Source organism: Saimiri boliviensis, chromosome X, assembly GCF_048565385.1.
Source record: "Saimiri boliviensis isolate mSaiBol1 chromosome X, mSaiBol1.pri, whole genome shotgun sequence".
In the NCBI taxonomy this organism is placed as follows: Eukaryota; Metazoa; Chordata; class Mammalia; order Primates; family Cebidae; genus Saimiri; species Saimiri boliviensis.
The window spans coordinates 74,411,994-74,484,082 of record NC_133470.1 but is presented as its reverse complement, the minus strand read 5'-3'; the positions used below and the strand labels follow the sequence as shown (position 1 = coordinate 74,484,082).

General features: G+C 36.2%; 1 pseudogene; it reads right to left on the bottom strand.

Moving 5' to 3' along the window:
- Nucleotides 1-22,599: 22,599 nt before the first annotated feature.
- On the bottom strand, nt 22,600-29,742 carry LOC141582713 (uncharacterized; annotated as a pseudogene).
- Between the last annotated feature and the right edge of the window lie 42,347 nt (nt 29,743-72,089).

The window sequence follows — 72,089 nt, the reverse complement described above, 5'->3', positions numbered from 1 at the left end:
CAGATATTTACAACCTATAGAGTAAATATCTGAAGACATTAAATAACTTTAAGACAAGTATAGCCAAGTGTAGTATTTATCTGATCAATACAGAAACATGTAGCTAGTAATTTGGAGGCTGAGGTTGATTAAAAGCAATCTCATCTTCGCTTCTCTATATTCTGTGTACTCATTTATGATTTTGCTAATATATGTCTGTATGATTGTAGCAAATATCTTCCTGTAACAAAAATATTATACAAGTAGCAGGTTGCAATTAAAATTTTGGCATACTAATTACAAAAGCATAAGATAATTATCTTAAAATAAACTATTTTATGATTAATTTAAACTTAACATTTAAACATCATTATGGTCACAATTTTCATGGGAGGGGTCATTTGAAAGTTAACATCATAAACTACATTAGTTTAAAAAGAAACAAGGAAACTGGTTTGTAGCCTAGGTTTTCTTTCTATACTCTCTTTAATGAGTTTCTTTCAGATACATTATCGCTTTACTATCTGATCTCATTTACTTTTTAAGTACTCTTTGCTTTAATGCATTTCATGGTAAATTGCATAATATTTAAATCATTTTACTATTGTTAAGTGTTGTATTACTAAACATCTGGAAGCAAGTAAAATGGAACAACTATTAATTTTGAGCCCATTTTTTTCTAAGCAGTTATGCTTTCACATTTTATTTTTTTATTTTTATTTTTATTTTTTATTTTTTTGAGACGGAGTTTCGCTCTTGTTACCCAGGCTGGAGTGCAATGGCACGATCTCGGCTCACTGCAACCTCCGCCTCCTGGGTTCAGGCAATTCTCCTGCCTCAACCTCCTGAGTAGCTGGGATTACAGGCACGCACCACCATGCCCAGCTAATTTTTTTGTATTTTTAGTAGAGACGGGGTTTCACCATGTTGACCAGGATGGTCTCGATCTCTTGACCTCGTGATCCGCCCGCCTCGGCCTCCCAAAGTGCTGGGATTACAGGCTTGAGCCACCGCGCCCGGCGCTTTCATATTTTAAATGGTTAAAATTGGAATAACATGTTAAACAAATATACATTTAATACAATTTAGATTCAAATTATTTTGATTTCTTCTACTGCTAGATGCATGTGCAAGTTAAAATCAATGAGATAAAAGTACTTAAGTCCAAAAGCGACCCTAGAAAAGTCTTTTAAAGGTCTCCCCAAACATCCTGATGTAATAGTTTCTTTCAACATACTTCTTTTGGTTTAAATATAGAGACTTTCTAAACTTACCTCTTTCAGAATGTAACCGTTCTATCCATATTTCCCCTAAAGGAAATCACAAGCTCAGAAGGATATCTTCCAATTGAAGTGCTTTCCCTGAATTTTATTTTAATGTTGGCTTGCTATCATTTTGATGACTTTAGGTTCATGCCCTAAAGTTCCATCAAAGCAGTATGAAACACATTTAAGGGCAAATACCAAAGATATATATTGATTTTTCTGTTGTCCCCATAACATAAATATTTCAGCTTGATAAATGATAACTTTCAAAGTTAAGTAAAGCAGTAATTTTAAAGTAAAAATAAAATCATAATAAACATATCAAATATATGTACTTTACTTTGTCTCCATAACAAATGCTCTGATAAAGATGTTCATGTTGTCTGTCATAGTTCTTTGATTTTTCTTTATATTTTGTTATGATTAAAATTATGTAAATAGAGATGTGATACCAGAAAAATGGTGGATTAGGAAACTTACCAAGCAAATGCCTAATCAAGAAGCCACATTTCAATGGTAGGAAATATCATGACATCTTTATTCACACTTGCCCTACTCACTTTTTGGTGCAGTGTGGTGCTATCAGGTGGAAGTTGCCAAATCCCTGGTTTCTTCTCAGGGGCCTGAAGAAGCAGAGAAAAACTTATTTGCAACATTATAACCTAGCTTTGGGCTGCCTGAGAGACTGATTTCTTTCTCAGAGCTCATAAAGAAAAAGGGAGCGTAGCTGGGATCTCACACCAATGAAAGCCATCGAAGGCAATAGTGAACACTGATAAATGTAAGGCCTGGAAGGCAATAGTGGACACTGAAGAATGTAAAAGCTGCAGCAGTGCTGTAGACCCCTGTGGCAAGAGATGATGGGTAGAGGAGTACAATAGAGTGTGTAAGGTTCCTAGAAAAAGCTAGGGGGTGACTCCTTGGGAATTTAAGACACTTGAAGACAGCAATTTCTATGGGTGAAATAAAAAATAGCACACGTATTAGCCCAGGTAAGACATATGCCCAGAAAAGACCACAGAAGACATTAAGCTTTCACTGTAGGCTGGTTCCAACACTCTGAACTCACCTTCTTAATTAGCAAAAGTTCCACAACCAGTCTGCAAAGATTGGGAGAAGTTGTTTTTTTAATCCACTAGTTTTCAACAAAAAAAGCACAAGATATTCAAAGAAACAGAAGAACATGGCCCATTAAAAGGAACAGAGTAAATCTTCAGAAACTGTCACTGAGAAACACAGGCATCAGACTTTTTAAAGAAATAACTTCAACTTTTATTTTAGATTCAGGTGGTGCATATGCAGGTTTGTTACATGGGTATATTGCCTGACACCAAGGCTTGGGGTATGAATGATCTTGTTATAGGTAGTGAGCATAACACCCACTAGAGGTTTTCATCCCTTGATCCCCTCTCTCTCTCTCTCCACTCTAGTTATTCTCAGTATCTATTTTTCCCATATTTATGTCCATGTGTACCCACTTACTGGACAAAATGTTAGAATACCCATCTTAAATATGTGCAAAGAGCTAAGGGAAAATACAGCAAACTAAAAGAAGTTAGGAAAATAATATATGAACAAAATAAGAATATCAACAAATAGAAATTATGAAAAAGAACCATACAGAAATTCAGCATTAAAGAGGAATGACATTCTGACACATACTAAAACATAAATAAACCTTGAAGACTTTATGCTAAATGAAATAAGCCAGTCACAGCAACAATAACAAAAACCAAATACTGTATGTTTTCACATTTATGAGGTACATAGAACTATCGAATTCATAGAGATAGACAGTAGATTGGTAGTTGCCAGGAGCTTCTGGGAGGAGGGAAAAAGGAGTTACTGTTTAAAGGCTACAGAGCTTTCATATTGGAAGATTTTAAAAAAAAATTCTGCAAATGGTGGTAATGGTTGCCCAACAACGTGGATGTGGTTAATACCATCACATTATACACTCCAAAATGATTAAAATAATACATTTTATATCATACCTATTCACCACAGAAAAACAGAAAAATATCATGTAAATAAATTGGACTACAGTTAATTGTCAAATGAATGTGTCCTTTCCATTAAACTTTGAAAAGGACAAAATCAAGAAAATAAGTGTTTGTCATTTCCCTTTCCTCTTTGTTTTTCACAGAATGACAGTGAACTTATAAAATGTATTTCTCGTATGTGTTTGAAAAGTGCACAAAACTGAGAATTCAGTGGCAAAAATAGGAACTCTTTTTTTTTTTTTTTTAAAGAGTGACTATGGTATGGGCACAAAATGCCTCTGGATGTGACCCCTGATTCCTTTGTGAATACACAGGATCAAAGCCATCAGTATTACAATTTTTTTCTCCTCAGACTGTTTAAGTTCAAAATTTTCACTAATACATTTTCTGAAAACTAATCTGTTTATTCTGATTGTTGTAAATGTGGTTGTCAACGGAAGAAGTAATACTGGTGTGGCTATGTGACTTCAATGCAATGGGGCAAAGATGGGGCTGGAAGTAATGGACAGGAACAACCCTTCATATCTTCTTTCACAGAATGTTCTAATTCATATAGGAAATGTTACTGAATTTCAGGGGGCAAGTAAAAATCAGATTCTTCTACACATAAGGAATGAGTATCTACATTCATCATGACCACCAATAGTGACCAAAAATAAGAAAAATCTAATCCAATGAGGAAAGGAATAAAATGAGTAGAGAGAACATCTGTTCCTGGTTTCAGAATGCTCCTGAGGTCTAGTTATTTGCTTGTTATTTTTTATTGCCTGCTTTGTGCCTGCCTGTTTCTTCTCTTGTCATTGTATATCTTCCAACAGTTGTAAAAATATGCATTTCAGATATAAAGAAATCACTCACTGGAGATCCACACTGTTCATTGGGTAATATTATTAATATGGCTGCCAAGAGAGATGGCCATAAAATACAGTGTACATATTAAAAAGTGATAGTATTAGAAGGGTCAGAGAAGACAAATTTCTGGGGGACAGCCAAGCAGAGGGACTTAGAGTGGGTTGTCTGGTGCATGGAGTGTTAGTGTTGATACAGCTACAAAAAGGCGATTATCAATTTGGGCTGGGACTACAAAGCCCCTCAGATACTATGTTTCCTGATTGTATGACTAGGGCAGACAACCACTAAATGTCTTTTCTCCTATACCACTGACTGATGCTACAGCCATGGGAACCAGCAAAAAAATCCCTAAATTCCACAACGTCCATCCAGTGTCATCTACTAAGAAAATCCAACCTAACATTCACTGTAAAAAAGAAATGCTTTAGAACATCTACCCATCATTCTCAGCAAACTGACACAAGAACAGAAAACCAAACACCTCATGTTCTCACTCATAAGTGAGTGTTAAACAATGAGAACACATGGACACAGGGAGGGAAACATCACACACTGGGGCCTGTCAGGGGGTGGGACATCTAGGAGAGGGATAGCAGGGGGTAGGGGAATTGAGGAGGGATAACATTAGGAGTAATACCTAATATAGATGACAGGGGGATGAATGCAGCAAACTGCCATGACACGTGTATACCTAAGTAACAAACCTGCACATTCTGCACATGTACCCCAGAACTTAAAGTATAATAAAAAAGTTTTTGGAAAATAAAACATCTACCCATTATAGCACATTTTGAAAAATGAATTTGCCATTGAGAGGCATTGCATTGATAACTGGCACATACCATCAAGTAGAGATGAGATAAATATTATTCCTTCTTTCATTCCAATAAATAGTTTACACCTTGAAAACAAATCTTGTGGCTTTTCCATTATTCTCTCCTTTAGCTTTCGTGTTGCTCCGTTGCCCCACTTGACACTGTAGTATTACACTCCTCTGGCTAAAATTGACTATGTATACTCCAGGTGCAAAGCACTTTATTGTTATAATATTTTGATTATTGTTTATTTGGTTATTTTTCTTGGCTGAGATATATTTTAACATGAGATGGTATAATGTCTTTATAATGTAACAACTTTGCTAGTTGAATTACATTTCCTATAAATCTCTTTCATTGTAATGTTTCTGGTTAAGAGGAACTATGAGGAGTTTCTCTGGTGAGAACTGAAGGTCAGAAAAGAGACAGCAGTCATTTTATAATACACACAGATACTAATCCACTGACTCTCCCTTAATGTGAGGCAGTAGCTGGGTATGCAACTACTGTCACTTGTCCCAGAATCTTTCTTCAGTTTCTCTGATTCCTTGGCCAGGTGTATTTGTGTTTAGTTCTCTAACAATAGGTCCTGGGTTCTGCAGCACACCCTCATCATCAAGGTCGAAGGCATCAAGGATGAAGAGGGTTTCTGAGCTTAAGTTTTTCAAGTATATAATTAACCCTTTATCTCATTCCTGTCATTCTTTGGAGATTTATGCTACCAGGATTACACAAGGATGACTTGTTAACTAGGAACTTGTTTACTGAATAGTACTGCACATTCTAGAGGGCAGTGATACAAATTCCTGAACTAAAAACAATTATCATGATTGAACACTTCATTTCTCTACCTCAGCTTGGGGAAGTAATTTTTAAGCAGGTGATTCCAAAGAGTTACTCTTATATATATATGTTGAAGTAAGCCTTTGCAAATATAGCCTTACAGCCATCTTTTACTGCTGCGATTCTATAAATATATATAAATATAAAACTTTTTCATAAATGTAGTTCCATATGACTGGAAGACTAGGTGTCTGTTCTTTACACAACATGTCAAGAACATCAATGCAACTAGCACTTTGGAAAACTGGCCAGCAATATTTTAGAAAATCAGTGAAGAAAAGAATTTCTGGACATATTAGTTTGTTTCTGGGAACTCACTCTAACATTTGTTGGTGGTGTTATTTTTGTTGCTTCTTAAATTGAAAGCTGTGCTCTCTAATTTGTGAAAGAAAAATCATTACCTCATTGCACAAGAGATTTAAACAACATAGTGTGGCAAAAGGTCAATGAGCATAGTATATTTTTAGCTTCTGTTTTGAAGCATTTAAGGAGTCCTTGGAAAATGCACCACCAATCATGAAACAGGATCAAATACTTGTCAGTACAATATGTGGGATACATGGTCATTCTTAAATTTCTTAGAAAGGTTGAAGGACAATTACAAAGACAATCCTCACATTATAAAGTTGTCTAATATGATTCTTTTAAGACTCAGAAATATTATAGAGTAATTATGGCCTTTCTGATTCCAACTGTGTTCCTGAAGAAATCATCCACATAATTAAAGTGTCAATTCATTGGAAAGAATATATTATAGTCAGTTATTTTTAGTAGCTGTAAGAAATATTAGAGCTCATTTTCTCCTTTCCCAATATTTTAAAGTCATGCAGCACTATTTTATTTAAGTGAAGAGATAGACATACTATTATCTTATTTCAAGTTTACTGGTAAAGATCTGTGTTATATACTAAGAGGCAGAGTTCAGATGACCCTCCTACAAAGGATTGGTCTCCCTGCTTTGAAGTGCGTGGTTAGCTGATGGTCTCCTGCTCTGAGAGGCCTCAGCAGAAGAAAGCTCCAGCTTTTGGGCCAAGGTCATACTCATGTTGAAGAGGATCTCAGCCAAAGACTAAACAAGAACAATGTCTAGCTATTTCTGCCCAATATGAGACTTCTCTAATGACAATACTTGCTGTAAATCCCATTGTGGGGTTGGCAGGAACGTTGTCAGGTCTGCATCATTGATGGTTTCTCTCTGCATCACTCTCCAGTAAATCTTTTGTGTTCCTAGGTTGAGGTCACATTCTTCTCAAGGTGACTCACAGTAAATGATCAGGAAATATTAATACCATAGCCTGGCCACTTCTGCCCAATGTAGGACTAATGGTCTGTCTTTGCTACTGCACTTCCCATTGAGGTCATGAAGACTTTCAGGTCTGCACCACAGTCCGATGTCTTTTCTCCCCAAATTTGCTTCCTCCCCTTTCCTTTCACAAGCGTTAATCATCAATAAACCTTTTGTACTCCTATCTGCATCATTATTTCTGTCCCAGAGATTCTTCTCAGCACACTATGAATCCAAAAGTTTGGAAGGTAATGTTGACCAATTAACTACTTTGGCTACTGATGTTATCTTATATACTGTAAAATATTCCATATACTAAAAACTTAGAAATAAACTATGTTGGTGACCAAAATATCTTTGATGCTTGAGAAGGTATTTTGAAATTTATAACAAAAGCAGTTTTCCTAAAATCCTAAAAGTGTTTGTGATAATGATCCGGTGCTTTTCATCTATATGTTTTCTAATGGTGCAAGTCTTGTTTTGTAAACATAGAAGATAGTATGAGTACATACATGTATATGTATTCAATGTATTGTGTAAAGATCATCTTTGAGCTAGAATACATTTCAATTGATAATACTCCTTTCCTTTTGAAAGAACTATTGTTTAGAAACCATTGACATTTATCAATTTGTGAGGCATTTTTAAGGAACTCAAAAGATCAAAATCGAACTATTTGCTTATGTTGTTTGCACTGATAATGCAAAAACAGTGATGGTTAAAACTGTATCTTAGCATGAATTAAGATAGTGACACAAAACTGTTAAATTGTTTTAGTAATAGTTGTATTTTTCATCAGCATGCATTCATTGAAGGAAAAAATTATTTATTCCAGTACTTATGAATGTCTTTTGTAAAGGAATAACAGTTGCCAATTTTACTATATCTTGACAATTGAATACATATATTTTATTATTTTGTGTAATAAGTGAAAATTATGCTTAAAGAATTAATGCTTCATACTGAGGTATGAAACTCTATTCCTTACTTTTTGTTTTGGAAGTATACATATATTTTTAATAAAAATATTGGTTCACATTAACATCTACTGGGATATCTGATTTTTTCAAATAAATAAATAACTCCCAAAATTTATCTTTTAAATTACTGATATGAGAAATCTCAATTGGTATAACTTACATAAACAAAAGTTATTTGAAGCCTCAGACTTGTAAGTGGATCATAAGACAAAAAACAAACAAACAAACAAAAAAAACCCTGAGAGTTGCTCAATAAATAATTTCCTTTCCTGTAATTATAATTTGTAGGTCACAGAAAATTTGGATATTCCTAAGAAAACATACAATATTAAAATAAGAATAATTGGTAAATAATAAAGCTTCTGGAAAATATATCATAATTTTGAAGTCCATTTGGTGATAGGATAAAGAACTATACATGGTTTTATGCTTTCAACATTTGAGTTAATTAGCTCCACTGTTAGCCACTTTGATATTGTATTAACATGCTTTTCCTTATAACATGATGGCAGATTAGGAGATTACGGTTTTACTTGACTCCACAAAAAGCAGCAATTTGGCAGTTATCTATGAATGAAAATAACTGTGGAAGTGCTCAGGACTCCACCTAAGATATAGCAATACAGTGGGAGAAAAAAATATTACAAGGATAGGGAAAATAGGTTCATTTATCCTGTATCATCCCTATCTCCCAGGCCAGAACAGATCATCACGAAGAGGGAACTCCCTGGCTCATGAGTACCCTCTTACAAAGAGAAAGCAGGGAGAACAACCATCTTCCCCAGCCTACTGGGGCACTGCTCAAGTGACCAACTACCGTTTCACTCAATCCACATTACATGGGAGACCAACATAGCTGAGATACCTAGAGACAGAGGGGTAAAAAGAAGGATAGGGTCTATCAGTGTCATCCTGATACCAAAAACTGGGAGAAACATAAAAAAAGAAAAAGAAAAAGAAAATTTCAGGCCAACATCCCTGATAAACATTGATGTAAAAATTCTCAATACAATACTGGAAAATCAAATCCAGCAGCACATCAAAAAGCTTATCCACCATGATCAAGTTGACTTCATCCCTGGGATTCAAGACTGGTTCAATATATGCAAATCAATAAACATACTCCATCACATAAACAGAACCAATGACAAAAACCACATGATTATCTCAATAGATGCAGAAAAGGCCTTTAATAAAATTCAACACCCCTTCATGCTGGAAACTCTCAATAAACTACGTACTAATGGAATATATCTCCAAATAATAAGAGCTATCTATGACAAACCCACAGCTAATATCATACTGAATGGGCAAAAGCTGGAAGCATTCCCTTTGAAAACCAGCACATGACAAAGATGCCCTCTCTTAGCACTCTTATTCAACATAATATTGGAAGTTCTGGCCCGGACAATCAGGCAAGAGAAAGAAATAAAAGTTATTCAAATAGAAAGACAGGAATTCAGATAATCTCTGTTTGCAGATGCAATGATTGTATATTTTAAAAACCCCATCATCTCAGCCCCAAATCTCCTTAAGCTGATAAGCAACGTCAACAAAGTCTCACTTTTAAAAAAATCCATGTGCAAAACTCACAAGCATTCCTATACACCAATAATAGAGAGCCAAATCACGAGTGAACTCCCATTCACAATTGCTACAAATAGAATAAAATACCTAGGAATACAACTTACAAGGGGTGTGAAGGACTTCTTCAAGGAGACCTACAAACCTCTGCTCAAAGAAATAAAAGAGGACACCAAAAAACAGAAAAACAATACATGCTCATGGTTAGGAAGAATCAATATCATAAAAATGGCCATACTGCCCAAAGTAATTTATAGATTCAATCATATCCCCATCAAGCTACCATTGCATTTCTTCACAGAATTAGAAAAAAAAAACGACTCCAAATTTCACAAGGAGCCAAAAGAGAGCCTATATAGCCAAGACAATTCTAAGCAAAAAGAACAAAGCTGGAGGCATCATTCTACTTGACTTCAAACTATAGTTTACTACAAGGCTACAGTAACCAAAAAAAGCATGGTACTGGTATCAAAACTGATATAAAGATCAATGGAACAGAACAGAGGCCTCAGAAATAATACCACTCATCTACAATCATCTGATCTTTGACAAACTTAACAACAACAACAACAACAACAACAACAAGCAATGTGAAAATGATTCTCTATTTAATAAATGATGTTGGAAAAATGGGCTAGCCATATGGAGGAAACTGAAATTGGACCTCTTCCTTACACCTTATAAAAAGTTAACTCAAGATGGATTGAAGACTTAAGCATAAGACCTGAAACCGTAAAAAACCCTAGAAGAAAACCTAGGCAATCCCATTCAGGACATAAGCATAGGCAAATACTTCATGGCTGAAACACCAAAAGCAATGGCATCAAAAGTCAAAGTTGATAAATGAGATCTAATTAAACTAAAGAGCTTCTGCACAGCAAAAGAAACTTTCATGAGATTGAACAAGCAACCTACAGAATGGGAGAAAATTTTTCCAATCTATTTATCTGACAAAGGGCTAACATCCAGAATCTACAAATAACAAATTTACAAGAAAAAAACAACCCCATCAAAAAATGGGCAAAGGACATGAACACTTCTCAAAAGAATACATTTATGCAGCCAAAAAAACATGAAAAAAAAGCTCATCATCACTGGTACGTGAAGAAATGCAAATCAAAACCACAATGAGATACCATCTCACACCTGTTAGAATGGTGATTATTAAAAAGTCAGGAAACAACAGATACTGCAGAGAATGTGGAGAAATAGGAACACTTTTACACTGTTGGTGGAAATGTAAATTAGTTCAACTGTTATGGAAGACACTGTGGTGATTCCTCAAGGATCTAGAACTAGAAATACCATTTGACCCAGCAATCCCATTACTGGGTATATATGCAAAGGATTATAAATCATTCTACTATAAAGACACATGTACACCTATGTTTACTGCTGCACTGTTCACAATAGCAAAGACTTGGACCCAACCCAAATGTCGATCAATATTAGACTGGATAAAGAAAACCGTGACACATATACACCATGGAATACTATGCAGCCATAAAAAAGGATGAGTTCATGTCCTTTTCAGGAACATGGATGAAGCTGGAAACCATCATTCTCAGCAAAATAATACAAGAACAGAAAACTGAACACTGCATGTTCTCACTCAAAAGTGGGAGTGGAACAATGAGAACACATGGACATAGGGAGGAGAACATCACACACTGGGACCTGTCAGGAGGTGGGGTGCTAAGGGAGGGATACCATTAGGAGAAATACCTAATGTAGATGATGGGTTGATGGGTGCAGCAATGTGATAATGTGATAGTGAATATTTACCAGTTCATTAGACATAGAATTTTAAGTGTTTAATATGAAACTGCTACTGAATAACTACAGGTTCAAAGTCAATGCTTCAACATGGAGATAAGATGGCTGACTAGATGCTGACAGGAAGAACTCCTTTCACTGAGAGACCAGACAGACCACGAAGAAGACCAGTGCATTCCCAAAAGGTCTTCAGAAAGAAGGCATTGATAGTATAGGGCAGGAGAATGCAGACCCTGGACTGAATGAGATGTTAGCTGAGAACCCTGCATGGTGTTACTGAACAACAGGATGAATTCCAGACCCTGAACAGCTTGTGGGAAAATGTAAGTAAAATAGTCTTGGAGTAGCACTCTCTTACCGCAGACCTCCAGAATCCTAGCTGCAGGAGATGCCATGACCCCCATGGACATTTGAGAACATTTGAGCTGGCAGAAAGAACTGCCTAGAGAGTTGGCAGAGATGAACTCCAACCTTCATGAAGCCCAAAGCGTTTGGAATAAGAACAGTTGAAGAGGAGCATGGCCATTGGTGCCCATTCCCCAAGGCTCACCATATCCTTCTAGTTGGATTAAGCCTTTGTTGGCTGGTGAATGTGGACAGAGCAGAGCTATCTTGCCCATGAAATTCAGCCAATCTGATCTATGTGTCCCCCTTTCTGCTGGCCTATCACAAGTTCCCTGCCTGGCTGCACCCACTTGCAGCATGGCCTCAGCTGCCTAGTCAAGGTAATTGCCAGGGGTCACCACCGTAGCTCTTTTGCTGGCAGACCCTGCCTAACAATCAGAGAGCTTCTGTAGGGGGGCCCCCACAGGAGCACAGCCACCTGAAGCCCTCCCCTACTGCTTCACCAGCACACATCCACCTATAATCTCTTTCCACTGCTTCACAGGTACACACTCACCCACAGCCTACCCCCACTGTTTTGCTGGTACACACTGGCCTGCAGCCTTACTGTTTCATTGATGCACATCATCCTGCTGCTTTCCTGGCACACATACACATGCTGAATTTGCCTCCACCCCACTGCCATCCCAACCACTGGCACACACACATGTGAGGGATCCATTGGTGTCCTCCTGGTAGCACACATTGCATAAGGGAATCCCTTCTGTGTTGCCATCTCTCACCAAAGTGTGTTGGCCTTCAGTCCCCCCACTCCCATTAGATTATTTTTGCCAGTGGACTGGGAACACCTTGGACCCTCCAGTGCAGAAAGTGCTTAAACTTAAGAGACCAGAGGAAAAAGCAGAAGCCTGGTCCTAGACCTACAGAGTTACAGCATGCAACCCAGAATTGTTGAACTGAGCCTTGGTTGCCTGAAATCATCCAGAAAGAAAGGCAAAAGAATACACCCAGCTCATACCACAGTAAAAGCATCAAAGAATATAAAAGAAAAAAATCCCTAGCCAAAGAGAGCAACTATAAATATTAAACTAAATATATTAATTCACACAGATGAGATAGAACTAGCACAAGAATTCTGTTAACTCTAAAAGCCAGCATGACTTCTTATGTAAAAATAACCATACTAGATTTCCAACAATGGATCTTAATGATAACAAAATGGCTGACATGGCAGACATAGAATTCAGAATATGGACAGCAATAAAGATCATCAAGATTCAGGAAAATGTTAAAACCCCACCCAGAGAATCTAAGGAATCCAATAAAAAGAGACACAAGAGCTAAAAGAAAAAAGAGACATTTTGAGAAAGAAGCAAAATGGTCACCTGGAGCTGGAAAACCCACTACAAAAATTTCATAATGCAATTAGAAGTATTAACAGCAGGAAAGACCATACTGAGAAAAGAAGCATTTGAAGAAACCCTGCAAAATATTACACAAGTTGACCATCCTCAAGACACATGGTCATCACGTGCTTTATGGTCAGTGTGAAAAAAAAAAGACATCTAGAGTGAAGGGACAGATCACATACTAGGGGAACCTCACCAGACTAAAAGTGAGACTTTCATTGGAAACTCTATAGTCAGAAGAGAATGGGAGCCTATGTTCAGCATCCTTAAACAACAGAAATTCCAAATAAGAATTTCATATCTATCCAAACTAAGTTTCATAAGTGAAGGATAAATAAATCCTTATCAGACAAGTAAATGCTAAGGAAATGTATTACCACAAGACCTGCCTTACAAGAGGTCCTTAAGGGAATGCTAAACATGAAAACAAAAGACCATTACCTGCCACCACAAAAACAGAGAGTTAATTACATAGCCCAATGACAATACAAAACAAATATACAATCAAGTTTATATAATAGCCAGGTAACATCATGATGACAGAATAAAATCCTTTCATATAAAAATTAACCTTGAAAGTAATCAAGTTAAGCACCACACATGAAAGGCACAGAATGGCAAGTTAGGTGAAGAAGCAAGACCCAACTGTACGATGTCTTCAAAACACCTGTTGCACAGACAATGACATGCATAGAACTGAAGTGAAGAGATCGAGAAAAACCTATCAAGCAAATAGATAACGACAAGGGGCAGGGATTGTTATTCTTCTTCCAGACGAAACAGACTTTAAACCAATAAAGATCAAAAAGGATAAAGAGTCATATTACATGCTGATAAAGAACTCAATTCAACTAGAAGATTTAACTATCCTAAATGTATATGTGCCCAATATTGGAGCACCTAGATTGACAAAACAAGTTCTTAGAGACCTACACCAAGACTTAGATAACCACACAATAATAGCAGAAGATTTCAACAACTCACTGAGTGTTGTTTATATCATCAAGGCAGAAAACTAATGAAGGTATTCAAGACCTAAACCCAACATTTGACCAAATTGACCTAAAAAAATTTATAGAACACTACCCCTAACAAGGGAATATATATTATTCTTTCTTTTTGGGGGGGGATATATATTCTTCTTATCTGCACATGGCACATACTCTATAACTTGACCACATGCTCGACCAAAAAGAAATTGTCAACAAATTCAAGAAATCCCAATTCAAACCACCACACTCTTGAAGCACAGAATTTAAAAAAAAAAAAAAATGGAAATCAAGACCAGGAAGATCTCTCAAAACCATACTGTTGCAAGGAGACTGAACAACCTGCTACTGAATGACTATTGTGTAAACAATAAAATTAAAGCAGAAATAAGTAAATTATTTGAAACTAAGAAAAACAAAGTTACAACATACTAGAATCTCTGGGACACAGATAAAGCAACATTACGAGGAAAGTTTATAGCACCAAACACTCACATCAAAAAGTGGAAAGATCTCAAACTAACAACCTGATAGCACACCTGCAAGAACTAGAAAAACAAGAGCAATTCAACCCCATAGCTAGTGGAAGAAAATAGCCAAAATCAGAGCTGTATTAAAAAGATGCAAAAGTCCATAAAAAAGATCAATGAAACCAACTGTTAGTTTTTTGAAAGAATAAAGAATGATAGACCACTGTCTAGATTAATGAAAAAGGAGAGAAGATCCAAATAAACACTAACAGAAATAACAAAGGTTACATTTCAACTGACATAAATATGAAATATTCTCAGAAACTGTTATGAACGCATCTATGCACAATAACTAGAAAACCTAGAATAAATGGATAAATGTCTGAAAACATATAAACTTCCAAGATTGAATTAGTAAGAAATTGATTACCAGAATAGACCAATAATGAGTTCTGAAATTAAATCGTAATAAGAAACCTAACAACCAGAAAAAAGCCTTGGATCAGATGGATTCACAGCTGAATTCTACCAGACATATGAAGATTGGTACCAATCCTCCTGAAACTATTCCAAAAAATCAAAGAGGTACTCTTTCATAGCTCATTCTATTAGGCCAGCATCATTCTGATACTGACAGAGGAGAAACAACAAAAAAGGAATACTTCTGGCCAATATACCAGAGAAACATAAATGCAAACGTTCTCAATAATTCTCAATAACATAGTAGCAAATGTAATCCAGCAGCACATCAAAAAGTTGATTCATTATAATTGAGTAGGCTTTATTCCAAGGTTGTAAGGATTGGTTCAACATATACAAATCAACAAACACGATACATCACACAAACAGAAATAAAAACAAAAATCCCAGGATTATCTCAATAGTCACAAGAAAGGCTTTTAAAAACCTCAACATATTTTCATGCTAAAAACTCTCAAATACCTCAGAATTGAAGGACCAAACCTCGAAATAATAAGGGCCATCTATGACAAACCCGCAGCCTACATCAAACTGAATTTGGTTTTCCAGAAATTAAGGAAGTCATTTTTACTTAAAATATTGGCTTTATCCTCAGATTCTTACAATTAACTTAGCCAGTGATTTTTCCTACCTAAATGTGCAAAAAACGAAAAAATGAAGCAAAAGATTATTTCACAAAAATCCCTGTGAATTTTCAAAAGCCAAATTTTATAACTCTAGCAACATTACTGCTTACAACCAGTTCCCTTCTGACCCAGTGAGATGTAAGAGGCCTCTAACCGGATCCAAGCCTATTAATAATCTTATCAGATCTGTTCCTGGAGCCAGTCCAATTTCTGTCACAACTCCAAACGCAGTTTGGATCAGAAATTTGCTCAAAGAAATCTTTGGAGCCGGAAATCCAAGAGGCAGCTTACTCACGATTCCCAGCTGCTTTGAGAGATCAATGGATACAAACGGGTCCTGCAGGTACTTTGTGTGTTCACTCAGCACTCCTGGAGGTCTCCAGTAGCTCCACTTCAGATCCCGCTTCTGACACCATCTGATAAAAGAAAAACGTTAGCCAAATTAAATTTAAAAGAGTTTAATTGAGCAATGAACAATTCGTGAATTGGGAAGCCCTCAGAATCACAGCAGATTCACAGATTCCCGTGGTGCATTGTGGCCAGAACAAATTTATAGACAAAAAAGGTAAAGTGACGTACAAGAATGAGAAGTGAAGTACAGAAACAGTGAGATTGGTTATAGCTCAATGTTTGCCTTATTTGAAAGAAGTACGAACATTCAGCAGTCTGTGAGTGGTTGAAGTATGGCTGAGGGGATTGGCAAACACTCAGCCATTGTTACAGATGCATACTATTAAATTAGGTTTTAAATTTTGTCTGACTACTAAGCTAAGTTACAGTTCATCCACAAGGACTCAAATGTAGAAATATGGAGTCTTTCTCAGGACATATTTAGTTTACTTTAACACCGGACGCCATTATCCTAAGCAAATTAACACAAGAACAGAAAACCGAATACTCTACATTCTTGCTTATAAGTGGGAGTTAAATATTTAGTGCACATGAACACAAAGGAGAAACAATAGATTCCAGGGCTTACTTGATGGTGTGGTGTGGAAGGAGGCTGAAGATTGGAAAACTATATTTTGGGTAGTATGCTTGCTACTTGGGTGACAAAATCATTTACATCAAACCTCAATAATGTGCAATCTGCACGTGTATCAAACCTATGCATGTATCCCCGAAACTAAAATAAAAGCAGAAAAACAAGTCCTTGATTCTTTGAAAGTTTTTTACACTGACTCTTTAGCCTCATATTCACATATTTATTATATACAAACAAAATACAGAGAGTTTTTTTGAGCATTGCCCTGAAAAACACTGTGACATTTTTTAGGTAGAATAATGCTTCAGAGGAAGACATTCAGATCCCTCAACAATTTTAATGATTATTTGTGAAAAATATTCAGAATAGTATTTTAAGTAATGTTGGATTCAGATTATAGTTGTTGGACTATAGGACTTCATGTAGTCTAATTAGCTTCTGAAAAAAATGTAAAAGCCCTTTCTAAAAAAGCTAAAATTATATTAAAGTTGAGATTGCCTGGAGATCAAAATATTTCTTCAAATAATTAAACCCATCATCATTAAATTATATAAATATTATTTTAATTTTTCTGTATTTTTATTCTTCACAGCATAATACATGTTGAATGTATAATTAAAAAGAACTACATTAGATACAACCTAGCTAGTTATGCCATTCCAAAGAAATAGTAAGCTGAAGTTATTCACTTTTGGAAAGCTGGTTAATACATCTTTTCATTGCTATCACTTTTATTGTTTTTTTGTTTTCTATGTTCTTACCTGGAGTTGACAAATGGAAAAATAAATAAAGGTAGCCTTTGTGATTTTCTCTAAATGTTAGATAATATAAGTCACATGTTCTAAAAATCACTAATATTGAAAAATATGTGGCATATTTTGATTGACTATAGTCTTTCTTTTCTCCATTACTTTTGAAGATGATCCTGTACCTTTTTATTCTAAGCATGGGAGACAGGTTAAACCTATAAATGTATATTGGTTTTAAGTTGCAGTGCAAATGGAATTCAAGGCAATAAGTGTGATGGTAGAAAGCCATCAGGTGGGCACATTGAAAGGGAAGGCAACACAAATATCCACCACATGTAGCAACATTTAAACCAGCAATTCTCACAATTTTCTCAACATGCTACTGGTAACATTTTTTTTTGTGAAACAAAGATGTCTTCTTTAATAGACTTTGCTTTCCTTTAATTGCATAGGATGAGTTTATAGTAACTAAAAGCTGGACTATGAGCTTTTACTAGTCCTCCTGGATTCTAATCTTGTCTCTGTCAATTTCTACTTATAATTTAATCATTCTGAACTTTTTAATCTTTATGTACTAAGAAGGCGTGAAAATTATTTGAGACTCAAATGGACATATGTGAAAATGACTAAAACTGTAAAGTGATGTTTACATATAAAGTAGTATTATAACAAAATAAAATGTAAAGAAGTTTCAAGAAGTAGAACCAACATACTCATGGCTCCTTAATTTTTCATATTATGAAGTCTTCTATTTGAGAATTAAAGGTCTACTAGGATAAACGGATTCACATTCATCCATTCAGTCATGTATCAAAGTATTCTAGACTAGACAAAGATAAAACTGCTGCATGCTAGTGCATGGCTAATAATAAATGCTCTAAGAATACCTGTTGAATGAATGAATATAATTTCTAGTAGATGGAATTAATTTATTCCATAAATAGTAATTGAATATCCATTTTGTTTTAGTATTTTGCCAGGTGCTGGGGATACAAAGGTGACAAATATACATCTCATCCCTTATGTAGTGAAGTCTACAGTCTTGTGAGAGATGAAGACATTAGTTTAATAATCATGTAAATCGCTATAAAATTGCAATTGTGACAAATGTTATAAAATAAGGCACACAGTGCAGTGACCACTGATAATAGGAGGAAATAATCAGGCTAAGGAGGTCAGGAAAGACTATTTTTAATAAAAGTAACACATTAACCAAGGTATGTTAGAGAAATATTAATCTGGTAAATTAAAAAAAAAAAGCTGGGAGGCATATTCCAGGCAAAAGGAGCAGCATGTGAAATGGCCAAGTGGTAAAGTGAAAATGGCATGATACCTTGGAAAAAGGCTACGACTGTGTTAAGATGTTTATTCTAAAAACATTAGCAAAACATTTCAGAGCTTTAGCTGGAAAATAATGTTATATTTATGTTTTCAAAATATAAACTAAATACAGTGTGAAGAATAGATAGCAGAGTCCTGGATAGGGGAGGAAAGACTATTAGAAGTCTGTAAGATCAGTCCCAGCAAGAACTGATGATAGCTATGACCAGTGTGTTTTTAGTGGGAGATGGTAAGAAATAGAGACATTTGTAGTGTAGTAAGTAAAAACTAGGTGGCAAGGTGACCATGGGAAGTAAGGGAAAGGGGGGTGGTAGAGATTATCTGAACTGTACAACTGAGTGATGTCACTGTCATTTGTTAAAACAAGGAATACTGGAAGAGAAATACATTTGAGGTTAAAATGAGATTATAAACTTGCTTTTGGTTATATCGAGTTTCATTGTTGTTTATGATGCTCAAGATGGGATGCAAAATCATCAGCCGAATATGAAAGTCTAGAAATTACCTGGCTCATCTCTTTTAGGAATGTAAATCTGCAGGTCATATGCATTGAAGTTATTGGTATGGGAAAAGTAGCCTTGGAAGAGAGTACAGGATGATTGGAGCACTTAGGACTGAACTTTGAAAACATATAACATTTAATAACTAGTTAGACAACGAGACTGTGCAAAGAAGATGAGAGTAATCATTCAGAAGATACAAATAACAGTACATCATTGTGGGCTCCAGTAGAGAAGAGTTTTAATAAGTAGAATTAGGTCAACAATGTTAAATAGTACCAAAGGATAAATAAGATGAAGACTGGAGGATGATAGTGGTAGACACTGGGAAATGGACAATGGAAGAGAACCAAATGAGGCAAGTACAAAGATTACTATAGTATCATGTGCAGTTTGATATATGTGATAAGAGATAAAATGCTATGAAGGTTCATAGAAGCAAAAATCAGTCTACCTGAAAAGAATCGGTGAAGGCATCATGAAGGAATAAGCATTTGATCTGAATATAAAGAGATATAAAACTAAATATGCAAAAAGCAATAACATTGGAAAAGAGTTCATCTGAATACATAATATTTATAGGAGACTGGAGCATAGAGCATTCGCACAGCAGCTACAGAGGTTAAGATTAGAAGAAAGTAGAATAAGATCATACTGTGGAGGGCCTTCAATGAAAGACTAGAGAGTTTACTTTTAATTCAGTAAGTATTACAGTACCATTTAAGCTTTTGGAAGACAGAAATAATAAACTGTAAAGAGATGAAAATGTGGAAGTGGAGAGACCAGTTGGAGATTATTGCTTTAGTACAAGGAAGATTAACTGAGGGTCTGAACTAAGATAGTGATAATGGATGTAAAGAACAGGAAGCTGATGCAAAGGTACTGGAGAGAATCAGCAAAATTTAATTATTCATGTAATTATATGGAATGGCAGTGACAAAATAATTATAAAAGGCATTGAAAAATCTTTCATTGGAAAGTAAGAAATAATAATTTAAAGGCTATTTCAGAATGTGTGCAGTCATCTCTACGCATCTGTTAAAAGCTTTTTTATACTGTATTTCACTCTTGGTTGAAATTGCTAACCTGCTTTTCAAGCAATTTTCCACTTGGGTTGACTCAAGGCTAAAGTGGTCACTTTGCCCTGACCCCATTACATTGCTTTCTCATTCTCAAATCTTCCTCTGACCCTTACCTTTAATGAGAAAATCCTTTTGCCACATTGGCAGCATCAGCTACAATTAGTCACTGTCACATCTGTCATGACTCTGCTTTATTGCAATTCTGATATCCATGGCTCCACCTAGAAGAGAAAAATGTGGATGAACACTCCTATAAGTAAACCCTGAGGGAGATGAGATGCAAAACTGCAGTTAAGAGGTACGTTTTGTATCATCAGTCAAATAAATTTATTTTATTTTTAGGAGCATAAAGGGCAAGAAAGGAAGATTTATGGACAAAGAAATTTTTAATAAATGGGATTCCTGCATAAATAGATGTAGTATTTAAAGTGAATAAAATATTATCTTTCAAAATTAGAAAAATTTAGCTAGGCATGGTGGTGGGTGCCTGTAATCCCAGCTACTTGGGAGGTTGAGGCAGGAAAATCGCTTGAACCCAGGAGGCAGAGGTTGCAGTGAGCTGAGACTGCACCATTGCACTCCAGCCTAGGTGACAGAGCAAGAATCTGTCTCCAAAAAAAATTAGAAAAATTGTCATTAATGCAGTAACACTTCTATGCCTGACAGATCATTAACACAGTCTTCACATTTATTAAATTTATTAAAACTTATTAAACACCTAACTGTAAATGTTAATCAAAACCATAACTGGATTATTTTTTCTGTGTGACTACAAATTATTATCTTGACCAGTCTGCTTTGGAAAAAAGTATAAACTCATATACTATTAAGATGCAGTGGAAATGTTGCACCTTGGCTTCCGAGAATATATGAGGTGATCTAGGTTGTATCTTACAGGAAGACTAATATTTGGAGCTCTAAGCTATTGTATTAGGGTCTTCTAGAGGGAGAGAACTAACAGGATAGATGTATATATGAAAAGGAGTTTGTTAACGAGTATTTATTCAAACAGTCACAAAGTGAAGTCCCACAATAGGCCATCTACAACCTGAAGACCAAGGAAGCCAGTGTGCGTTCCAAAGCCTCAAAAGCAGGGAAGCAGACAGTGTAGCCTTCAGTCTGTGGCCAAAGGCCTGAGAGCCCCTGGAAGATCACGGGTGTAAGTCAGTGAGTCCAAAACCTGAAGAAAGAGGATTCTGATGCTAAAGTGCAGTAAGCATCCAGCACAGGAGAAAGATGAAGGCTAGAAGACTCAGCAAGTCTGCCCTTCCATCTTCTCTTGCCTGCTTTGTTCTAGCTATGCTGGCAGCTAATTAGATAATACCAACTCAGATTAATGGTGGGTCTGCCTCTCTCAGGCCGCTGACTCAAATGCTAATCTTCTTTGCCAACACCCTCACTGACACAACCAGGAACAATACTTTTCGTCCTTCAATTCAGTCAAGTTGACACTCAGTATTAACTATCACAATTCCACCCCTTGTTAACTTAAACCCATACACATCTCCTGAAACTATATATAATCTTCAAATAAAGACAATAGTGTCATAACTATGCCTAACATAATATAGCTGTCCTTCATACAAACGGAAACACACTAATTCTTAACCTAAATGTTGTTACATAAAGGTAACAACACTTAAATGCTGATATGAAGTCAATAAATCCTATGTCACGTGATAAAATGAAAATATTTTCTTAAAAACAAGCATATACATGGACAAACATGATCTTAACAAAATAAAGAGGAACACGGCCGGGCGCGGTGGCTCATGTCTGTAATCCTAGCACTTTGGGAGGCCGAGGTGGATGGATCACAAGGTCAGGTGTTCGAGACCAGCCTGACCAACATGGATCAACCCTGTCTCTATTAAAAAATAATAATAATAATAAAGAGGAAATACTAATGACAATTATAGTCTTCATTTCTTCAACTGGTCACATGGTCATAGCTGGTATTGATGACTATCATCTTCTACTACTCATTCTGTATTCCTTTGGCCTTCAGCAAGCACCTCAGTGGGTCCTGGTTTTTTACCTGTTGGAGTGAACCAAACTTTCATTCATGAAGGGTCTGGGCTATTTGTAGCCCTACCTTTATTAAGTTGTAGTTTCCCATTGACCTTAATCACAGGGCATGGTAATACTGAGAGATGCCCTAAGGGATCTCCTGTATTCCACGCATATTCTTCTTTAACTCCATTGCGGTGTAGTAGACTAATTTCATCTTGAGAGTACAGGTTAATCACCCCAGTAAACACTAACTCCCTTCTTAGCCTGTCGACTTGGAGGTGGGAGGAGCCCAAAGTTGCCAGGTAGCAATCTTAACTTCCAGTTTAATGGAATCATTGTTGTGTTTCCTGGTGGCAGCATTCCTGTCTCTGAAACTAAGATCTCTAGGCCAGCAGAACTTAATGTTGTGAAGAGGAAGCAAAAAATTCACTACTAAGTCACTAGGGGTGATTGTGAGAGGTACCACTTCCACTTCCACCTTTTGATTCCTGGACCTGTGAATCCTGGCTATAGAGAAACAGTACTATATAATGGATGCTGATTCAGAGCATACACAGACTTCTGAGGAACTTTTCCCCAGCCCTGCAAAGTATTGTCACCCAGTTGGAATGGTAATTGTGATTTCAAAAGTGCCTTCCACTGTTCTATCAATCCATGTGTTTAGGATGATGGGGAACATGTTAAGAGGAGTGAGTTCATGAGCATGAGCCCACTGCTGCACTTCTTTATCCATAAAGTGAGTGCCTTGGTCAGAGGCAATGCTGTGTGGAATACCACAATGGTGGATAAGGCATTCCATGAGTCCATGGATGGTAGTCTTGGAAGAAGCATTGTGTGCAAGACAGATAAACTCATATCCGGAGTAAGTATCTATTCTAGCAAGCACAAACCACTGCCCTTTCCATGACGGAAGAGGCACAATATAATTAACCTGCCACCAACTAACTGACTGATGACTCTGAGGACTGGTGCCATATCAAAGGCTCAGTGTTGGTATCTGCTGCTGGCAAATTGGTCAATCTGCGGTGGCCATAGCCAAGTCAGCCTTGGTGAGTGGAAGTCCATGTTGCTTACCTCATGTGTAACTTCCGTCCCTGCCACCATGGCCACTTTGTTCACGGCCCACTGGGCAATGACGGGGTGGCTGGGGAAAGAGGCTGAATGGTGTCCACAGAATGAGTTATTCTATCAACTTGATTATTAAAATCCTCCTCTGCTGAGGTAACCCTTTGGTGAGCATTCACATGAGAGACAAATATCTTCAGTTTTTGATCATTCAGAGAGGTCGATCCACATACCTCTTCCCCAAATTTATTTGTCACCAATTTTTTAATTATGCTTCTTCCAAGTCTCTTACCATTCAGCCAAACCATGGCTACACCCACCTCAGTGTACAATCAAACATCTGGCCATTGTTCCTTCTAAGCAAAATACACAGCCAAGTGCACTGCTCAAAGTTCTGCCCACTGGGAAGATTTCCCTTCACTGCTGTCCTTCAGGGATATCCTAGAAAGGAGCTGTAGTGTTACAGCTGTCCACTTTCAGGTGGTTCCTGTGTATCCTGAAGAACCATCAGCAAACCAAGCCTTAGTTTTCTCTTCCTCTGTCAACTGATCATAGGGAACTCCCCATGAGGCCATTGGTGCAGGCTGGGAGTTAGTAGGCAGGGTGGCAGGAGTGGAGACCATAGGCATCTGAGCCACTTTCTCATGTAACTTACGTGTGCTTTCAGGACCTGTTGAACCCAATCACGTATATACCACTTCCATGTGATAATGGAAAGCTACTGTGTGTACCCAAATTTATGGCTAGATATGTCAGAAAGCACCCAGTTCATGATAGGCAGTTCAGGTCACATGGTGACTTGATGGCCTGTAGTCAAATATCCAGTTTCTAACAAGGCCCAGTAAAACATCAAGAGCTGACATTCAAAAGGAGAATAGTTATCTGCAGAAGATGGTGGGGCCTTGCTTTAAAATACTAGAGGCCTCTGCTGTGATTCTTCTATGGGGGCCTGTGAAAGGCTCCAAACAGCATCTCTATCTGCCACTGACATATCAAGCACCATTGGATATGCTGGGTAATATGGCCCAAGTGGCAAAGCAGCTTGCATGGTAACCTGGACCTATTGCAGAGTCTTCTGGTATTCTGGACTTGACTCAAACCTGGCAGCCTTTTGGGTCACTCGATAAATGTTCCAGAGTAACACACCCAAATAAGGAATGTGTTGCCTCCAAAATCCAAGTAGGCCAACTAGACATTGTTCCTCTTTCTTGGCCGTAACAGGGACTAAAAGCAACAACTTATTGTTCACCTTAGAAGGCATATTTTGACAAGCCCCACACCACTAGACCCCTAGAATTTTTCCTGAGGTAGAAGGTCTCTGAATTTTAATCAGAATTTTTTTCCCATCCCCTGTCATGCAAATGTCTCACCAATAAGTCAGGTATGTTTGCTACTTCTTGTTCACTGGATCCAATCAGCATAATGTCATCAATGTATGAACCAGTGTGATGTCTTGGAGAAGGGAAAAATGATCAAGTTCTCTGTGAAAAGTTTGACACAAAGCCAGAGAGTTGATATACCCCTTAGGTAGGACAGTAAAGTTATATTGCTGGCCTTGCCAGCTGAAGGCAAATTGCTTCTGGTGCTCCTCATGGATGAAAATGGAGAAAAAGGCATTTGCCAAATCAATGACTGCATACCAGGTACCAAGAGACGTGTTAATTTGCTCAAGCAATGGAACCACATCTGGTATGCCAGCTGCAATTGGAGTCATCACTTGGTTAGGCTTATGATAATCCACTGTTATTCTCCAAGATCCGTCTGTCTTCTGCTAAGGCCAAATAGGAGAGCCGAATTGGGATGTGGTGGGAATGACCACCTCTGCATCTTTCAAGTCCTTGGTGGTGGCACAAATCTCTGCAGTCCTTCCAAGGTTGTGATATTGTTTTTGACATACGGTTTTTCTGAGTAGAGGCAGCTCTAATGGCTTCCATTTGGCTTTTCCCACCATGATAGCCCTCACCCTACTAGTCAGGAACCCAATGTAGGGAGTCTGTCAGCTGCTAAGTATGTCTATGCCAATTATGCATTCTGGCACTGGGGAAATGACCACAGGATGAGTCTGGGTACTCACTGGACCCATTGTAACTTGAACCTGAACTAAAACCTCATTAATTACCTAACCCTCTAAAACCCCTACTTTAACTGGAGGACAATGATGACATTTAGGGTCCCCTCAAATCAACATCAGCTCAGAGTCATTGTCCAGTAGTCCCCCAAAAGTCTGATAATTCCCCTTTCTCCACTGCACACTCTGGTAAAAGGCCAGAGGTCTCCTTAGGGAAGGATAGAAGAAAGATTAACAGCGTACATTGTCAGTAGTGTGGTAGGGTCCTTCTTCAAGGGGACCCAGCCTCCCCCTTATGCAAGAGGTTCTGAGCCTGTAGACTGATTCCAGTGTGAACATTGATTGAGGAGTTATGATTCTCTATTTTTATAATTCAATTAGTCTTTTGTCCACCCAACCTGAAAGCTTTCTGCTTATACAAATTAGGTAAGAATGCTATAAGCTTCCTATCAATTTAACTTCTAGAAATACAGTGATTAATTACCCTATGCCAGAGCTCTACACAAGTCAGACTATGCTGATTGCTGCTTTTCCTCTACTGTTAATTACGGTAACTGTGCAGACCTTGCCTTTAACAGCTGAGTGCCACTACTTGCCCCCTGCCACCTCCGGATCCAATTATTTCCATTGCATTTGAGTTTTGTAATTTAGTGACTATGATTTCCACTGTAAGATCTGGCATATAGAGAAGAGCAGTAACAGAGCTCTCCAAGGATGCAGCTTCTCCCCTCACAAGTCTATTTCACAAAGTATTGGTTAAGTGTCTTCTGGACCCTACCAGCTGCGATAAGTAGGTCTAAAGTGCCTAATCCACTCTAGAATCCCAATCTCCCTAAGTCTTTGAATCCCTTCCTCTACATTAAACCAAGGGAAACCAGGCATTTTCAGCTAGCTCATAGTGGACCATCTTTTTGATTCATATGTCAGCTAACCAAGCAAATAAACTATCAGAACCTTTTTTAACTCCCCAAACTGCAATGTTAAATGTAGAATCCCTATGTAGTGGGCTCATATCAATAAATTCACCCTGATCCAACTTTATGTTTCTTCCACCATTTTCCCACACCCTTAATATTCATTCTTATGCCTGTTCTCCAGATTTCTGCTTACATACATGAGAAAACTCAAGCAATGCTTTTGGAATGTAGCACACATCCTTGTGTGTCACACTCTGAACCTCACCTCTAGGGGCCTGCCAGGACTTTAGTCTAGTTATAGGTCTAGGAGCCAACAGGGGTGTTGGGGGTGGATCCTGAGAAAAATCAGCATTGTTTTTACTGGCAACTGCTTTAGGGGAGGCCATCACTGTTGCCTCGGGCAATGCAGGGTTAATCTCTTCAGACAAAGGTGGAAGGCTGATGGCAGCATGTGTGGGGGACGGTTGTTGCCACCACTGGGGGTTGGGAAGCTGTTTCCTCTGGCAAAAAAGGCTACATCAGAGTTTAGAAGCTCTGTCCAGGGTGGGTGCGGTGGCTCATGCCTGTAATCTCAGCACTTCAGGAGGCCGAGGAGGCTGGAATACCTGGGGTCAGGAGTTCAAGACCAGCCTGGCCAACATGGCAAAACCCCATCTAAGTAAAACTACAAAATGTGCTCAGAGATCTTACATTCTGTTTAGGGATATGCACAATCACTTTCAAATAGTAGTAAGTGCTAAGAATACAACGTGATATGATAGGCAGGAATGGGAGGCAACTTTGAGATAGGGTAGTCAGAAAGGCATCTCTGAGGTGGCATTTCAGCAATGATAAAAATGGTAACAGCTATCAATGCTGAGATTTGAGGAAAGTACATTCTAGGTAAAAGGAGTACCAATAACAAGTATTAAGTGTCTAAGATAGAAAGATGTTGATGTTTTTTGAGACACAGCAAAAAAAATGTCAGTGTGACTAAAGCAATGTATGAAAGAGAGAGTGAAATGTAATGAAGTTAGAGAGAGAGCAAGGTGTCAAATTAAGTAAGCCATTGTAGAAATTTAAAAATTTCCTGAGTGGTACAGGAGGCCATTGGAGGGGTATTTAGCAGGGGAAGGAAACAATATAATGTTTACTTTCTAATGGTCACTGCATGCTGTGTGGGGAATGCCTTGCATTGGTGTAAGAGTGGAACAGGGAACAAATAAAGATGCTATTTGCTATTGTACTGGTCTACACTAAAGCAGATGTTACTTTACATGGATGAATGAATGAATACGTAAATGAATGAATAAATAAGCAAATTAACAGCAAAATGAATAGATTACAAAGAAATTGACAAATTAATGAAGAACAAATGAGAGAAAGAAAAAAGTGAAGAAGGAATAAGAGAAAAGAAGAGAGACACATAAGTGATGATATGCAGTCCCTTTAAACTTGTTTATCGTTCTTAGTGATTCAAAACAGGCAAAATTTCCAATCACTTTACACTGTGGTTTTAGTTGCTGCTTTAGTGAAACATTGAATATAACAACCGTGCTGGAATAAAAACAGTTTCATGCACCTTTTTTTGTAATTCACTGGCATTTTCCCTAAACAAGCCTGTTACTAATATGTGTATTTATCAGGTCCCTATAGTATAAAGCAATCCCAGTAACACCATAATTATTAAAAGAGAAAATTGTTATGCCATTGAATGCTTTTTTGTTCAAAATTACCTGAAAAATAGATTTAAAAAATTTTTTTAAAACAAACTTTAATACCACATCTTAATGTGTAGTCCTTTTTTACTCCTTCAACCCTTGGCTACAAAATCAAACTATATTCAGATTCAGGAATTTCTTTATGAATGCTCTAACCTTAAAATACATCATGAAAAATACACATAGAAAACTTGAATTTAGTTTTAACCAAGAGGGAATGTATAGTAATATGTACCGTTTTTATGTCTTAACAATTTTCAATAGAGTTAGCATCGTTTTCCCTGTCAAAGGAAATTGTTTCTGGTCTATCAACCAGGACTGTGTAAAGGGAACTGGCTACCACTTGTGCCTTTGGCATGTCCAATGTCTCTAAGAAACAGTTTATTTGGCAGGACATCTAAAAACAGCAGGCTGCTCATCGTGGCTACCGACCTGAGGAACGTAACCATACTACTGAACACAAAGGAGTTACTATTTCCTTATCCTGCTCCTATGTATATTAATTAGTAAACATTTGGCTTTTATAACACCAAAAACAAAATTATACAGTATCAAAGTAGAATTACTGTTTGACTTTCATAAGGCTTATTTTGAAAAACAAAATAAAAGAATAAACCAAAAACAAATAAAAAATGGCAATGGCTCTCTATAGAAACACAGCATTGTGAATAGTAAACATAAAAGATAAGCCAAAGATCAAGACATGTCTGAAGATAACTTTTAAAATTGTTTTGTTTTCTGAACTACGCATCTATTGCATTTGATCAAAAAACAGATTTGCATAAAAAAACTCTAAAACTGAAAAAATTAAGGTAATTTAACTCTATGCCAAATCAGTAACTATCATAGACAGAAAATTACTTCATAGGCTTTGAACACAATACGCTGAATATACATTGTTAATAGTATATATTCAAAAATTGAAAAAACACTAAGAAGAAATTTTACACTTACTTCACTATATTCTTGTTTAGTTATATAAATATGGTAAATTTGAATCTATTTTATGTATGACATAGAATAAATAAATGTGTTTTTAAAACATGGTCATAGTTACTTTGCTATTCCTCGATTCGAGAAATGAAGCTTAATTCCCTTCTCCATGTGTGTGGGCTGGATTTAGTGGTTTGCTTCTAATCTAACAAATAGAATTTGGTGGATGTGAACACAGTGCCATTTCTGAAGCTTGGTCTTAAAAGGTATTGTGGCTCCTCATTGTTCTTTCTCTTCGATCACTCTCTAAGGGGACATAAGCAATACATGTGATGACTTAGAAATGATTACTCCGAGGTCAATTTGGTAAGGAAATGAGGCTTTATGCCAGCAGCCAGTGAGAAACTGAGGTCTGAGACTCAACTTGGAGGTATAAACTCTAACCCCAGTGCCCAGTTAAGCCTTCAAATGACTAAAGCCCTGGCCAAGTATTCGCCACCTCATGAGAGATTCGGAAGCACAAATGCCCAGCTAAGCTGCTTTTTTCTGATCCATAGAAGCTATGTGGTTTTTTGCCTAAAGCTGCTAAGTTTTGGTTTAATGTATTATGTGACAATCAGTAACTAATTTATAAATAATTAAAATATAAACTCATACATCTATACATAGATATATTAAGAGATGCCATGGTTTGAATGTCTGTTCCCCCTCCAAAATTTATGTGGAAACTTCATCCACAGTGGAGCAATATAAAGAAGTGGAGCTTTTAGGAAGTGATTCAATCATGAGAACTTCACCTTTGTAAATAAGGTTCACATCTTTATGAAATAAGTTTTACACAGCATTCTGCCCTTTTGCCCTTCCTTCCCTTTTTCCAGGTGAGAACATAGAGTTTGCATCCCCTGGAGAATGCAACATTCTCTTGAAAGCAGAGACTGGGCTCTCACTAGATACCAAACCTGCCAGCCCCTTGATTTTTGACTTTCTAACCCCTGAAATGTGAAAAATAAATTTCTTTTGTTTAGAAGCTACTCAATTTCATGTATTTGTTATAGCAACACAAAAAGGCTAAAGCAGAAATTGGGACCAGAAGTGGAATGTTGCTGTAACATATATCTGTAAACATGAAAACATCTATGGAACTGGGTAACTGGTAAAGGCCTGAACAGTTTTGAAGTGCGTGCTGGAAAAAGTCTAGATGACATGAATGGATCATTAAAGTCAATTCTGGTGAAGGCTCAGAAGAAGAGGAAAGTTGTAGAAAGAGCCTCAGTCTCCTTAAAGATTATCTAAGTGACTGTGATCAGAATGCTGGCAGAAATATGGATGAAATAATAGAGTAATATGGGACATTTTAGTAGAATAAAGCCAAGATTTTCTACCTAGTAAAAAATAGATACACATCATGGCTGGAGAACATATGTGTGGTTTCTATAGAAAAAAATAATGATTTACTAATTATAAATTTATGTCTGTTTCTTTTTTGTCTTAGGCTTTAAAACTTGAGTTCTCCTGCACTGTTCAGTCCTTAGTGCTTATTAATAAAAGGCAACATTTGCAAACAAAGCGCAGGTCTCCTTTCAGCCTTAAAAATATACATCTTCATATACACAAAACATTTAATCTTTCATATGAAATGTAAAAAGTCTGATTAGTGCACTTGCTAATTATTTATCTGCTGCAGATATCAGCTTCAGTTTAATTTTTAGCTATAATAGATGTCTCTATTTATATTTTGATGTCCTCCCATCTGTGTGTATAGGAGTGACTGAAAAGACTAATGTCAGAATAATAATCTTTTTCACACACTGTATATACAAAGACAGTCCTTTGGAATCAGGTCGGCAGTATTGAAAAAGCCTGCTTTGCTTTTCCCTTTATGTCTGAAATTCTTGCTTGGTATGAAATCCGTACTAACAAAAATATATTCCATTCTTTAAAGTCACACTCCAGATATAGTTCAGTGGTTCATTCATTTCACAGACGCATACTGTTGCACTTTGTTGCTCAAAATATATGTATATATTTTTACAGAAGGTTGGTGGGGTTAAAAAAAATGTTGTAGACAAAGAGACCTGGTTTCAAACCTCAGTAGTGCTGTTTTCTGTGTGACCTTGGAAAATTCACACCTGTTCTGCCTTTGCTGTTTCTTTCTGTGTACAATAGGAAAAGCAATGCATTCTTCTCAGGGTTGAAGGATTGCCATGAAGTTTAACAGAATGTATGCAAAGCACCTGACTTAGAGGTTATATGTATATTGGTATACATATATGACCCTGTGTAGCAGTATCTGTTGACTTTTTTTACAACTCCAACACATCCAGGGATTATACATAGTAATACTGCTCCAAAAGAGCAGTGATTCACATTTGAATTGGATATACTGTCTTCCCTAGACAAATGTATCATGATCTTGAAGACTGCATAGTTTGAAAAAAAGCCTCCCTATTTTGATATTTTTCCTCCCCTCTCTACTCTGAACAACTTTGGAAGATACTGACAATAATAATAGCTAACATACACATGGTACACAAATGTGTAGGAACCTCTTCTAAGTATATTACATAACTTAATTCTCTCAGTAACTCTTGGAGGTAGGTGGACTTTGATTATTTTCATTTCACATACAAGTAATGTAAGGCTCAGAGAATTAACTAGTGTACAGATAAAGCTTGTAAAAGACAGAGCTAAAATGTAAATCCAGGCATGGATCCTGAATCCATGCTGTAAGTTGCTTTATTAAACCAATGAAATTTGTATAGATTGAATAATACCGTGTAACATTATAGGCTGTTTCTGTTCCTGTACGTATTTACTAACAACTGAGTTATAAGCCTCTGAAGATAAAGGTTAATAATAGAAGTCCATTCTAAATTATAACACCAGCTTGAGCTTAGAGCAGAGAACTGTAATAATACTGAAACCCATTGCTTTTCCAGTTCGTTTGTTCCCTAATTTTGTTTAGGGAGCCGTAAGTAGGAAAGAACAATCACCCTCCCCCATCCTCTGAATTATAACTATATTGTTTTATTGCCTATAACACCAGCATTAACAAGCTTCCCTTGGACTTTTTAGCCTTATGTTAATACTTTCACAAGGAAGACTTAAGATAATAGGAAAAAAAGACACAAACTTGAGCAACTACCTTCTTCTGGCAACAGGCAGTGTTGGGCTTACCTCAATATCTGAAGCAGAGTATCAGTAAAAAGGTCTTTGCCCCTGAGCTTAGCAGGAGGCAGGAATAGTGTGCTCCCCTTAGACCCTCATACCCAGAATTTGTCTCCAATGTTTTATAGTAAAAAAATTAGCAAACATAAAATGAAATTATTCCCTCGGCGAGTGCAGAGAGATTTTTCGAACCAGATTAGGTGGGTAGCTGTAGGACACAGATTGTTCATCATTTTTCAGAAGGACATTTCACTTACAGCCTATGAAATGTTAATGAAAGATTCACACTTTTACCAAGTGAAAAAGCAATAGAAAAACGCTCTTTCAATCTCTCTTCAGAAACACTCAGCAGTAACCCACACACTGCTTCCATGCAATCCTCACACAGAAGTAGCATTAAAAGATTAAAGACAAAATGAACTCTCAAAATAGGAAAGATATGAAAAAAAGGAAATGAAAAACCAACACTCACATACCCATACATTCCCCCCCCCACACACACACACACATACTCTTGTTTTATTTCTTCTTAATCTTGATTGTGGTGCATTAATGAATACATAGTGAAAGCAGAATCTCTGGAAGATATCTCCTTTAAGAAAGGCATTTTCTAGCATCTTTGCATGAAATGAATCCATACCACAAAGAAAACAATTAGAGATCAGGCATTCACTTCTCTGTAAACTGTGGTTGATGGAATTGTATGAATGAACAACAAAACCTGTTTTATCAGGCAACTTTCAATAGCTCATATCACCAGTATCAAAGACTTTATATCACACCATATGCTCCCTTTTGCATTATTAGAGGTATTTAGGCTGTCTATAAATTATTCATACAAACAGTTACAAGTCACTAAGAGGCAGGAGAGATAGGACAAGCTGCCAAATGTATCGTCTCGAAAGAGGCCGATTGAAGTAATCATCCTTAGGCATTTTTTTTTTTGAAGTAAGATATTTAGGACTTATTGAGGATATGTGAGACAAATCCTCTGACAAATTGTGAAGCTTATTCTCATTGTTGTCTACTCCTCTGCCTAATCCTTTCGTATTCCTTTAGTGGAAAGTTTTTTCATATTCCTTTAGTGGAAAGTTTTTCAGGACCTTTATTTTTGGTACTACCTGCACGTTAAGAAGGTAGAACAAGAAAACGGAGGACATCTACCTTGCAAGAGAACATACAGGCTCGTGTATCTGAATACCTTCCACATTTTCTGCATACTATTTGTTATCCCCCAAAAATGACACTGATGGTGGAAACTCCAGTCAGAGAAGTTGGATGGGGGCAGAGTGTCAGACAAATATTCCGTAGTTTAAGGAGTGTGGTCCTATATACCTATCTCTGCAGGGGCTCCCTTATGACGGATTAAAATGCTATGGGTATTGTACAAACTAAATAATCTCATTGACCATCACTTCCTGATTACTCTTTTGTCAGCCAGGACCATTTATTGTTGTTGTTGTTGTTTTTCTGAAAAGATATGCAGAGCTCACTCTTCAGGGAAAAAGAGAGTTGGGAAACATGGAGGCAAGAGTTGACAATTATGCTATCAGATTGTCTTAATACAATTTTGTTTTATGTATTCTGCAGTGAACCTATTGCCTAGGCCACAATAACCAAGTATTTTTAAATGATGCATTGGTTTCAAGTTACACAGATTTGATGAAAGCCTGATGGATAAAACTGTCTGCACCACTTAGAATTTCTCTCGGGTGATTGCTGCAGAAATATATAATGGAATCAATGTAATATGGGTCAGATCAGCTCTCAGACACTTTCGTGGAATTCTTTCTGCTCATAGAATAAAAGTATTCCACACTCACCCTTAATGCTCTTGTTAGAAGTTTCATTTTAATCCTATGTATATGTAGCTGGAGTGGAAAATGCACAGATCTTCATTTTATAGTTCATAATGGACACATTTTTCACCACAACCCTCAGATGCAAGAAATGTCCCACCCTTACACATTTTCCTAAATCAAATGCTATCTTTCTCTATGCTCCAACTTGTCAGAGCACAAAGATGACCAATACCAGTGATGATTTTGACTCTCCCCCTTAGGCTAGAGTCTTACAGTGATAAGAAAATCTATATAAGATTCCTATGACTTTCATCCCACTTTGATAGCCACTGAAGTGCTCATTGTGTAAGTCCTTTTGGTCCATTTTGAAAGACCGTTGCTTATCCTCCCTCCATGTTTCTGTGGGAAATGGGAAACTGTGAAGTCTCCTAGGTGATGTTATGTGTGACAAACTTATGACAGATAATGCAAAATACGTATCCCTATCCTAGTTTCAGCTAAAATATTCCCTCACTATTCACTGCCTCAGGGCAAACCAATTAAACTCCCTTGACTTTCAACAGTAGCCTGTTTTCCTTCACTCTGGATTAACCTCTGCCCTATAATCAAACATTGGATCTTCATACTCTAAACTTCTGTTTTGGGCTCTAAATTACAAACACTGTTAAGGACCTCATGAAGCAATCACACAATATTCAAACTTGCCTAATTTCACAGGATAGAAGAATGAAAATTATCTCTCATTCTTTGAAGTCTCCTGAAGCAAAAGAACAAAATGAAAAAAAAATTCAATAATCCTGACCTAAATATTTGGTGAGTGTGCCGTCAGTGATTAATGAAGCCAAGTTTGTAGGTTCTGTCTTTGGCTGGGCTAATTAGCATTACTGTATTATAGACACAGATTGTACCTGAAACTGTAAGTATTTTGCAAATCTGTTCACTTATTCAAAAAAGTCACTGAAAGTAGATGTTTCAGCACTAATATCTAATGCATAAGAAGCATAATGTAAAGTTATATGCATCTTTGTATTTTTAGTACTATTTAGAATACAGTATGCGTTTCATAGACATTTGTTCAATTGAAGTAAGCTAGACTGAATTAAAATTGATCATCATTAAATGAAAGTAGCCCGAGAAACAGTCACTTTTAGTTCCTTCACCTAACGTACATAATACAGTCAGCAGTATAGTTTAACAGTTAAATAAGAAGCTGGTAACACAATCTAAGTAAAAATATTAGAAGATACTCTGAATCAGTAAAACTTTTCTGAAACTAACAAGAGCTATCTTAAGTTATTTCACTCCTGAAACACTCATTTTAAAGATAAATGAGCATTTTCATGTTTGGGATATGTTGACTCAAACCATGATGCTTGAAACTTGAGGCTTGAATGAAAAGAGTTCATGTTTTGATGGAGAAGTAGAAGCAGAGGTGGGCATGCACTTAATTGGAGAGGACACCCATCAACCCAGTAGGATTTTTAAAATTACACTCATCTTCATGACCTCAACATTATTAGAATCCCTTTAACAAGGATCAAATATTTCATTCCACAGTCCAAGTCATTGACTTAATTTCTAAAGCCCTAGGAAAGGAAACGGAGTTATAATTTCACACTATTTGTCTTAGTCTAGTTGGGCTTTCATAACAAAATACCATAGACTGTGTAATTTAAACAACTCAAATTTATTTTCTCACAGTTATGGAGACTGAAAGTCCAAGGTCAAGATGCCAGAATGGTTAGCTTCTTGTGAGGGTCCTTCTTCTAACTTATAGAAGGTTACCTTCTTACTAAATTATCACAGGGTTTCTTCTTATAAGGTCACTAATCCCATCATGAAGGCCCCACCTCCTAAAGGCCCCATCTCCAAATATCATCAAATTTTCGGTTATGACTTGAACATACAAATTTTGAGGAACAAAAACACTCAGTCTTTGATACCCCTTTTCTGAAAATAGCCTTTGATATTATGCTACAAAAAAAGCAAACCAAGGACCTTTGGCTGGGAAAAGAAAGGTACACCATAGCAAAAGAGAAAAGGACCAGAAAAGAAGATTAATGGAATAAAAACCAAACCAATCTACTTCAAAATTGTGTGGTCAACCCATATATTTGAAAAATGTGGCCAGGAGCCATGGCTCATGCCTGTCATTCCAGCACTTTCAGAGACGGAAGCGGACTGATCACCTGAGGTTGGGAGTTTTGAGACCAGCCTGACCAATATGGAGAAACCCCATCTCTACTAAAAATACAAAATAAGCCAGTCGTGGTGGTGCATGCCTATAATCCCAGCTACTCAGGAGGCTGAGGCAGGAGAATCATTTGAACCAGGGAAGCAGAGGCTGCAGTGAGACGAGATTGCGCTATTGCAGTCCAGCCTGGGCAACAGGAGCAAAACTCCAACTCAAAAAAAAAAAAAAAAAAAGCGAAGTTTGTCTGAATTATTGTCCCAAAATATTATATAAGTATTAATAATATACCTTAAGCTTTCTTACTATGTAATCTAACCATATTCCATTTAAAAAGTCCAATATCACATATTCCAAAATGATACAGAATATTGACATAGTTTCTCGAGTATTTCAAAATAGTCAATTGTCTCTCAGAAGTTATTTTCATTATAATATTGTTTTGCTTTAGACCATTCTAGCATCCTGACCTTGGACTTCCAGTTTCCAGAACTGTGAGAAAATAAATTTGTGTTGTTTAAATTACACAGTCTATGGTATTTTGTTATGACAGCCCAACTAGACTAAGACAAATAGTGTGAAATTATAACTCCGTTTCCTTTCCTAGGGCTTTAGAAATTAAGTCAATGACTTGGACTGTGGAATGAAATATGTGATCTTTGTTAAAGGGATTCTAATAATGTTGAGGTCATGAAGATGAGTGTAATTTTAAAAATCCTACTGGGTTGATGGGTGTCCTCTCCAATTAAGTGCATGCCCACCTCTGCTTCTACTTCTCCATCAAAACATGAACTCTTTTCATTCAGGCCTCAAGTTTCAAGCATCACGGTTTAAGTCAACATCTCCCAACCATGAAAATGCTCATTTATCTTTAAAATGAGTTTTTTTAGGAGTGAAATAACTTAAGATAGCTCTTGTTAGTTTCAGAAAAGTTTTACTGATTTAGAGTATCTTCTAATATTTTTACTTAGATTGTGTTACCAGCTTCTTATTTAACTGTTAAACTATACTGCTGACTGTATTATGTACGTTAGGTGAAGGAACTAAAAGTGACTGTTTCTCGGGCTACTTTCATTTAATGATGATCAATTTTAATTCAGTTCAGCTTAGTTCAGTTGAACTAATTATATTCAAAGAAAGTATAACACTAGGAGAAAGCATTGTGGATTCAGCTCTGGAAACAATCCAGAAATATTTTTTATTTTTATTTTACTTTTTTATTTTTTTTATTTTTTTTTTGAGACGGAGTTTCGCTCTTGTTACCCAGGCTGGAGTGCAATGGCGCCATCTGGGCTCACGGCAACCTCCGCCTCCTGGATTCAGGCAATTCTCCTGCCTCAGCCTCCTGAGTAGCTGGGATTACAGGCACGTGCCACCATGCCCAGCTAATTTTTTTGTATTTTTAGTAGAGAAGGGGTTTCACCATGTTGACCAGGATGGTCTCTATCTCTCGACCTTGTGATCCACCCACCTCGGCCTCCGAAATATTTTTAAGTGACATAATTTGTATTAAGCTTTACTCATTATTCCACATGTATTAGTAGATTGTTTTTCTAAAGGAGCTTACTCCCATCTGTGTTTTCTTCACAGAGCCCATATTTAAGCTTTTCTTTTAAATCTACTGTTAAAATTGAGAGAAACCTGTATAATTTTCTCCAGTTTCCAATTCTAAATCAATTCATTACTGGATATTTATGTTGAAAACTTAATTCTTATTAATCTTATATCAAAAATCACACAAAAATTGAGAGGTATTTGAAGAAATGGCTTGTTTTATTATATGCCTTTATTCTGAGTAACATTTTCAAATATATTTCTTGCAATTTTGCCACAAAATACATCTATTTAAGTTTCCTGTCAACACATGAAAAGAAAATTTATTTGTATGTAAATTATATCCCTTGGTGACTTTCAATACCATTGTTATGGGTTTTTTTTTTTGTCCTATTGTGTAAGTTATTTAATGAAGCAAATTTAGAACTATATGAAGTAAAGATGAACCTTAAAGTTACTTTCTTCACAAGTTATGAAGCAAGGGTATATTGAGAACTATTCAGCTACTGTCTAAGTTTTCAGTGAAACAACTTAGCAAATTTTATGGCTAGTCTCTAACTTTCTCAGGTCTTTACTAAAGTAGAAAGTTCTCTGATGTTTACCAATATGCAGTTATTGTACTTCCATAAATACAGAGTGTGTGAAAACCACCAACATTTTCTTTGATTTCTCTGTGAAGCTCTTCTTCCCTGTTTATGGTGAGTTGTGTTGTGTCAAACATGCGTTATGGACTGTAACCAAGAGAAGTGTAGCCAAATCCAAACCAGGGTAATCTGCTGTAGCCACACACATGTTTTAAACATTTGCACAATTAATCTGTTTTTTAAATAATCAAAATATGTTTGTAAATGTTTGTAAGGACATCTTACATATTGAAAGAAAGGCTCTGGAAACCTTATCCATATTATTTTCGATATTTTTTTTGCCTTTATCATGGAGCCACCATCTTTACAGAAATCAATATCATTATTGGAAAGACAGGAACGCTTTCAAAGACAGTCATCTTATTGTCCTCTTAAGCCATTACCCTCTAATATATTTCAAATTCAAATAAAATATTGCTAGTGTTCTGATTCTTTTGGCTGTAATTTGTTTATTCCTCCTTTCTACTTACTTATTCTCCTCAACTCTGTCATTGAAACAAGTGCAACACTGATCTTTCCTTTCCTACATACTCTTGTTCTTTCATGTCCCACAAATATGACCATTATGAGTACCTACTATTGTTTAGGGAAACAGCATACCTGCTATACCTGTGAAACTTTTCAAAGCCTGTCTTTTTATGGTTTAAGATATATAATAGCATGCCAGTTAATGGTATGATGAACATGTATTTGATAGTGGGACATTGTAAAAAATACACAGATTTCAATAAAACATGCTTGCTTTTTTATGTAAATTATATAACTTAAAGATAAGCATAACATTTGAAAATCAGAATGTTAAATAAGCAGTATTCATGAATATTTATAGCTCTTAATTTTATCATATTACATATGTGAAAACAAGCAAGAATATTTTTGTTGACACACCCTTGGCTTATATAAATTCATTGAAGTTTTAGAAAATCATTTCAAACTTAAGGTTTAGTAAAGTCTAGTCAGCAAAGTTCATAAGGTTTAAATAGAAAAGGGTTTTTAAATGAAAATGGTATTATTGCTTTGTTTCGTGATGAATGATAGTGCTACTAATGAAACAATGAATGAGAATTCTGACTCTGTGCCAGTACTACTAATATTTCATTTAAAATCACATTAAAGAATAGTAAAAAGTTTGAAGTATTTAAACCATGTAAATAATCACATCTTTATAACCATGGAATGTCAGAACTAGGAAGGAATTTAGAGGTAAAGAAGTCTAAATGAGTGCATTGCCAAGGTCACCAAGTTGATGTGTTTAAATCAGAGCTGAAATAGAATAGTGGCAATGCGGAGAAAAGAGAAATTACATATAGTCCCTATCGGCATCCAGGCCTGGTAATGGATCTTTGTATAAATTTTCCCACGTAATCCTTCTGACAATCTGGTGAGCTAAGTACTATTATTATCTCTATTATATCACTGAGGTAACTGAGATTATGTCAGTAACTCACCCATTGTTGATACAGTGAATTTTGTTTAACCAAGGCAGTCTGACTCCAAAGTCCTTGCTTTCTCCACTATGCCATTCTGCCTCTGCTCTTGTTTTTTTCCTGACTTCCAGTCTAATGCTCTTGTCTTATATCATTTTGCTGACGTTGTTGTTTTATGAGAAACAAGACCAGCTGAAAGTGCGACAATATTGGAAACCATCCCTTACCATGGTATTCTCATAATATCTGTCATAAGATATCTACACTCCTTCACGTGGAATTTCAGGTACACGTAGCAATTATATGAAGATGAGAAAAAAACGTTAAAACCTTATAAAAGAATGATAATAATATACACGACCATCAGGGCATTTTTACTTTCCACAGGAGTTCAGTCTAAGATTACGAAAGAATTAACAATCCAGTGGAAATAATATTGGACCTTGGGTTAGGAAGACCATAAAGAATTGTGCTTCTAGCACACTGATCACCTTGAGTGGGGCCTCCTATAAAGTTCTACTCTCATAATTCTTCTCTGAATCTTTGAATTAGAAAATTTTAAAAGTGAAAAAGTTAGACTGTGTCAGAGATTTCCTCAAATCCATGTAGGGAATGCCGAGGAAATGAGAGATAGCACAGACCTGGCTGGGCTCCAGGTTCTCCGCCTCCTCTGAAGCTGCAGAATCTCCACTTTCTTTGGTTATACACATTGGATTTCTGGTTAATATTTGATTTGATGAAATAGATTTCCACCAAAAGCAATAAAAGTGAAGCGTATTGATTATTTTTAAAGTCTCCTCCTACAGTTTCATATCATGTCTGTGGTTTCACCAGATTTATAATAAAAAATTGTTTAAATCTGACAAAAAGCAAAAATCTGTTTAAGTGAGAACACAGCCTATATGTTTCCTTTTTCCTTCTACCGATATATTTTCCAGAAAACACATCAATATTTTTCTGTATTCAACTAGCATAGCATTTTCTATTTAGCAAGTGATTATCAAAGTTTCTATTGTCTGCCAGAGTGAGTATAAAGCAGAAAGGGGGGTATAAAGGAAACTATAAAATATATACAATTCTTTTTGAAAGAGTAAGAATGCAAAAAAAGCCTCCTTTAAGACTAGCTAAGAGTCAGAAAATTTAATTAAATGGGTCCAAATGTGTAAGAGTGCGCTTCAGACTAACAGGAGAAAATGTGGTTGTGTAATTTCTCTGGCAATAATACTTTATCCTTAATTTATTTTTAACCATAAATGTTGGCGCTGTTCCATTTTTATTAGAAGAATTATACTGCCATCTGGTGGTATCCTTGATAATGATTTTTGCTTTGAAATAAGATGGTTATTTAAACCTGGGAACTTAGTAATAAATCAAATTCCCAAAAGCGATGTAAAAGTTTCAAAGAATTTGTGTCAGAGAAATTGTAAAACCTTTAACTTTCATTATGTATCAAAGAACGTCAGCTGTATTATCAATTCCTTTTCTTTTTAGTTACCTAGAATATTTAAAACAGATTTGTACTCTGGTAATCCTTAGTTGAAAACTGATTTTGATGACTTTAAAGATAAATGTCACTATCAGTTGGTTCATCCTCAGCCTGTTGAAAAGAACTTATAGGAACAAACAGTGAATCTATCTAGAAAAGCTTGTTTGATGTCATTGAGAAGGCTTCCCAGGGACCTTTATTTGCTATATGCAACTCAAAGATACAGACCTTCAGAAGCCACCTTTCTCAATTTCCTTGAGAAGAAACTTAAAGCAGGGATATATGAGGATAGGTCACCACTCTTAAAATTTTCACATGTTTGGTTACCCGTAGGACCCCAGTGTACTTCTACCTTGGTAAGTATTAACATTGAACTAATCACACCATTTGTTATTTTTATTTTCATACATGGTAGAATTACACTAGAACATAATGTAAAATATACCAGGATCCAGTCATAATCTCTGAAACGTTACCCCAAAATGTAAACGTGATTATGCCTGTGAAACCTTTCTCTTCTCTTTCCTTATTCTTTCTCTGTTACCTTATTCTTTTCAATGACTTCAACTGTAATATTTATAAAGAAGACTTGAATCTTGATACATAATCATTGTTGGATATTTGTTTAATCCTCATTGCCTAGTAAGATTTTGAAAGTATAAGTTCTATTCTGCTAATTTTTATATAATCCATAGTGCCATGCATGCAGGATCATCTCAATAAATGCTTGTGGGATGATATTGGAAAGGAAGGATTAATTCTTCAGATATCACTGTGGGTATCAGGGAGTAGAAAATGCCAATGTACAAGTAGGATGAATTCACTAGTCTCGGTGCATCAATTCATACGAAACTGAGATCGATTTTAACATTTAACATTTGTGGTTAGTTAAAATAATCAGAAATGTGTTGCATAGCTTTTCTCCACTTAGCCCTGAAATATATAAGTGTTGAGTATCTCCAGAATGCAGAATAAACACAAAACATATTAAAACGATGACACAAAGGAAAACAGTATCAAAAGCACTAGTTTGACAATGGGCAAAGCATTGCTAGTAATCTTAACAATATCTAGGCGTTGACTAAACATAGCAATCCGTTTGCCCCAAACTTGATATTTTCCAGCCTACTATAAGTAGAGATAAAATTGGAAACATTTAATTACTTTAAAATGACTTTGCTAAATGAATTGTTCAATGCAGCAGTAAATCTGTAATAAGAGCAGAATACATGCTTATTACAAAATCCACAGGCTGTCTCAGTGCTCTGGCTAAGTTTATCAACACTGACATTCAATTAAAATGTTCTCTGTGTCTCTAAAAGAGCTGGAGTTTTCATTAAAATACAAAAATCTATTATGAATGTTACAGTTACTTTACATTTCTCAAAACTCTTATGCGATTACAAGGTAAGTTTTCATTTGTCTCTTTGTGTGAATGAAATACTACTCTGGCAATTGTTTTATCTTCAATCAGATATGGCTCACAAATAAAACATAAAAGACTCATTGGGCCAGTTAGCTAGCAATCTAATCTATAGCAGTCAATTGTAATAAGTAAAATTAATTGCTCAGTTCAGATGACATAATTACTCTGATAGAAATGGTCTCAAGTCCTCTCCTGGGGAGAAAGTGAAAAATACAGACAGCAAACCAATGAAATTCCACAACCAGTCACTTTGCAAAACTGAGGTTTAAGTTCCACACTTCGTATGCATTAGTGAAGAGATAAAGTGAACATCAGAAGGGGAACTCAAATTTGTGGTTTTACGGGCTTCAACAAAGTTAGTATAAAATTTGTCTTTATAAACACTTAAGAATAAGGACATGGCCATGAATGTGGAACAGGAATTTAGCCATAAAGGAAACCTGGACAATAAATGTAGTATCAGGTCTGAACTTTCAAACCTGGCAATTGTTTGAATGAATTACTAAGATAAATTATGACTATTTCTTCCTTGAGACATTTTAAATTCAGTATATTTAAGAACCATGCTTAATCTTATGTCTACTGTCTGGGACAATTAAAAAGAATGATGCTCAGAAACAGGAAATACACTAAATTAAGATTGGAGTGTCCTTTCAGACGTCACGTTTACAATTTATGATGATAGTGAAATTTCAATTAACCAGAATATTTGAAGAAAAGAAAATCCTGGAAATTCAATGTTATTTTGTGAAAACTATAAAGGAAAAATCCCTTAAACTAGAGTCCGATGTTATAAATCTAGTATTAGTTTTCTGATTTTACTTCCCAGCCACATGAATATAATAATATTTTTCTTTTATTGAAACTTTGCAGATCTCAGGGTTGTCAACATCCCCATCAATTCTTACTATCCAGATTAGGAAAATGACCAAATTCAAGGGATATAGTCGTTGAGCACAGCAAACAGAATTTTTCAATGGATTTCATATTGCAAAGAGGCAAAAGGTCAACGATAACACAGTTGGGGCTGAGCAACTGGCAGGAAAGACCTGCACTTACTGAAGTGGGGAAAACTGGGAGAACCTCATTAGGATGGAAATATCAGTAGTCCAGTTTATGGTGTGTTCATTTTGAGATCGCCTATTTTCCATTCAGAGGAGATAGTGGGTAGGTAGGTAGAGTTATGGGTCTGAACTTAAGGAAGATCCAGACCTGTGCTGTAAATCAGAGATCCCCAACCTTTTTGGCACTAGGGACTGGTTTCGTGGAATACAATTTTTCCACAGAGGAGGTAGGGGCAACATTTCAGAATGACTCATGCACATTAAATTTATCATTAGATTTTCATAAGGAATGCACAGCCTAGATCTCTCACAATCATGGGTCACAATAGGGTTCGCGCTCCTATGATGGTCTGATGTCACCGCTGATCTGACAGGAGGCGGAGCTCAGCTTAGCTTGCTTGTCTGTCTCTTACCTCCTGCTGTGCCGCCATTACCAGTCTGTGGCCCAAGGGTTGGGCACCCTTGCTATAAATCACCAAGCATCCTATAATCCCTATCTAGAATACAATCTAATTAATCATATTCTACAACACCAGGTGCAAATGACACCATTAAAAACCTGTTCTCCTCATAAATCATTTTTCCTTATGGTTTCCTGTTCATGCATAAAAATGTATGCATAATGTATTAAATAATCAAGATAGAAATACCCACAGTCTGCATTATCTCATGTAATAACCCAGACAAACCCTAGATCAGAGACTTTTTTTTCATCTTACTTCATAGATAAGGACACTGAGATGTAGAGGGTTAGGTAGCTTTGGGAATATCACACAGGTGGTAAATTGAGTACTGGTCTACTGCCTTTAGAACCCCAAATTTTAATCACAACATAATTATGCCTCCTTTGATGATTTTATTTGACTCCTCTATTTGTGTTATTTTGTTTTTCCTCAGCAGCTGTAGACACAAACACACACACACACACACACACACACACACACACACACACACACACGTTCTTATTAATCAGTGCATTGAAAGATTACCAGATTACCAGCATTTCCATAGGTGCTTTTTTCCTGACTACCTGTAGCTTCTTCAATCCAATTTTTCTTTTTCCCTCTCAGTGTACTCATCTTGTGTTGGTATATCAGTTGAGAAAAATATTTGTTAAATACATATTTTATCAGTACTCTGATATCAAACCATTATAGTAGTAATGATAACTGACAGAATGTTAGGTAGAAAAGAGGCTCCAATTAATATTTTGGCATAAAGTTTTCTACAATTCTTTTGTTATTAGATTGTTTTTTTGTGCTAGCACTTTTCAATGCTGCATAGATGCTTGCAAGAAATAGTTTAGTATATTCTTTAGCTATGCTTCTACTTAGAAGAACAATAAAAGCAAAGGCAAAATATGCATTCTGGTTGATATTTTCCAAAAATAATATGTTTATATTAGGTTGATCAATGAATTTTTTTCTTCCATTTTCATTTGTACTCATGGAAATGAAGGATCAACTTACAAGCCCATCTATACTACATTTATTTTAGTTGATTTTCTATGTCATCTGTATAAAGCCATAGGTACTTGAAGTTTCAAAATTGTATTCAAAACATGCCTAAGATGTTATGAATTATTATCCTGTTTTAAAGCTGAAAAGCCTGAGATTCAGAGAAAATAGGTGCTCCTCCCCAAATTGCCTATTCTTGCGGGCATTAGAGCTAAATATGTACTTGATATTCTGGGTCAGCTTATTTCAAACTGTAATATACATAAGCATCACCTACAAATCTGGTTTAAGATGCTGATTTTGGATTCATTAGGTCTGAAATGGGGTCTAAAACTGTATTTCCAACATGCCCCCTTATTGGCAATTATCCTGCTGGCAATTAAGCTACATCTTGAGTAGTAAGAGGCTAAATTAAACTGCTCTTCATAGTGGAATTCAGGAGAAACATGTAGCCTATTTGTGTAGATTGGTCATTGTATTAGTTCATTCTCGCATTGTTATAAAGAAATACCTGAGTCTGGGTAATTTGTAAAGAAAACAGGTTTAATAAGCTCACAGCTCTGCTGGTAGTACAGAAAACATAAGGGCTTCATTTTCTGGGGAGGCCTCAGGAAGCTTCCAATTATGGTGGAAGTATCTCACATAATGGGAGCAGGAAGTAGAGAGGGAGAATGGGGAGGTGCTATACACTTTCAAATGAGCAGATGTCACAAGAACTCACTCACTATCCTGTGGACAGTCCCAAGGGGGTGCTGCTAAACCACTCATGAAAAATAACCCTCATGATCCAATCACCTCTCACCAGGTCTCGCTTCCAACACTAGGGATTCAGTTCGACATGAGATTTGGACACAGACACAGATCCAAATCATATTAGTGATTGGTTCACTTACTTTCAGTGGACACCTTCTATGTTAGGAATTTTGTAGATGTAAAAATAAACGAGAGCTGTCTCCAAAGAACTCACAGTGGAGTTGAGAAGGTAAACTTCTCTACAAACAAGTACAGTATAATGTAGATACATATGCATATAAGGTAATTTTGAAAAGCAGGCAGGATTTCTTTCTTTTTGTAATTACAAAAACAACACTTGTAAAATAAAGAAAAAAAAAGAGAAAAGATATATAATCTAATATAAAATGTAAGATATTTCCTCTCAGTATCATTCTCACTCTATAGCAGTAACTACTTTTAATGGCTCAATTTGTATCCTTCCAGATTTAGAAAAGGAGCATAGAGATATAGTAATTTACCAAAAAAAAAAAAATCATACTCTACATATTGTTCAGGTTTTTTTTTCATTCAATGAACATTCCACTTTAATGCATATATGTGTGTGCATGTGTGTATTTTAATGGCTACATAATTTTCCCAATGATGACATACCATAATTTGCTTAATTCTGCTTAATTCTCCCCCTACTGATATACCTTTAGCTTGCCTCAAGATTTTTCTTATTATAAATAGTGCTTCAGGGAACATATTTGCTCACATGCCCTTGTACATTTTCTGTATGTTTGAAAGCTGGATAGACAGTTGATTTAATTTGGATAGGTAATAAGCAGATAGCCACCAAGAAAAGGGTATCAGTTTAGACTCTCTTCAACTGTATATAATAATGTCCTTTGCACCACTGAATTGCTAATACTGCATGGCATTATTCATTTTTAATATTTTTAATCTGTGTCATGTTAAAAATTTATAAATATAAAAATATTAATAAATATATAATAAGCACAATAGTTAAATATGTATTTAAACTAGCTAAATGTTTATATATTTATGTGATGTTATATATTATACATGTTTGTATAATTTTGTTGCTTGTTTGTTTGAGACAGGGTCTCATTCTGTCACCCATGCTGAAGCTCAGTGGCATGATCATAGCTCACTGCTGCCTTGACCTCCTGGGCCCAAGTGATCCTCCCACCTCAGCCTCCTGAGTAGCTGGGACTATAAATATGTGCCACCATGTTTGGCTAATTTGTTAATTTTTTAAAGAATTGATATCTCACTTTTTTGATCAAGCTGGTCTGGAACTCTTGGGCTCAAGGGATCTCCCCACCTTGGCCTCCCAAAGTGCTAGCATTAGAGGTATGAGCCACTGTGTATGGCCAGATATTTTTATTTGCATTTATATATTTATGATTGGCATGAGTTAAACTTTTCAATTACCAAGTTATAAACTTATTTTTCAATTTTTCTTTTACCTAGAAATATGATTTTAACGTAATTGTTTTTTATACTAGCCAGATATAAATTCCATCTGAGACCTGTATCCTATTGTATGGCAAGGACATTTACCACCAAATACTGATATCTAGAAAGTCTCCGGAATTAAATTACTAGGCAATAACCAAGACATACAGAAGTTTTGAGATTGTCATTTCTTTTACTTCGTGTTCCCTGATTACAGGAACCTCACTGAGGGTGGGCAGTAGTCAAAGAGGCTGACTAAATATAGACCTGGATAGGGTAGAGGGAAGAGAGGGGCTATTGAACCTTGACAAGGGTTAGAAGATCAGATTTATTTTCTGAGACACAAGTGCTGAGGACCATATTAGGCACAAAATAAGAATCAGTTGCCTTCCCACACTGATTTAGCCTGGATTTATTTTCAAGGCATAATTCTGAACAATAATAGGTATTAGAGACTTTGCCCACAGGTATACTGGTATATCAATTGGCTTCACAATTCTAACAAAAATATAAAAAATATCTATCTGACACTGCTTATAAATCACTCAACATTTAGTTTTTACCTCTTTGGGCCAGGTCTGCCCCACAGACCCTGGCTGAGTGATGGACGCAAGGCATACTCAGACACAAGTGTCCAGTGAAAAAGTGCTAGGGGACTGCCGGAGAGTGAGCAGCAGCTGAGGCCACTAGCTTTTATCCAGACACAATGCCAAAAGCCTGCAGCCAACACAATCTGTGGGTAATTAACATCGCTGACCCCCTTGCAGGGAGCAGTCTCACTGCAACTCAAAGGTTGGTTTCCGGACGACATATGTAAACAAGCCATTTAGATAAACTCCCCTATATTCCCTTGTACCTCTATTCCTTGCCCTTTGCCTCAGGGTAAGAGAACAGCTGCGTTCAGCTTTTTCTCCCTTGAAGCTTTGCAAAACCTTCCGACCTTTCAAGAAGGTTTGCATCTTTCTCTATAGCTTCTCCTACCACCCTCACGGATCTCTTTGCGGTGATTAAAACCTATCACTTGAAATGTTCTTCAGGAATGGTTCATTTAAAAGGTTAATTTTATAAGGTCATACCTTTACTCCAAGAAAATGAGGCAGTAATGGATAACATCATTTTCTTTCTTCATAGAGAAACTGTGCAGATGCTTTATTTTAAGCAGGTCATAATTTTATTTGGAAAGAAGTTGATCTGTGAGTACAGCTAATTAGTTTGATTTCATTTTATTTTATTTGAGTTCTATTAGGTCAATTGGTTTGTTTATATTGCCCTTCGTATTTCTTGTTATACAGGAAAAAAACCTAGTTTATGCTCTTATTTCAGTGCTTACATGGACGTAAGGATGATATAAATAGCATTACACTTAACGTGATTGCCATCTTTGTTTCATGCAGGCCATGTCTAAGGTTCCTAGGCAAGGAAGGGGTAAGTTTTCCTCATCACTCAAAAGGCTTTACTTACTGAATTTCAATTACGCTTTCACAAATCTCTCTCTCTTTTTTTTTTTTTTTTTTTTCTTTTTGCGACGGAGTTTCGCTCTTGTTACCCAGGCTGGAGTGCAATGGCGCGATCTCGGCTCATGGCAACTTCCGCCTCCTGGGTTCAGGCAATTCTCCTGCCTCAACCTCCTGAGTAGCTGAGATTACAGGCACGCGCCACCATGCCCAGCTAATTTTTTGTGTTTTTAGTAGAGACGGGATTTCACCATGTGACCAGGATGGTCTCCATCTCTTGACCTCATGATCCGCCCACCTGGGCCTCCTAAAGTGCAATGATTACAGGCTTGAGCCACCGCGCCCGGCCCCACAAATCTCTTTTAACATCAAGGGTAAATATTAAAAACATATCCTGCCTTCTACATTTGTGGTTTTGTTTATGCAAATTTATTTATGTATGTTTATTCTTTATTGTATTGACTTTTTGTTATCTGCTTGCTGAGGCCGTGAAAACTCACACTAGTGACAGCCTATGTGAGAAACTCATTGTTGCATTTTTTCTTCTAAAAGTGTTTGCATTTTGTTCCATAAATTTAATAACTCTTTCTTGCCTACTGTCTGATGGCTACTGTGATATAAAGACTGGTTACCCGGCTACTACTCTAGGATTCAAGGACAAGTTTATGGGACTCTAAATGTCGTGTTTTGAAGGCCTCCATTCTATAATATAATTTCTCTAGTAGGATAGTGATGTGATGTAAAGGAGTTTTGAGTAATTATACTCGTCTCGTAGCAATATTCAAAATGCATAGGTGAATATATGCCCCAAGTAAAGGAGTCAGGAAACTATTGCCCAGTTAGTGAAGGCACAGGTTGAATGATAAAATAGTGATGATAATAATAATAAATATATTTAAAGCTAAGGGACCTATGGGAGGATACCATTTAGTCACGATTTATCATAACAACCCTGTGAAGTAAATACAACTTGTTTCTGTTTTACATGTGAAAAACCAGAGGTTCTTAGAACTGAAGTAATTTTCCCAGCTAGATAAGTGGTAGAGCCAAGATTCAAAGCTCAGACCCTGGAGCCTAGACTCCTTACATCTCTAATACTATATTGCCTCCTAAAAATAGAAGGGAAAAAGAAAAATCACAGGCATACATGGAAACCCCCACACACCTTTTCTTTTCTCGCCCACATGAACTGTCAAGTGTTTCTGATTTTCTAGAAAATCAAGCCTAAAAACAGCATTAATTACAAATTGAGTGGCTCAGCAACACATCCCACCTGTGCAACCTGAGGACCATGGCTCAATCATTCTGCCCTTTGTTTTCCACCTCTGTAATACGGGAACAAGAACAGTACTCCACCTCATACAGTTGTTATAAGATTAAAGATTAATTAAAGATTTAATTAATCTTTAATTAATAAATCTTTAATTAATCTTTAATGCCTATAAATTAAACAGAATTGTGCCTGGATATGATGAGTGCTCAAAAACTGTTAACAGTTATTATTATTAAATATCTGTGATTTGGTAATAATATGAAGGAGTTATGAAGTTTCTGTAATTGACATGAATTACTTGTGAAAAAAAATCTGCAGTTTTAAGAGCTATGGAAAATAGAGACTAATGGAAATGCTGAATAACAAATCAACTCAGTATGCTATTTAATTCTTTTTGCTTAAATAACTTAACAAAATAACAGTGTCCAAGGGACCATTCAGAAATCAATGTGATGTTCTGTTCCATAAACACATTTCCTAAGTTTCCTGTGAAGTCCCCAAATGATCTTCTTGCCACTCAAAGCTTCTATATAAGAGTTGTCTATATAACAAGTCTGGACAGATCACTTTCTAAAAATACTGGCAGAATCCTGTTGAACACATTCCAAAGTCTTAAGAGCATGTATTCTATAGTCCACCACTGAATAAACTTTGAGCTCCCTAAAAACTTTTTGAATTGCTATAACAAAATTCAAAAAAAAATTACTTTGAAAAAACATATTGTTTGTGACCAACATCTGCATTTTTAAGGTTTTTATAAGGACTTCAGTTCCTAAATAATAAAACTGTCAATTATTGCTGCTGTCCTTTTGTTAAATAAATGTGTGTCCATTAGTTGACACTAATTTTCAAATGAAAATCTAGCAGCTCACCTCTTTTTCATTAATGAAGCAATGTATCATAGCAAGTCAGTGTTCAAATACTGTACTAACAAGAATTGGAACAGGAACAGTCTTTGATCATTTTTCACTTCTCTGAGTCTAGAGTAACTGCTCTTAATTAATATTATCCCATTCATCTAGTCGTAAACATAAGCTAGAATTTACCACCTCTTATTATTGTAGTTTCCTCCAACAGCTGGGTCAACATATATCCAATGATAAGCATAGATTTAAAAATATTAGGACTTGGCGGGGCACGGTGGCTCAAGCCTGTAATCCCAGCACTTTGGGAGGCCAAGGCGGGTGGATCACGAGGTCAAGAGATCGAGACCATTCTGGTCAACATGGTGAAACCCCATCTCTACTAAAAATACAAAAAAAAATTAGCTGAGCATAGTGGCACGTGCCTGTAATCCCAGCTACTCAGGAGGCTGAGGCAGGAGAATTGCCTGAACCCAGGAGGTGGAGGTTGCGGTGAGCCAGGATCGCACCATTGCATTCCAGCCTGGGTAACAAGAGTGAAACTCCGTCTCAAAAGAAAAAAAAAATTAGGACTTGATTATCTGGAGACAAAGGCAAAAGGAAATATGATTAAAATTTATGGACTAATGAAAGAAAATAATATTGTCAACTCAAACATATTTACTAAGTCCTGGTATGTTAATAAATTAGAAATATCTACAGAAATTAAGAAAGATCCCATTTTCTTTGAGACACAAAAAGAAAAAAATGTCACTTATATATGTACACAAAATATTATACACACACACACACACACACACACGCACACTACAATGTAGATTGCCAAAGTATTTTAGCTTCTATAACTGATCTAATCCCATAGTCTTCATTCTGCTATGTAGCAGAAAAGATAGTTTGATGGAAAATAATTTTTGCCAAACAAAGGCATCCATGTCTATTCCAGTTAGCAAGTAACACATATATAGCTTTTAATATATACCAGCTAGTATTCTAAATACTTTACATATATAATTCATTTAATTTTCATAGTAATCTGATGAGGCAGATGCTATTGTCACTCCTTTTATATGCAAAGAAACTGAGGGAAAGAACATTTAAGTGATTTTCCCATGTTCATACATGAACATGAAGAATTGGCTTTAAAAAAATATTTATTATACTTTAAGTTCTGGGGTACATGTGCAGATCATGCAGGTTTGTTACATAGGTATACACATGCCAGGGTGGTGGTTTGCTGCATCCATCACCCTGTCATCTACATTAGGTATTACTCCTAATGCTATGTCTCCCCAATCCCCCCACCCCCTGCTATTCCTTCCCTACTGGCTTTTTAAGGTTACTCTTTAGAATAAATGTTGATACTTTCAGGATTGTGTCCTTCTTGCTGTGCCAGCATCTGTGTGTTGACAAAAGTCTACGTGTCCTCATGGTGATGGAGGAGGGAGTACATGTATGTACACCCTATATTCTAGGTCTTCACAGGTTTCTGATGTAATACAACTAATTGATTTAATTTTGTCACTGGACATCAAGATGCCATCAGCTGCTGATGTGCATATATTATAAATCTCGAGATTTGTTCTGCTACTATTCCCAGGAAGGTTTGTTTTAGGCACTCGTGATATGTCACTGATGTTGCAATCACATGCACTAACTCCGTACCCTCCCCACAGAGTCTCACTATCAGGGAGGCTGCAGAAGCACGTCTATTGCCCCACTTTACCACTGGTAAGATATTCACCTCAAAGCCTTCTTATGGGGCAATGCTGTCCTACCAAGTCACTTCTTAAGGGGAGTAAAGAAAGTAAGGGTGCTGGAATCTCTGTGTGACTCCTTCTAGAGCCAAATTTAGGCCCATGAGAAACCTAGAAATCCCTGCCATGCCATACTTGTCTGTATAGAGAAATCAGGAGAACCTTCTCTCATTTATCCTTACCTTTCTGTACTATCCAAGATAGTTGGCATCAATTAGTTTCTTTCTCTGACTGTGATGACTTTCTTAAACATCTCATTTTCTTTCTTCCCACAGCTGTATTTAACCTTTTTCTTCCAATTAGCAATGATGACCGAAAAATAATGGGTTACTGGAAACAGAAGCACAATAGGAGTTATTTCAAAAAATATTATCCTTGTAAAATTTGTGTATATACTTAACTGTTAAATTGTATATAATATTCAATTTGTAATAGTGGTTACTCTATCAAAGTTGGGGATGGTGAGGTGGAGATGGATTTAGAGAAGATAGAGGAGACTATTTACTTCACTTTATAAATCTCTATGTAATTTCATTTGTTACAACAAGCATGTGGTTCTTTAGTAACTTTTTTAAAGGTAAAAACTATTTAAAATAAAGAAAGAAACTAAAGGTAGAGAATAATTAAGTGGTCAAACAAACAAAAATATTACTTAAAATGGTAGGTAGCAAACTTTCAAAATGCTCTGGAAGGGAAATAAAGAAACAAAACACAGATTAATGAAATAGAAAAGTATTTTTATGTAATCATAGATAAACATATCTGTAATGGCATATGTAATATAAGACATTAAATAAATAAATAACAGATATAATGTTGAAATTGTTGAATTTCTTTTGGTGCTTTTGCCAGAGACAAGCTCTTGGAATAAAAGACCTATCATTTGAATTTGAATAAAATTGTTTAGTTTCATAAACGAATTTTCTATCTCTCATTCAGAAAATTCCAAGTGCGATTTGTGAGACTGTGATTGACAATATGAAAACAAATGTCCAAAAGATATAGTACAAAAGGTAGCTGAGATAGAGCAGGCATTAACATAGATTAAAAATCAGAAAGCATAGCATTTTGGCATCAATGTGAAAAAGACACAAAACAATGTTGTGTCTCTGCCAGACTTCGGTATCAAAATGATGCTGGCCTTATAAAATGAGTTATGGAGGAGTCCTTCCTTTTCAATTGTTTGGAATAGTTTCAGAAGGAATGGTACCTGCTCCTCTTTGTACCTCTGGTAGAATTTGACTGTAAATACCTCTGGTCTTGGGCTTATTTTGGTTGGTAGGCTATTAATTACTACTTCAATTTTAGAATTTGTTATTGGTCTATTCAGGGATTTGACTTATTTCTGGAAAATAATAAGAGCTATTTATTCCTGTGTCTGGGAATTTATCCATTTCTTTTAGATTTTCTAGTTTACATGCAGAGAAGTGTTTATAGTATTTCTGATGGTAGTTTGTATTTTTGTGGGGTTAGTTGTGATATCACATAAGCATTTTTTATTATATCTACTTGATTCTTCTCTCTTCTTCTTTATCAGTCTAGCTAGTGGTCTGTATATTTTAATTTTTTCAAAAAACCAACTCCCGGATTCATTGTGTTTTTGTAGGGTTGTTTGTGTCTCTATCCTCTTTAGTTATGTTCTGATCTTAGTTATTTATTGTCGTCTGCTATCTTTTGGAAGTGCTTGCTCTTGTTTCTCTAGCTCTTTTAATTGTGGTGTTAGGGTATTGATTTGAGATCTTTCTAGCTCTCTATTGTGGGCATTTAGTGGTATCAATTTCCCTCTTAACATTGCTTTAGCTGTGTCCCAGAAATTCTCATAGATTGTCTTTTTGTTCTCATTGGTTTCAAAGAACATCTTGATTTCTGCCTAAATTTCATTATTTACTCAGGAGTCATTCAGGAGCAAGTTGTTCAATTTCCATGTGGTTGTGCAGTTTTGAGTGAGTTGCTTAATCCAAAGTTCTAATTTAATTGCATTGTGGTCTGAAAGACTTTTTGTTATGATTTCAGTTACTTTGCATTTACTGAGGAGTGTTTTACTTCCAATTTTGCGGTTGATTTTAGAATAAGTGCTGTGTGTCACTGAGAAGAATGTATATTCTGTTGATTTGGGGTGGAGAGTTCTATAAATATCAAGTAGGTTTACTTGATCCAGAACTGAGTTCAAGTCCTGAATATCCTTGTTAATTTTCTGTCTTGTTGATCTAATATTGATAATGAGGTGTTAAAGTTTCCCACTATTATTTTCTGGGAGTCGAAGTCTCTTTGTAGGTCTCTAAGAACTTGCTTTATGAATCTGGGTGCTCTTATATTGGGTGCATATGTATTTAGGATAGTTAGCTCTTCTTGTTGAATTGATCCCTTTACCATTATGTAATGCTCTTCTTTGTCTTTTTTGATCTTTGTTGGTTTAATGTTTGTTTGTTTGTTTGTTTTTTCAGAAACTAGGATTGGAACCCCTGCTCTCTTTTGATTTTCATTTGCTTAGTAAATTTTCCTTCATCCCTTTATTTCAAGCCTATGTGTGTCTTTGCATCTGAGATAGGTCTCCTGAATACAGCAGACCAATAAGTAACCAAATGAGTAACTGCTGGTAACCAAGTGACCCAATGTCCACTTTCTGGCTATTCCACTTGTCCTCCTAAGTTCTATAGGGAAGTAAGATTGTGAAAACTGTTTTATTTTTATTCTAGAACCTACCATTTTTTCACTTTTATCTTAGGCTCTGGAATATAAATACAGGTTTCTCATATAAGTAAATTGTACATCATATGGGTGTACAATTGATTATTTTATCACCAAGGTAATAGACATAGTACTCAATAAGTAGTTTTTCAATCTTCTTTCTCTGCCCACCCTCTACCCTCAAATAGACCCCAGTGTCTGTTGTTCTCTTGTTTGTGTCCATGTGTACTCATTGTTTAGCTACCACATATAAGTTAGAACATGTGATAATTGGTTTTCTGTTTCTGCATTAGTTCACTTAGGATAATGGCCTCCAACACCACTAATGCTGCTGCAAAGGACATAATCTCATTTCCTTTTTGGCTACATGGTATTACATGGTATATATGTACCACATTTTAAAAAATCCAGTCTACCATTAATGAACATTTGAGATGATTCTATTTCTTTGCTTTTGTGACTAAGGCTGCAGTGAACATATGCATGCATGTGTCTTTATAACTGATTGATTTTTATTATTTTGGGTATATATCCAGTAATGGGATTGCTGGGTCAAATGGTAGTTCTGTTTCTAGGTATTTGAGAAATCACCACACTGTCTTCCAAAAGGTTTGAGCAAATTTATACTCCCATCAACAGTGTATAAGAATTCCTTTTTTTTCCTCCAACTTCTCTGGCATCTGTTATTTTTCATCTTTTTAATACTAGCCTTCCTGACGGGTGAGAGATGATATCTCATGGTTTTGATTTGCATTTCTCTAATGATTAGTGATGTTAAGCACTTTTTTCGTATACTTCTTGTTCACATATATGTCTTCTTTTAAAAAGTGTTGACTAATGTCCTTTATTCAATTTTTAATGAACTTGTTTGCTTTTTGCTTGTTAATTTGTTTAAGTTCCTTATAGAGTTTGAATATCAGACTTTGTCACATCCATAGTTTGCAAATAGTTTCTCCCATATTCTAGGTTGTCTATTTACTCAGTTGATAGTTTCTTTTGTTGGGCAAAAGTTCTTAAGTTTAATTAGATTCCATTTGTCAATTTTTGCTTTTCTCACAATTGCTTTTGGTCTCTGTCATGAAATATTTGCCAGGTTGTATGTCAAGATGACATTTTCTAGGTTTTCTTCTGAATTTCTATAGTTTAAGGTTTTACATTTAAGTCTTAAATAGATTTTGAGTTGATTTTTGTATATATTGAAAGGAATGCATCCAGTTTCAGTTTCCTGCATATGATAAACCAGTTATCTCAGCACCATTTGTTGAATAGGGATTCTTATCCCCATTGATTGTTTTTGTTACTTTGTCAAAGATCAGATGACTGTAGGTATGCAGTAATATTTCTTGACTCGCCTTTCTGTTCTGTTGGTCTATATGTCTGTTTTTGTGCCAATATCATGTTGTTTTAATTACTGTATCCTTGTAGTGTAGTTTGAAGCTGGATAACACGATGCCTCCAGCTTTGTTTATTTTGCTTAGGATTTCCTTGGCTATTTGGGCTCTTTTTTGGTTCCATATGTCTTCTAAAATAGTTTCCCTAAGTCTATGAAGAATGTCCTTGTTACTTAGATAGGAATAGCATTGAATCTGTAGATTGCTTTGGGAAGCATGACCATTTTAACAATATTGATTCTTGCTATCCATGAGTATGGAATGTTTTTCCATTTGTTTGTATCATCTCTGATTTTTTTGAGGAGGGTTTTATCAATCTTCTGTAGAGATCTTTCACCTCTCTGGTTAACTGTATTCCTAGGTATTTTATTCTTTGCGTGGTTATTGTGAATGGGATTGTGTTCTTGATTTGGCCCCTAACTTGGACGCTATTGGTGTATATAAATATTACTGATTATTGTATATTGATTTTGTATCCTGAAACTTTGCTAAGGTTGTTGATCAAATCAAGGAGCTTTTTGGCAGAGACTATGGAGTTTCCTATGTATAGAACCATATCATCTGAAAACATGCATAGTTTGACTTCCTTTCTATTTATATGCCTTTTATTTCTTTGTTTTGCCTGGTTGTTCTAGCTAGGACTTCTAGTACTCTGTTGAATAGGAGTGGTGAGAGTGGGCATTCTTGTCTTGTTCTGGCTCTCAAAGTGAATGCTTGCAGCTTTTGTCCATTCAGTATGATGTTGGCTATGGGTGTGTTATAGATGGCTCATATTATTTTGAGGTATATTTCTTCAATGCCTAGTATGTTGAGGGTTTTAACATGAAGGTATGTTGAATTTTATTGAAAGCCTTTACTGTGACTACTGAGATGATCATGTAGTTTATATTTTTAGGTCTCTTTTTGTGATAAAATATATTTATTGATTTGCATATGTTTAATTCATCTTGCATCCCAGGGAGAAATCCTAATTTATTGTGGTGGAAAAGCTTTTGTATATTCTGGTAGATTTGGTTGCCTAGTATTTTGTTGAGGATATTTGCATGTATGCTCATCAAGGATATTACCATAATATTTTCTTTTTTTGCTGTATTCCTGCCAGGTTTTGGTATTAGGATGATGCTGATCAATGTTTTAGAATAGTTTCAATAGGAATGTGCCCGCTCCTCTTTATATATCTGATAGAATTCAGCTATGAGTCCATCTAGTCCTAGGCTTTTTCTGGTTGTTAGTTTTTTTAATTACTTATTCAATTTTGGAACTAATTATCATTCTGTACAAGGATTTCATTTCTTCCCGATTCATCCTTTGGAGGTTGTATGTTTCTAGGTGTTTGTCCATTTCTTCTATGCTTTTTAAATTTGTCTGATAAAGATCTTTATATTAGTCTCAGGGTTTTTTGTTTCACTGTGTGGTTGTTGGTATTATCCCCTTTGTGATTTCTGATAGTGTTTATTTGGATCTTCTCTCTTTATTTCTTTATTAGTTTAGCTAGGAACTACCATTTTTGAAGCTATCTTGGATCACCAATGTGGAGACATAATCTCCAAGATGACTGCAGAGTTGAGTCATTCTAAATAGATATTAGGAAGCAGATTGGGCACAAGATGGGGAGGAGTCAGAAAAATGTCTGGAATCTAAATAAAATCTGGTATGTTCTTAAATGCCTTTCCTATCTGCTGGTGTCTGAAATGCTTACTTAAAATGGCTTCCTAAAAAAGGAGATATTAGAGGCAGATTTTAAAAGATGACTAGGAGCTTACAATGTAAAAACAGTGGTTTCACACAGGGAAGATATGATCTTCATTTATCCCTATCTTCATCAACCAGGGAAGGACTGAGTGGCCCATTCTGAGCCACCAAAAATCTAAAACGAAATTCCATCACACGTGACTCTTTATTTTTCTTATCTGCCCACAGTATTGCTGGGTTTTCGGGTGCAGGGGAGCACTCACCTCCCCTGAAAGGAAGTTTTTCCAGGCTCTTGGTCTTTCACTCACCCAGGAATGGAAGAGGAGACCACAGTGCAGTGCACTCACAAAGTAAATACCAGACCCAAAAAGTTTTTGCAGAAAAGTGATTTATGCAGGCAGATAGAGAACAAAGAAGGAGAAAGAAAGAAACAGCTAGCTCTTACATTGAATGAGAAAAAGAAAAGCTGCTCTCACACTGAATGGGAAGGGTTCCCAGAGGGGGAAAACCAGACAAGGAAAGCTCCTCTCACACTGAATGAGAGAATCTGGAAAGATGGAATCCAGGAGAGGAAAGCAGCTCCCACACTGAGTGGAAGGGAATTGAGAGAGAGAGATGGAGTTTTGGAGGGGAAGCCAAGCTTCCACAAGAGAGTGGAAGGGGACTCCAGAGGGGAAATCCTGGAGAGTAAAGACAGCTTCCGTGAAGGGAGTGTGGAAGGGGACCCAATTACAGAATCCAAAAGGGTGTGGAAGAAGGGGAACTTTAACCTGGGAGGAATTCCCACCTTCTCCAAGCCCCCTGGCCAACGAAAAGAGTTCCCTTAAACTTCTGTTGTAGTGATTGACTTTTGGTTCCTTCCTGCACCCATGAAAATTAAACAGAAACCATTAAATCTCCTGGATGGAGAGGCATGGGGGTCGCGGGGGCATGGCTCTGGGAAATTCCTGCCCTTGAAACTACCACCCCTGGGGTGGACCTGGAAAGAGAAGACATTCCCTCAACAGTGCTTCAATCCCTAAGGCAAGAGTGCTGTATTTCCTGTGCCAACTAAAATGCACATACTAGAGTACTGGGCCTGTACCTGTTTTTCTCACTGCTATATCCTCAGTGCCTAGATTAGTGTCTTAATAAATACTGGATAGTTTTTCAATGAATAAGTGAATGAATGAATCGATATACTCACACATTCTATTGCAGCTTTTAACACTTCCACAAAAGCATTTCTTTATTTCCCTCACTTGAAATTAATGGTTTATTTTATTCACAATATGACTAAGATTCATGAGACATATCTCCCTCCTGTGATTCATGAGACAAAAAGTTGACAGAAGAGTAATCAATAGAATTGTTGGCAAGCTTAGTATATGCTTTTAAAAAATAAGCAATGACTTTGAAATGTCAAGCTGAATGTTCAAAAGCTAAAATTAGATAAACAAATCTGTCAGGGGCACAGTGAAGATGAGTGTATCTGTAGATAAGACCTACAGTATCTCAAATAATGTCCTGGATAATTCAGTGGCACTCTGTAGGTTACTATTCATCATTGTTACAGCATCTGAGAGGTTTAAATGTGATTAATTTTTACTATTTTAGCTATTTTAAGTCATATATCATATTTTGTAGATCAGACACCCCATTTTTGAGTTGAATTTATAGCAACAGAAAAAAACCAAAAGCCTAGGTCCTATTTTCATTTTTTAAAATAATTCATTGTTAGGTACTATTTTTTTCCTTGATTCTTAGTATTTGTATATTTTAAATATGTGACATTAATGTTTTCAAAAGCTTATTATTTAAATATTGAGATCAGAAGTACAATTAAGGAATAATTTTGTATTTTTTTAATAAATTTTTAAGCTTTAATAAGAATGGACATTTCACATTTATTTATTTATTTCACAATAATGTTGTTTTGGGACTCATGTGATGGGTCAAAGGCAATGAAAAGGAAAGTGAAGGCTTGATCCTACCTACAATGCACTTTGTTTTCTCAGCATGCTATGAAACCTCAAGTTTCAGAGGTGTCTTCCCTGCAAAATGAGGGCTTTTCATTAAATTATCTTTTATATTAAATTATCTCTAAATTTCCATCTTATTCTGTTATTCTGTGGCCTAAGCCCTACTCTGAAGTCTTTTGCTTTCTTTTTTCTATTACATCTATCATTAGTTCTGAGGTGAAAGTTGCTGTTTAACTTGTATCATTTTACCCTTTGAAAGTCCAAATTATATACTTTTAGAAGATAAAACATGCTGATTTTTATCAGGAAAGAAGCTCAAAAATCACTTTCACAGGTTATATACCAATTAGAGAGGGGAAAAAAAGGAATACCATTGAAAACATGGTAAATGCTAAAAAAATTTAAAATAAAAATTGTTTTTCTCTTTGAAAAGGCCAATATTGAATATCATATATTTGTGAAGTAAATGTCACTTTTTAAAGTGCCTAGACACTATATTTTCAAGTTAAAATACACTTGGGAAATGAAGTGGGACATTTTGCCCCTTTCCCTGAAAATTTCAGTAATAAAAAACAAACTTATGGTATTTCATGTTAAATAATTATTCAGCTACCTCAGCAGCAACACTCTCAGTCCTTCTGTTGCACTTTCTGCATGAAAAGAACTGTTAGCTACTCTGGATAAAGCCAGGTCCATTATAGCATCAAGCACTGTATTCTAATTCTCAAAAAGATGAAAAAAGTCTCCGTGTTACACAGCATGTAGGTGGAAGTAGCGGTAACAAAGGAGAAGAAGCGAGATGTGGAGGGGAATGGGGGCAGAGAGAGAAAAAGAGAGAGAAATTTGTACTTGAGTGTATTTCTTTTGTGAAGTAGCAGGATAGATCATATGGCAAAAGTAAGAGGGAGAGATGGAGATGGAAGACTTAAGGGAATTTGAGGTGACTGGTAAAGGATACAGGTGACCTCTTAGAAGATTAGGTGAGGCATTAACTAAGGACTTGTTTCAGTCCTTAGGCACACTTGGAATAATAAAATCAAAAGAGGTTATAAATGTATTGGCTAATTTAACTGTGGTAATTATTATGTAATGTATACATATATTAAATCATCACATTGTGTACCTTGAATGCAGTTTTTATTTTTTAATTAAGTATTTTAAAACAAAACAAATCATTAACAGTTTAAAAAATTCCTTAACATAAAATTTCTAGAATTTACAAGAGATAGTAAAGGCAAAAACATATGAAATAATTTTTAAAAAACAGGTAGTAAAACATTGAGCATTACAAGTCACGTTACATGACTTAATTTCTCTAATAATTCAAACACATTGTCTAATTCTAGTTTGAAAACCTGCAGTGAAATGTGCATTAATTTAAACCAATCTTGTGCCCTTTCATTCACTGACAGAGTCTATATCTGTTTCTTCCAGTAGACTCCATGTTGAAAAGCAGCTGATCACAAAGTCTCTTCCTTGACTTTTTGTGTCATCACGTCAAAATAAACAAAATAAAGAAAGCAGTATTTAATAATTGCACAGCAAGGGTTGTTATGGTGTTTTCTGCTACGAGACTAGGACTCTGATTTTCATCTTGCTTTATACCTTATGGAGTTAACCAAGCCTACAATTCCCATTAACTTCAAAAAGAGCACATACTCAGATGTGCTTAGCAGGGGTTTTGAACAAGAAAATAAAACCAAAAAAAGAAAGAAAGTAAAAAGGAATCTTCTTATTCTAAAAAGGATACTTTTTATTTTGTGGATTATCTGTTCTTGTTGGTCTCAGAGATTACTGGCATTATTATTTTGTGCTACACTTGTACATTTCAATCTGTGTAACAGAAACAGTGAAGAATAGATAGAGTAGAAACACATTAGCATAGGTGGTAGTACAGATGTCTTATAAAACTATCAAAACTTAATGGTCCCTATCAGCAAATAAACTTGTGACAGTGGCAATGAATCAATTGTAATCAATGTTTTTCTGGGTGGTGAAGCATATTTAAACAACAGATTTTTTATCTTCTTTCATACCTAAAAATTTTGAGCTCTGTTTGTAGATAGCTTCATACCGAAATGGAAGCTATCAGTTGGAATAATAAATGGAAAACAAAGGATTGATCGTATCATTGAGAACGTTGTGTTAAAGCTGGTCTACATTGATACTGAGGGGAATCTGAAAACATGTTTGCTATCTTTCATATTACCTACCTCTCCTGGACTTTCTGATATCAAGCATATGTGATTTTGCTTATCCTAGGAAAAATCAATTGAAGAAAATGATGGCTATTCTTGTAATTCAAGTGATAGATTATGACGGCTTCAACTAAAGTGGTACAGGGAGACTGAGAGAGTTAGATGGATAAGGGATATATTTGTGAATTACAGCTGACATGACTTTGTTGTGAATGGACTGTGAAATAAGAAATAAAAGACCAGTGAAGGATTATTTACATGGTATCCTAAGGTTATTTAAATATTAAGTAATGTAGGTAAAGTGCTTGGTAAAATGAAAGTGCAAATAAAATCAGCTACTAGTGTTAAAACTTCAAAAAGGAGTTCCCACAGGATCACCATAATATTGGTCATGAAACAAATGGATATTTTTTTTCTCCTATCGTGGGGATACTACTATCCTATTGGCAGTTTCTCTTACATTGTGCAATGGCATCCAGAAAGTAACACAATTGTTTTCAATTTCCATTACTCCCTTGGAGTGATGCATTTAGAAGCAAATCAATCAATGCAAGAAGACATCAGAAAGAGAATACTTAAAATAAATCATACTGTCTACAAGTGATCTAGCATTCCTAATTGACACGAGTTTTCAAAACCTTTCCACTAAAGTCTCTTATGGGAGATAATTAAGGGAATGTATAAATGGACCTGGTTAAGCAAAGAAGCTAAATGCACAATCTGTAATGTAGTAGAATAACTATTGACTTCATATTATGTTATTATCCTTCCAACTTAATGATAAGTAGTTATATTACTATTTTGAAGTAGACTCTTATTCATTGTCATATAACACTATACAGAATATAAGTTTCCCATGAGCATTAGAAGCCTATCTTGAATAGTTAATTGACAAGATACAGTCAATTTGCAGTATATAGAAGCAGCATAGACTTGCACACAGCCAGGAGAAAATGTGCCACCCTCTTCTGGTGGTATTTAACAATTATTCTTTAAAGCTGACCTATTTATCTACAGTTTTTACAAGCTAGGGCTAGCTTAAAATTAAAAATGACAACAAATAGCTCTGGAGGCCAAGGTCAAAATAAACTTTTATGATAAAATGTGTTATTAATTACAAAATAAAATTTTGTCAAGGGAATTTATGATTGCTCTTCCTGGCCATCATTGTGTTGCTTTTGGTTTATTTGTTTGAGAGCATAAGCACTCCTTGAAATAATAGTATATTAATCAAAGTTCTACATAGGGACAGAAATAATGGGATATATGTGTATATAAAATGAAGTTTATTAGGGAGACTTGGCTTACATGATTACCCAGCAAAGTCCCACAATTTGGGGAAGAAAGAAGCCAGTAGTGGCTCAGTATGAGTCTGAAAGCCTCAAAACCAGGGAAGCCAATAGTGCAGCTTTTATTCTGTGGCAAAACCAGGGAAGCTGACAGTGCATCCTTCAGTCTGTGGCCAAAGGCCAAAGAGCCCCTGGAAAGCTGCTGGTACAATTCCCATAGTCCAAAGACCAAAGAATATTATGAAAATGGCCATGCTGCTCAAAGTAATTTATAGATTCAATGATATTTTCATCAAATTGCCATTGACATTCTTCACATAAAAAAAAAAAAAAAAAACTACTTTACAATTCATACAGAATCACAAAAGGGCTTTTATAGTCAACACAATCCTAAACCAAAAGAACAAAGCTGGAGGCTTCATGCTACCTGACTTCAAACTATACTACAATGCTACAGTAACCAAAACAGCATGGTACTGGTACCAAAACAGACACATAGGCCAATGAAACAGAATAGAGAACTCAGAAATAAGACCACATATTTACAACCATCTGATCTTTAACAAACATGACAAAAACAAGCAATGGGGAAAGAATTCCCTATTTAATTTATGGTCCTGGGAAAATTGGCTAGCCGTATGCAGGAAGTCGAAACTGGACCCCTTCCTTATACCTTATGGAAAAATTAACTCAAGATGGATTAAAGCCTTAAATGTAAAACCCAAAACTATAAAAACCTTAGAAGAAAATCTAGGCAATACAATTCAGGACATAGACATGGGCAAAGATTTCATGATGAAAATGTTAAAAGCCATTGCAAAAAAAAAAAAAACAAAAATTAACAAATAAAATCCAATTAAACTAAAGAGTTTCTTCATAGCAAAAGAAACTATCAATCGTGTGAAGAGACATCCTACAGAATAGGATAAGTTTTTTTGCAATCTACCCATCTGAAAAAGGTCTAATATTCAGAATCTACAATGAACTTTACAAATTTACAGGGAAAAAATCCTCATTAAAAAGTGGGCAAAGTACATGAACAGACACTTCTCCAGAGAAGACATTTATACAGCCAAGAAACATATGAATCAATGCTCAACATCACTGATCATTAGAGAAATGCAAATCAAAACTCCAATGAGATACGATCTCATGACAGTCAGAATGGTGACTATTAAAAAGTCAAGAAACAATGGATGCTGGTGAGACTGTGAAGAAATGGGAAGGCTTTTACACTGTTGGTGGGAACGTAAATTGGTTCAACCATTGTGAAAGACAGTGTGGCAATTCCTCAAGGACCTAGAACCAGAAATACCATTTGACACAGCATTCCCTTTACTAGGTATATACTCAAAGGAATATAAATCATTCTATTATAAAGATACATGAACACATATGTTCATTATAGCACTATTTACAATAGCATAGACATGGAATCAACCCAAATACCCATCAACGATGGACTAAAAAAATGTGATACATATGCACCATGGAATACTATGCAGCCATGAAAAGGAATGAGGTTATGTTCTTTGTCAGGGCATGGATGGAACTGGAAGCCATTATTCTCAGTAAACAAATGCAGGAATAAGAAATCAAACACTGCATGTTCTTACTTATAACTGGGAGGTAAACAATGAGAACATATGGACACAGGGAGGGGAACAATGCATACTGGGGTTTGTTGGAGAGGGCATGGGAGAGGGAGAACATCAGGAAAAGCAGTGAATTCACTAAAGGCTTAATGCCTAGGTGATTGGTTGATAGTTGCTGCAAGCCACCATGACACACCTTTACCTACATAACAAACCTGCCTGTCATGCACATATATCCCAGAATTTAAAATAAACTTAAATTAAAAAAAGAATTCAGGGATTTTGTTCAAAGTCATGTATCTCCTATGTAACATAAGTAGTTGGTGCCTTTTCTATAGTTATATTATATTTAATTAATATATTCAGTACTATATTAATACACAGTGCATATTTTTCCTATTTCTGTTTACATTTTTAAAATTGTCATTACTTTCAAATTTGCATCAGAATAAAAATCTTTTCCAGATTTAATTGAATAACATTTGAGTCAAAAGCAAACCTGAAAGGCTACAAGGGCAGAAAATTCTGTTACTAAACAAACAGCAACTGAGGTGTGAATAATTTAAAGAAAATTTCTAATGAATTCTGGCATGCAATTTCTGTCTTTACTATGATCTAAATTTCAAATTAATATTAAATCTACTAATGAAATAGCATTGTGAAGCTTAATTTAGAGATTTCTAAGAACAGTTTGTCAAAATTCTTTCTCTAAATTCTCACTCTGATATTGCCTACCAGATATTTCAACATGAAAATAGAGTGGTGCTATTTCAAACTGGCATTAAGCATCATTCAAAGTAAAAGTGCCTTCTTTCAGATCATCTTGACATCAGCAGAGTATTAGTGTGTATGCTGAAAAGGGTTTCCATTCCAGGCTCGAGGATGCTTTCAGAATTTGAGAATGCTATCTAACAAAGCTGACAGGTCTAAAGGGCAGATACCAACTGAAGGCAATTTGAAGAGATTCATCATAGGCACACCTCTATGAATATAATTGATATTTTTCTGGAATACTGTCGCTAAAATACAACTTTATCTAATTCTTAAGTTCAAACAACATCTTTTGACTAGTGTCATTGTTTCTACAACAAATTGTATAGTATAAAACTACGATATTCTCTATTAAGTAACCTCACTGGTTTTCTGTCTGATCAGGACCAGGGCATTAGTCTGTCTCCCTTCATTGTCCCCATAGGCTGAAAGAATCCAATATACCTCAGTAACAGAAAATAATAATGAAAAGCTTTGAATTTAAACCATCTGAATTATTATTTTTATGCTAGAAAGTTTTACCACCATCCCTGTTTTACCAAACTTCTGTCGTGGTGCCAGAGATTTCTCTCCTAAGATTCAGAATATCCTACCCTAAATAATTTTTGGCACATTCATATTTCTTAGAAACCTTTTAGATCCTGGCCCTGAAAGGTCTATTCTTTTCCTTGACCCATTTGTTCTTGTCCTCAGTTGATGGCTGGCAGCTTATTTACCAGGTGACTTCTACCCATGAATGAGTGAAGCTCAATTTCTTATTGTTATAAATTTAAGTGTGAGCTAAAACCCTTTGAAAGTCACATGGCTCCAATATCTAGCACATCTTTTATCTTTCCTAAGAGCCTGTTCGGTCGAATCATATTTCCTTTCTACTGCCCTATACAAATGTCTTTTTCTGGTTCAAAGAACCACAATTTTATTTCTGAACTGAACACCATTGCTAGTTTAAATCCCATTTGCAGAGTTTAAATGGCTGACATAGCTTGAGACAAATAAATGAAGTAACCTCTATGGATTTATGTTATTGTTACCTACTTTGCTGATGTTAAGATGATCTGAAAGGATACAACCACTTAAATGACTCATTGAAGTATGCTATATCCCTTAAGCAAAAGAACGTTTAGAATTATAATTTTGTAACATAAAATATCAGAGGCATAAAATAATCAATGTACATGATATCTAGCAAGGTAAAAAATATAAAATTATGATTAGTCACGTACCCACAGGTAAGAGTAAAATTGCACACACACATTAGCCATCTTCATCTCTATTTTTTTTAATTTTTAATTTTTCACATTTAATGTAAATTTTGATGATTTTTAGATTTTGTATTGCATTTTAGGTTTGGGGTACATGTGAAGAACATGCAAGATTGTTGCATAGGTACACACGTGGCAGTGTGATTCGCTGCCTTCCTCCCCATCACCTACATCTGGCATTTCTCCCCATGTGTCCCTCCCCACCTCCCCACGCCAACTGTCTGTCCCCTAGTTCCCCCCAAATCTCTCCTATTTTTTGAAAGAAAAACAAAGGACCTTATAAAGTTTTAACAGTATCTGATTTTGGGATTAAATTTTTAATTTAAATATGTTAGAGGATTGAATGCCAGAAAATCATGATATGGTATGCCACCCATATGCTAAAAGTTTCTCATTAGTAAACAGACATGCCCAAAAATTAGAGAAATGTTTGAATTAAAGAATGTTAGTTATTAATGCTCTTAATGATTACCTAGCCATAAGTCTTGCTATACTAGGTGATGAATAATTCAATAAATTGATTTTTAGAAAAAAAAATTTATATTTATTTATTTATTTATTTTGAGACAGAGTTTCACTCTTGTTGCCCAGGCTGGAGTGCAATGGTGTAATCTTGACTCACTGCAACTTCTACCTCCTGGGTTCAAGCAATTCTCCTGCCTCAGCCTCCCTCAGTAGCTGGGATTATAGGCATGTGCCACCATGCCTGGCTAAGTTTTTGTATTTTTAGTAGAGACAGGGTTCCACCATGTTGGTCAGGATGGTCAGTGATAAATAATTTTTAATCAAACTTAAATAAATAAAAATGGAATGATTTTCAAGATTATTCATTGCAATTTACATAGTAGCAAAGCTATGACTTCAACTGAGGGCTTTGTATCATAGTCCAGATTTTTAAAAGATATACCACCTTGCTGGTCTTCCAAGATGGCCAAATACGAACAGCTCCAGAGTGCAGTTTCAAGCAGGAGTGATACAGAGGTGGGCAATCTCCACATTTACAACTCAGGTACCAGTTTCATCTCAATGAGACTGGTTGGACAGTGGGTGTAGCCCAAGGAGGGCACACCAAGGCAGGGTGGGTTGCTGCCTCACTCAGGAAGTGCAACTGGCTGGAGGACCTCCCTCCTACCCAACAAAGGCCATTGGGGACTTATCCAGGCACTCCAGTTTATATACTGTGCTTCTCCCATGGTCTTCACAGCCTGTAGACCAAGAGATTTTCACTGGGCCAACAAGTGCCATAGGTTACCAGCACAAATCTGAGTGGCTGTTTCAGCCTGCACCACGTGTTTTAGCTGGCACCAGGAACCCCTGTGAGATGAAGCCTCCCACTCCCCAGAAAAAAAGAAGCTGCAGGCAGGGAGCCAAGTAATCTGGCTCAGTGGATCCCACCACCATAAAGACCAGCAAACTGGTCTTGAGAGTTTTGCAGCCAGCACAGCAGTCTGAGCTCAACCCAGGATGATCAAGCTTGGTGGGAGTAAGGGTGTCTGCCATTGCCAAGGCAGTTCTAACTATAACTGTGTAAACAGAATCATCAGGAAGTTTACACACAGCAGCTGGACTGAGCCTGCAGCAGCTCAGCAGTGCCTCTGCAGAAGACTGTGACGAGTCTCCCTCCTTGCTGGACTCTGAAAAAAGGCAGCAGTACATAAGGGACTTATAAATAAAACCCCAGTTTCCCAGGACAGAGCACCTGGGAAAAGGGGCGGTCGTGAGTTCCTTTGCAGCAGACTTAAACTTCCCTGTCCAGAAGCTCTAAAGGGAGCAACGGAGCTCCCAGCACAGCACTTGAGCTCTGATCAGGGAAAGACTGCCTCCTCAAGTGGCTCCTGGACCCCCATATATCCAAAAGATACCTCATACAGGAGAGCTCTGGCTGACATGTGGCGGGTACCCTACTGGGATGAAGTTACCAGAGGAAAGAACAGGCAGCAATCCTTGCTGTTCTGCAGTCCCTGCAGGTGATTCCCAGACAAGCAGGGTCTGGGGTGGATATCCAGCAGTCCAGTTGCAGAGGGTCCTGACTGTTAGAAGGAAAACTAAAAAAAAAAAAAAAAAAAAAAAAAAAGAGAGAGAGAGAGGGACAGAAATAGCTTCAACATCAACAGAAAGGACATCCACTCAGAGATCCAATATGAAAGTCACCAACTTTAAAGACCAAAAGTAGAAAACTCCATGAAGATGAGAAGAAAACCATGCAAAAAGGATGAAATCACTAAAAACCAGAATGCCTTTCCTCCTCCAAGAGATCACAACTCCTCACCAGCAAGGGAACAAAACAGAATGGAGAATGAGTTTGATGAATTGACAGAAACAGGCTTCAGACGGTGGGTAATAACAAGTTTCTCTGAGCTAAAGGAACATGTTCTAACCCAATATAAAGAACTAAGAACCTAGAAAAAAGGTTAGATGAGATGCTAACTAGGATAAACAGCTTAGAGAAGAATATAAATGGCTTGATGGAGCTGAAAAGCACAGCACGAGAACTTCCCGAAGCATACACAAGTTTCAATAGCCAAATCAATCAGGCAGAAGAAAGGATATCAGAGATTGAAGATCAACTCAATGAAATAAAATGAGAAGGCAAGACTACAGAAAAAAGAATGAAAAGAAATGAACAAAGTCTCTAAGAAATATGGGATTATGGGAAAAGACCTAATCTACACTTGATCAGTGTACCTGAATGTGATGGGGAGAACAAATCCAAGTTGAAAAACACTCTTCAGGATATTATCCAGGAGAACTTCCCCAACTTAGCAAGGCAGGCCAACATTCAAATCCAGGAAACAGAGAGAACACCACAAATATATTCCTCAAGAAGAGCAAACCCAAGGCACATAATCATGAGATTCACCAAGGTTGAAATGAGGGAAAAAAATGCTAAGGGCATCCAGAAAGAAAGGTTGGGTTTTCCACAAAGTGAAGGCCATCAGACTCACAGTGGCTCTGTCAGGCAGAAATTCTACAAGCCAGAAGAGAGTGGGGGACAATATTCAACATCCTTAAGGAATAAAACTTTGAACCTAGAATTTCATGTCCAGCCAAACTAAGCTTCATAAGTGAAGGAGAAATAAAATCCTTTACGGACAAGCAATTGCTGAGAGACTTCATCACTGTCAGGCCTGCCTTAAAAGAGCTCTTGAGGAAAGCGCTAAATATGGAAAGGAACAACCAGTACCAGCCACTGCAAAAATGTAACAAATGGTAAAGACTATCAACACAATGAAGAAACTGTGTCAACTAATGGGCAAAACAAGCAGCTAATATCAAAATGGCAGGATCAAATTTCACACATAAAAATATTAGCCTTAAATGTAAACTGGCTAAATGCCCCAATCAAAAGAGACAGACTGGCAAACTGGATAAAAAGTCAAGACCCTATGGTGTGCTCTATTCAGGAGACCCATCTCACATGCAAAGACACACATAGACTGAAAATAAAGGGATGGAAGACGATTTACCAAGGAAATGGAAAGCAAAAAGCAGGGGTTGCAATCCTAGTCTCTGATCGAATTAGAACTCAGGATTAAGAAACTCACTCAAAACGACACAACTACATAAAAACTGAACAACTGGCTCCTGAATGATGACTGGATAAACAAAGAAATGAAGGCAGAAATAAAGATGTTTTTCGAAATCAATGAGACCGAAGACACAATGTGCCAGAATATCTGGGACACATTTAAAGCAGTGTCTAGAGGGAAATTCATAGCAATAAATGCCCACATGAGAAGTGAGGAAAGATCTAAAATTGACACCCTTTCATCAAAATTGAAAGAGCTAGCGGAGCAATATCAAAAAATCTCAAAAGCTAGCAGAAGACAAAAAATAACTAAGATCAGAGCAGAACTGAAGGAGACAGAGACACACACACAAAAAAAAAACCCTTCAAAAAACCAATAAATCCAGGAGCTGTTTTTTTTTTTTTAAAGATCAACCAAATAGACAGACTACTAGCCACACTCATAAAAAAGAAGAGAGAAGAATCAAATAGATGCAATAAAAAATAATAAAGTGAATATCACAACTGATTCCACAGAAATACAAACTACCATCAGAAATTACTACAAACAACTATATGCACATAACCCAGCAAATCTGGAAGAAATGGATAAATTCCTGGACACTGACACCCTCACAAGACTCAACTAGGAGGAAGTTGAATCCCTGAATAGACCAATAGCAAGGGCTGAATTTGAGGCAGCAATTAATAGCCTACCAACCAAAAAAAGTCGAGGTCCAGATGGGTTCACAGCCAAATTCTATCAGATGTACAAAGAGGAGCTGGTACCACTCCTTCTGAAACTATTTCAAACAATACAAAAAGAGAGAATCCTCCCTAACTTATTTAATGAGACAAGCGTCATCCTGATACCAAAACCTGACAGAGACTCAACTAAAAAAGAAAACTTCAGGCCAA